Source organism: Cinclus cinclus, chromosome 12 (assembly GCF_963662255.1).
Source record: "Cinclus cinclus chromosome 12, bCinCin1.1, whole genome shotgun sequence".
Taxonomy (NCBI): domain Eukaryota; kingdom Metazoa; phylum Chordata; class Aves; order Passeriformes; family Cinclidae; genus Cinclus; species Cinclus cinclus.
In genome coordinates, this window is record NC_085057.1 from 19,244,739 (window position 1) to 19,315,061 (window position 70,323).

Consider the following 70,323-nt stretch of genomic DNA (forward strand, 5'->3'; position numbering starts at 1 on the left):
AGCACAGCACAGGCTCCTGCTCCGCTTTGCTCTCACAGATGTAGCCGGCACCTCGACAGGTTATCCCGATTCCCAGAAGGGCAGTGGAAAGGGTTTCTGTCAGGGAACACGCTGCTGGCTACAGTTAATGGCAGGCCTGGCTACCTCATTGCACGCAGGTGATGGGGACCTCTGTAAGGCTGGCAGATGACTGGGGTCCGTCATGAGGCACATGGGGCTGGGGGAGGTGGGGTGGGGGGGTTGAGTTTTCCAGTAAGACATGCGGGATTTGGGCTCGTTGTCAGTGGTGCATGTGGGTGGGGTTCCTCATGAGGTTCTCAGGGGATTTCTGGTCCCTTCCATGGTGTACACGTGACTGGAGACCTCTGTACGGCTGGCAGGGGGATTGAGCTCTTTATGATTTACATGGCGGTTTAGTGGCTGCTGTCAAGGCCTGCAGAGGAGCTGAGTCCTTCCTAAGGTGGGCAGGGGCTGGATTCTTTTGTGAGGCACACAGGAATATTTTCGGCTCTCTGCTAAGATGTGCAGGGATCCCTCTTGAGGCACAAAGGAGTATTTATGGTCTCCGCTAAGGTGTGCAGGCATGTCTTATGAGGGGTGCGCCAGGGATAAATTAGACGTGTTTTGTTCGGCTTCTCAGCACACCAAAGGCACACTCCCACTCTCTCCCTCGAGCTTACGCAAACTCAGCGGGAAGCTTTCTGCACAGCCTTGGGCCCGGCCTGCGGGCCTAGTGGGTGGGCAGAGCCCATCCCTTGTGGGCCAGGCGGAGGTTCCAGAGCCGCCAGGCCCTCGTCGGCTCGGGTCCGGCAGCTGGGTCAGGGCCCCGGTGGGGAAGGGCCATGGGTCCAGCTGCGATGGGGCTGATGAGCAGCACCAGAGGCACAAACATAACAAGGGCCTTGCTACGCCCTGGCCCTGTGCTGCAGCCAAAGACAAATTTACAGCCACGGCCATTCCAGGGGCACAGGGCGCACCCGGGGTTACAATGGAGGCGGTGGCTTCTCACACTGAAAACTACCATGCAGTGCCCAGCTGCCTCAAGCAGAAGGGGAATCGAGTGCACCATGAAAACATTTCTGATCTGTGCTCTCATCCAGACTGGGCTCAAGATATGAGTTGACTACAAGTCCTGTCCAGTCACAGTGTGAAGATCACGATGCACGCTGGAGACAACTTCTCAATGTCCCTTTCTTGACAGAGTAATCCCTGATTATTAATCCTGCCCAGGAGCAGCCCCAGGAGCAGCGGGCCGAGGCAAAGCGAGGTGGGGAGGAGAAAGAGCAGGGAGCGGATTGCCCTTGAAAGGCAGAGGCGCTCTGGGGCCCGCTCCTGGCCGGGGAGCCTGCCCAGAGCCATCCCCTGCTCGCCGGTTCCTTGAGGGGCAGCTGTCCAGCTGGGCCAAGCTGTGCCAGCAGCTCCAGCCGTGCTGGGGAGCCTTGCCAGCTCTGGGCCCTGCTGTGCAGGAGGGTCCCTGTGTGCCACCGGCAGCCGGGGCCTCAGCCGCTCCTTTCTCCGCAGGAGCCCTTGTCCTCCTTCACAAGACCAGTCAAAGTCTTCACTCTGGATGAAGTGGATCTGTTTTCTTGCGTCTCCATGCACCTGCCCTTTTTCCATGCTGCAGCTGCATTACCAGATAATTACTGTGCACATGCTGCCACCACCACAAACAACAGGACCCTCTGTCCCCAAACTGACTGGTCCAGCTCTCCAGCCAAGGCAGAAGCAGGGGCCCTCCAGCCAAGGGAGTGCCTGAGTCCATCAACACCTTTGAGCTTGAGCTCTGATGTCTGGGTTGTACCACTAGCACTGGATGAGTTTTTTGTCTGGCACAGCCAGGGCTAGGCAGGCAGCAGTTGGGCTCGGGGGCTCCTGAAAAAAATCAACCCCTTTTTCTTCACTTTTAGAAATTTCCAGTCTTTAGAAATTTTTAGAAATATGTTTAGAGAAGGATATCCCCAAATATTTCATTCTTTTCCCCCAGTAGCTTAGGATTTTTCAAAGTAGCTTTGAAATTCTGAAAAGCTTTGACCATTTTTACACTTCTAGTATAAAAAAAATAAAGTTGTACTAAATTGGTGCTCTTTGCTCTGGAAAGAAGTTACAAACCCCAAGACAACCATTCTACTGCAGAGGTTCTTTTCCCACAGGAGATTTGTACCTTGTCACAACCAAATTTTTCTCTTCCTAGATATACCCATGGATTTCTGAGAAGCTTACCTCTCAGTCTTTAGAGGCAAACTTTGAAGGCAAGCACTGGGAATCCCTTGAAGTCACTCTGCTTCTGAAAAAACTCCCTCCGTTCTAGAGCAGGGAGTTCTCTCAGCTTCCTGCTGCCCACGGGCTCTCCTCCTCCCAGCCTCCTGGGCTGTGTTGGGTGACACAGCCTGTGCCAAGGGATGGCAAAGTGCCCCAGATCCCAGCTCTGGGGAAAACAGAGAACATCCTGGCCATATCCAGTCAGCTGCCAGCTCAGCAGTAGAGCACAGCACAGACTCACGCTCCACCTTGATTCCAGAGAAGTGCACAGCGAGATCGGAACACGTGTTCTGAATTCACTTTGATGAATTCCCTGACCACAGGATGGACACAATCTGTGCATGAAGGGTACAGCATTGACACTGTTCACTGTGCCACTGTACCATGGCCTATCTGCACAGTCACATCTCTGTGCCCTCAGAAGTTCTTCTGAACACCTCAGGGACACCTGTACCTGCCATTCTGCATCTCCTTGCCCATGCCTGATGTCCCTGTCCCAGCTGCATTGCTAGCTTGGTGCTGGGCACATGCTGCCAGCAGGCAAAACAAAACCCTCTCCCCGTGAAGGATCTGGCCCTGGTCTCTGGCCCAGACTGAAGGTGGGTCCCTCCTGCCAGAAAAGAGCTTGGCCCAGGCCTTCCATTCCAATAAAGAGACGGAGCTGCCACCCCAGTGTCTGGTTGGTAGCACCAGCAGTGCCCAAACATCACCAGCACTGGCTGAGCTCCATGTCCAGGAGCAGCCATGGATGCCCACAGTGCGGGCAGGCAGGAGCCAGGCAGGGGCTGCTGTGACCAGCAGCGAGGCCCCGAGGGGCTGGGGGAGCCCGTGCTGAGCATCCCTGGGCTCAGGGCAGGACCTGGACAAACTGGAGGGCTGGACCAACAACCACCCAGTGAAGTTCAACAAGGGAAAGTGCCAGATGGTGCACCTGGGATGGGGCAACCATGCATGTACGGGCAGGCTGGGGAACGAGATGCTGGAGAGCAGGACTGTGCAAGGGGACCTGGGAATCATTCCGGGTGGAAAGTTGGATATAGTCAGCACTGCCCTGGCAGCCAGGGAGCACATCCCTGTGCTGAGGGGCACCAGGCCCAGCATGGCCAGTCAGGCCAGGGAGGGATTGTCACACTCTGCTCTGCTCTGCTCTGCTCTGGGCTGGCCTCACCTCAAATATTGTCTCAAGTTTTGGTCACTGCACTCTAACAAAGAGTGTTCAAAGGAGGGCAGTGAAGATGGTGAAGGGCCTAAGGGGAAGCTGTGTGAAGAACAGCAGAGGACTCTTTGTCTCTTCTGCTGGAGGGGACTCTGATGGGAGACCTCATCGGCGTCTCCAAATTCCTCAAGATGGGAAGAGGAGAGGCAGGAACTCATCTCTTTCTCTTGTCCCCAGTGATAGGGAATGGCCTGAAGTTGTGTCCGGGGAGATTTAGGTTGATGCTAGAAAAAGGTTTTTATCCAAGAGGACAGCTGGGCACTGAAGGAGGCATCCCTAGACATCACCATGTTTGAGAGAGCTCAAGATGCGTTTGGACAATGCTCTCAAGCACATGGCATGACTTTTGAGGATGCTGTGGTGTATGGCCAGGAGCTGGACTCCATGGGCACTGTGGGTCCATTTGTACTCAACATGTTCTGTGATTCAGTGATTCTGTTTGTTACAGCAGACTATCTGAGCATGGACCTCTTCAAGAAAGATATCCTGGAAAAGAGGGGAGCTATCAAGAGCATCTCCAGGGACACAGCCTGATCAGCAATGTCAGCAGGCAAATCAAAGCTTTAGCTAAGCAATGGCCCTTTGATCAAGAAAAACATTTACAATCAGGGCAGCCAATTCGACATATGGGAGTGCACTCTCGGGGGACAGCTGAGGCCATGAGCTCACAGCAGGCTCTGGGGTCACAGAAGGCTGAGGTCACAGCAGGCTCTGAGGTCACAGAGGTGCCAGAGCCCCGTGGTTGCACAGCACCACAGCCACCCACCAGTCAGTCCGTGACCACAACTGTTGCGGCAGCAGCAGCAGCAGCGGTGGTGGCAGCAGTGGTGCTGATTTTGGTACATTGTTGTCAGGAGAGCGGTGGCAGCAAGAGCTGCGGGACTGGCAGAGGGCAAGGCACAATGGCCCTTGCTCTGCGCCTCTTCCACCTGCTCCTCCTGGGAGTGGCCCTGCCTGCCAGGGCTGCCCAGGCAGCTCCACGACGAGCACAGGGAGCAGGTGAGCCGGGGACCTGACTCCCCTTTCCTGGGACAGCTGCTCCAGCCACCCTAGCTGGGATGTTGTAGAGGATGAATAGAGTGTGCAGAGTGATCAGAAGCCTGTCCGTAGCTCCCCAGGCCACTCTGCAGCTTTGGCCATGTCCATTCACATCTGGCCCCCACAGCCTTACCCGACCCCCTTGCAGTGTCCAGTTCCCTAAGGCATAAGGGGATCCCAGCACAGCATGGAAATGAGTCTGATCTCTGCTCCCTTCTAGGCTGTGATCACAACATGGAATACATGGAAGTGTTGGTGAATGTACCTTTGAATATCTTGGGGAATGCTGGAGGCAAGTTTTGAATTTCTCTCTTTACTGGCAGAATACTCCGTCAAGCTGGCAAAAGTTCAGTCATGAAGTTTTTACTTGAGGTCAAGTCAGGGCTGATGGATTCTGGAATCCTTGCCCTGCTACCTTCAAGAGCTCTGGTGATCCCACAGGATCGATGTCAGTAGAAGGAAGGAGCATTTAACTGTCAATCCTCTTCCCATGTGTAATGCCAGGGTCTCCTTTGGTGTGCTCTGTGCAGCCACAGAGAAGAGAAGAGCTTAGAGGGAATGGAAGGGCCCAGGGCTGTGCCCCGGGGCTGTGCATTGTGCGGCAGCTCTGTCAGCCCCAGGCAGCCTGAGCATCTCCTGCAGTGCTGGGAGCTGTTCTGTCCTGCCTTTCTTTGCAGATGAAACAGTTGGTGAAGGTGATCTGGCTTCCCAACCCACGTTCAGGGATGTGTCTCTGGGACATGGTGAGGGTAGGTCAAGGCCTTTCCCCACGGGGGAGCTGCCAGCTCAGAGCCCAAAGCTCAGGCAGGGGGGCATCGCTGCAGGTGCCAGGACAGAGCCGTGCTCGTGTGTGCCCTGGCCCTGTGCAATCCCCTCACTGCTCCTGGGGCTCAGTGCTGCCTGTGCACAGCAGCAGAGATGACAGAAGCTTCTGTGCCTGTTGAGTTACAGGTGTGTCTGCCGGGAGGATTTCTCCAAATTCCATTCTGCTTACTGCACACAAGCCCAGCTCCCATCGTAGGGGTGAGTAGTGTGTCCCTGATGACCCCTCAGGATGAGCACTGCATTTGTGGCATCCATTCCAGGGAAATTGAACTTCTTTCTGCTAAGGCCCTCCGACAGGAACAATCAGAGACACAGCAGCCAAGAAATCCCTCGAACCATCTGAAGCTATGTGGCAAATGCTGAAGGAGATGCTGCAGAGAGAACAAGGTGGGTGCATTGTCCTCAGCCTTCCCCTGACACTCCCCAGCCAGGGCCTTTCTCTGCACATCTGGGCACGCCGTGCCCGGCACAGCAGGAAGGGATCCATGGCAGCCTCGCTGCCCCAGTGCTGCTGCTGTCACAGCCTGAGGGGATGTTTCCCAGCCTCTGGAGGAAGGCATTTAGCATCAGCTCACAGGGAGCCCAAAGTGTCCCAATGGCCATGCACCCCCTGAGATCCTTGCAATTCTTTGGCCTTGAGGTAGTTCAGGTGAAGCGGCTGTTTAGAGAAAGGACCAGGCTGGCACAGTCCCTAAAGGCTGGGTGTTTTCTGTTCCTTATCCATGACTTTCAAACGTGTTGTCTCCTGTATTTGCCTCTTCCCCAGTGGGTAAGAATCCCATCTCAACCAGCTGTCCCTTTCCTTTCTTCAAAAATTGAAGGAAAAACCGTTCAGAAGGAAGCACTTCCCCAAGGAAGCATTGCTTATGTGCAAAGTTCTGCTGCAGGAAGGGAGGTGATGCCAGGCACAGTCACACAAGGTAATTGCTGTGCCTCTAGGCCTGAGCCCTGCTGAGCCCTGGGCTGCCATCTCTGATGCTTGGCAGTGAGGGCACAGCCCGGAAACGACGGGCACAGCCCTGAGGAATTTTCCTGAGCAGGCTGAGGGCACTCAGGTCCTGAGCAGTCCTGCTGGGGACCCTCTAGGGGAGACACTGCCTGAGGCCTGGGAGGGGCTGGCACTTGAAGACTGATTCTGTGCCAGGCTATGTTGCAGGAAGGCAGGGAAGTGTCCCATGAAGCCCTCAGTTGTCCAGCTGCCCCTCCAGAGATCTTGCACACTGCATGGGAAGAGTGGTCAGAACGACCAGAGCCAGCCCAGAGCTCTCCAGGCCCTTCTGCAGCTTTGGCCATGTCCATTCACATCTGGCCCCCACAGCCTTCCCTGAGCCTCTTGCAGTGCCCAGTTCCCTAAGGCAGAAGGGGAGCCCAGCACACCATGGAAATGGTACTGGTCTCTGTTCCCTTCTAGGTGAAGTTCCTGCAAAGGTTTCTCCATTAGTCTGGCGGTATGAAGTTTTGAAGCCCTCTGGACCTCCTGCAGGTATATTCTCACTGTCCCATCAAGGAATAATCATTGACAACCTGGCAGGGAGCTGATGACAGAAGCTTCTGTGGCTGGTGATTTACAGGTGTGTCTGCAGGGAGGATTTCTCCAACTCCGGGTCTGGATGCTGCACCCAAGCCCAGCTCCCATCGCAGGGGTGAGTAGTGTGTCCCTGCTGACCCCACAGGTTGGGAATTGCTTTTGTGGGATCCATGGATCTTGTGCCCTGCTGAGCCTTGAGCTGCCATCTCTGATGCTTGGCAGTGAGGGCACAGCCTGGGCAAGACAGGCACAGCCCAGAGGAATTCTCCTGAGCAGGCTCAGGGCACTCGGGTACTGAGCATTCCTGCTGGGGATCCTCTGGGGTAGACACTGCCTGAGACCTGGGAGGGGCTGCAGGGGGTGCCCATGGTGGGGAAAGGGCTGAGGGGGAGAGCAGGGCTCCAGTGTGCCCTGAGAGGGCCTGCCTCTCTACCCTTGGGCTGGCGGAGCTGGGCCAGCCAAAGGAGGGAGGGAGGTTGAGAGGGATGGCTGTGGCAGGGCCTTCTGCAGTTTTCCGCTGGGATTTAAGCAGGATTTCCTCTGTGGGCCAGAGAGAGCCCCAGTGGTCCTGGGCTGTTTCCCCACCTCTCCAGGGATGTTACAAAGGGCATGCAAAGACAGTGGAGAGTGACCAGAAGACACCCCAGACCTCCCCAGGCCCCTCTGCAGCTTTGGCCATGTCCATTCACATCTGGCCCCCACAGCCTTCCCCGAGCCCCTTGCAGTGCCCAGTTCCCTAAGGCAGAAGGGGATCCCAGCACACCATGGAAATGTTTCTGATCCGCTCTCCCTTCCAGGTGAGGTTCCTGGCAATGATTCTCCATTAGCTTGGCTGAAAAAAGTTTTGAAGCCCTTGGAGCCTCCTGCAGGTATATTCTCACTGTCCCACCAAGCAATAATCATTGACAACCTGGCAGGGAGCTGATGACAGAAGCTTCTGTGGCTGGTGATTTACAGGTGTGTCTGCAGGGAACACTTTTCAAGGGCCTTTGCTGGTTGCTGCACCCAAGCCCAGCTCCCATCGCAGGGGTGAGTAGTGTGTCCCTGCTGACCCCACAGGCTGAGCTCACTGTGCTTTCGTGGGATCCATTCATCTGAAATGGAACTACTTCCTATTAAGGTCCTCCAAGAGGAAAGACCAAAGACACGGCGGACAAGAAATCCCTGGAACCATCTGAAACAATGCAGCAAATGCTGAAGGAGATACTGCAGGGAGGACAAGGTGAGTGCATTTCCGTCAGCCTCCTCCTGACACTCGGCAGCCGGGGCCTTTCTCTGCACATCTGGGCACGCCGTGCCCGGCACAGCGGGAAGGGATCCATGGCAGCCTCGCTGCCCCACTGCTGCTGTCACACCCTGAGGGGATGTTTCCCAGCCTGGGCTGGCTGCAGCTTCTCCCCAGCCTCTGCAGGAAGGCATTTGGCATCAGCTGACAGCCAGCACAAAGTGTCCCATGGGTTGGACATGCCCTGAGATCCCCTGAAATTTCCCAGACTTAGAGTAAATTAGGAGAGGCATCTCTTTTGAGAATGGAGTGCTCTGGTTAGCCTGAAGAGCCTTTGCCTTTTCCTGATCCTTATCATTGCCTTTCATAAGTATTGTCTCCTGAAGGTGCCACTGCCCCAGTGGGGAACGGTTCCATCTCATCCAGCTGTTCCTTTTCCTTCCTCCAGAAGTGGATGGAGAGACTATGCAGAAGGAAGCATTTCCCAGAGGAAGCAGTGGCTCATTTGCAGCCTCTGCTGCAGGAAGGGAGGCGAAGTCAGGCACAGTCACACAAGGTAATTGCTGTGCCTCTGTGCCAGAGCCCTGCTGAGCCTTGAGCTGCCATCTCTGATGCTTGGCAGTGAGGGCACAGCCCAGAGGAATTCTCCTGAGCAGGCTGAGGGCACTTGGGTCCTGAGCAGTCCTGCTGGGGTCACTCTGAGGGAGACACTGCCTGAGACCTGGGAGGGGCGAGAAGGCGTGCCCATGGTGGGGAAAGGGCAGAGGGGGAGAGCAGGGCTCTAGACTGTGGGGCTCCTCTGTCATCCCCAGGCAGCCTGAGCATCTCCTGCAGTGCTGGGAGCTGTTCTGTCCTTCCTTTCTTTGCAGATGAACCTGCTGGTGAAGGTCGTCTGGCTTCCCAACCCACGTTCAGGGATAAGTCTCTGGGAGATGGTGAGGGTAGGTCAAGGCCTTTCCTCCTAGGAGAGCTGCCAACTCAGAGCACAAATCTTGGACGGGGGGGAATCGCTGCATGTGCCCTGGCCCTGTGCAATCCCCTCACAGCTCCTGTGGCTCAGCCCTGGCAGGTCTTTGAAAATGAGGGCCCTGCCTCTGCCCCAAAAGCCCAGATGTTTTTTGAACCTTCTCCATGAGTTTGGCAAGCATTGCCTCCTGAAGGTGCCACTTCTCGATTGGGGAATGTTTCCATCTGATCCAGCTCACCCTTTTCTTTCTCAAGTGATGGACGAAAAATCCGTGCAGAAGGAGCCACTTCACGGAAGAAGCAGTGGCTCGGTGCCAGCCTGGACAGCAGGAGGGAAAACAATGCCAGGCACGGACACAGGCACAGGAGGTAATTGCTGTGCCAGGCTCAGCCCTGGGCACGGCTGGGTGGCAGCAGCTCTTCCCCGAGGGCCTGCCCTTGCATGGCCCAACAGCAGCCAAAGCTGGAGGCCCCTCGGCTTCGAGGCCTCTGGGGCTCGATCCCAGCCCCTGGGAAATGGGAGTCATGCACCAAGGTCCCTCGCGCTGCAGCTGCTCCCGGAGCCGCCCTGAGTGCCCAGAGGCCCCAGGCACAGGAGCAGCCTCGAGCGGGAGCCCTGCCACGAGCCCGGGGCCACGGCCAGCCCTGGCTCCTGACGGGAGAGGGGCTGCCCTGGGTCCTGACAGGGCCTGACTCTGTCCCCTCGGGCTGGGGGAGCTGTCACGGGGCACGGAGTGTCGGGGCTGGCAGTGGCTGCTCAGGGGTGGCTTTGGCCCGGGTCCCTGGCAGGAGCGACTGTTCAAGGAGCTGCGCTGCCCCCGGGCTCTCCTCCTCCCGGCCTGCTGGGCTTTGCTGGGTGGCACAGCCTGTGACAAGGGGTGTCAAGGTGCCTGCAGGCCCCAGCACTGGGGGTGACAAAGAGTGTCCTGGCTGTATCCCGCGAGCTCCCAGCTCAGCAGTGGAGCGCAGCACAAAGTCAAAATCCCCATTGCTCCCACAGATGCAGCTGGCACCTCAACATATGTTCCCAATTCCCAGAAGGGCAGTAGAAAGCATTTATGTCAGGGAACACTCTGTTGGGTAGAGTTAATGATAGGCCTGCTCGTTGTGGAGCTTATCTTCTTATTATGCTGCATCAGAATTTGGAATTGCTGGAAGAGTAAACAGTGAGTGTTTTGTTGCTCTCCCCCTCATACATCTTCATTTGATGGCTGCCTGTAGACAGGAAACGCTCCCAGTCAGGCTGCTGTGGAGTTGTGCATGGTCAGTGCTTGTCCACATAGCCCTGCTGAGGGTTCTGCTGCTGCCCAGTGCTTTAATTGGCTTCCTAATTTCTGGGCCTTGTCCTGGGGTGCCCGCTGGGGCTGCAGCCAGTGCTGGCTCCCACTGAAGCTGCGTGGCCAAGAGCAGCCCCAGGAGCAGCGGGCCGAGGCAAAGCGAGGTGGGGAGGAGAAAGAGCAGGGAGCAGATTGCCCTTGAAAGGCAGAGGCGCTCTGGGGCCCGCTCCTGGCCGGGGAGCCTGCCCAGAGCCATCCCCTGCTCGCCGGTTTCTTGAGGGACAGCTGTCCAGCTGGGCCAAGCTGTGCCAGCAGCTCCAGCCGTGCTGGGGAGCCTTGCCAGCTCTGGGCCCTGCTGTGCAGGAGGGTCCCTGTGTGCCACCGGCAGCCGGGGCCTCAGCCGCTCCTCTCTCCACAGGAACGTTCCTGCAGATTCCTGGGACCAGCCAAAGCCATCAACCGGAGGCGCCTTTGCCCATCACTGGCCATCCCCAAGACAGTGTCCATTGTCCCAGCTAGGGTTACCTTTTGACATAGTTACTGTGCCACAATCACCCGGAACAGGACCCTCTGTCCCCAGAGGTGCTGGCCCTGGTGTCTGGCCAGGACTGAAGGTGGCCCCCTCCTGCCAGGGACAGCCTTGATTCCAGCAGAGCCTTTGGGCTTCAGCTCTGGTGTCTGGGTGGTACCACCAGTCCTGGCAGAGCTCCTTGTCTGGGCACAGCCAGGACTGGGCAGGCAGCAGATGAGCATGGGGCAACAGTTTTGCTTCATTTTTCATTTTTAGAAATTAGAGAATCTTAGAAATATTGGGAAGGGTGTCTTTTTGTATAATGAAATCCCCAAATGTTTCTTCCCTTTTCCCACAACAGTATTCTTGAAAGTACTTGTAGAATTCTGAAAAGCTTAGAACATTCTTACAGTCGCAGAATAAAAAATAAAGTTGTACTCGACTGGTACTCTTTACTCTAGGAAGAACTAAGACACCCCAAGACACCAAGCCTAATGCAGAGGATCTTTTCCCACAGGAGATTTGTACCTTGTCAAAATCATATTACTTAAAGCCTTTTCCCAGCTCTATTCTGGTATTTCTGATACGCTCACCTCTCAGTATGCAGAGGCAAACTTTGAAGGGAAACAGTGGGAATCCCCTGAAGTCACTCTCTTTGCTTCTGAAAGAACTCCCTCAGTTCTAGAGCAGGGGGTTCTCTCTGCTTCCTGCCGCCCCTGGGCTCTCCTCCTCCCGGCCTTCTGAGCTGTGTTGGGTGGCACAGCTTGTGCCAAGGGCTGGCAAAGTGCCCCGGGCCCCAGATCTGGGGGAATCAGAGAACATCCTGGCCATATCCAGCGAGGTGCCAGCTCAGCAGTGGAGCACAGCACAGGCTCCTGCTCCGCTTTGCTCTCACAGATGTAGCCGGCACCTCGACAGGTTATCCCGATTCCCAGAAAGGCAGTGGAAAGGGTTTCTGTCAGGGAACACGCTGCTGGCTACAGTTAATGGCAGGCCTGGCTACCTCATTGCACGCAGGTGATGGGGACCTCTGTAAGGCTGGCAGATGACTGGGGTCCGTCATGAGGCACATGGGGCTGGGGGAGGTGGGGTGGGGGGTTGAGTTTTCCAGTAAGACATGCGGGATTTGGGCTCGTTGTCAGTGGTGCATGTGGGTGGGGTTCCTCATGAGGTTCTCAGGGGATTTCTGGTCCCTTCCATGGTGTACACGTGACTGGAGACCTCTGTACGGCTGGCAGGGGGATTGAGCTCTTTATGATTTACGTGGCGGTTTAGTGGCTGCTGTCAAGGCCTGCAGAGGAGCTGAGTCCTTCCTAAGGTGGGCAGGGGCTGGATTCTTTTGTGAGGCACACAGGAATATTTTCGGCTCTCTGCTAAGATGTGCAGGGATCCCTCTTGAGGCACAAAGGAGTATTTATGGTCTCCGCTAAGGTGTGCAGGCATGTCTTATGAGGGGTGCGCCAGGGATAAATTAGACGTGTTTTGTTCGGCTTCTCAGCACACCAAAGGCACACTCCCACTCTCTCCCTCGAGCTTACGCAAACTCAGCGGGAAGCTTTCTGCAAAGCCTTGGGCCCGGCCTGCGGGCCTAGTGGGTGGGCAGAGCCCATCCCTTGTGGGCCAGGCGGAGGTTCCAGAGCCGCCAGGCCCTCGTCGGCTCGGGTCCGGCAGCTGGGTCAGGGCCCCGGTGGGGAAGGGCCATGGGTCCAGCTGCGATGGGGCTGATGAGCAGCACCAGAGGCACAAACATAACAAGGGCCTTGCTACGCCCTGGCCCTGTGCTGCAGCCAAAGACAAATTTACAGCCACGACCATTCCAGGGGCACAGGGCGCACCCGGGGTTACAATGGAGGCGGTGGTGGCAGCGGTGGTGGCAGCAGTGGTGCTGATATTGGGACAGCGCTGTCAGGAGAGCGGTGGCAGCAAGAGCTGCGGGACTGGCAGAGGGCAAGGCACAATGGCCCTTGCTCTTCGCCTCTTCCTCCTGCTCCTCCTGGCAGTGGCCCTGCCTGCCAGGGCTGCCCAGGCAGCTCCCTGGCGAGCACGGGGAGCAGGTGAGCCGGGGACCTGACTCCCCTTTCCTGGGACAGCTCTTCCTTCTCCCCAGGAAGCGGGGGGATGGTTTTGCATAGGTCTTACGGGAAGCTTTCCTCTGTGGGGAAAGAGGGAGAGAGCCCACAGGGGCCCTGGGTTTCTCCGGTTTCCTCTCCAGTGATATTGCTCAGGGCATGGAGAGAGTGTGCACAGTGACCAGGAGCCACCTCAGAGCTCTCCAGGCCCTCCTGCAGCTTTGGCCATGTCCATTCACATCTGGCCCCCACAGCCTTACCCGACCCCTTTGCAGTGCCCAGTTCCCTAATGCAGAAGAGGACCCCAGCCCAGCATGGAAATGCTTCTGATCTGTGCTCCTTTCTAGACTGTGATCGCAACATGGATAACTGGGAAATGTTGGTGAATGTACCTTTGAAGATCTTGGGGAAGGCAGGAGGCAAGTTTTGAATTTTCCTTTTTACTGACAGAACAATCTGTCAAGCTGGGAAAAGCTCACCCAGGAATTTTTCATTGACATCAAGTCAGGACTGGTTGATTCTGGAATCCTTGCCGTGCTGCCTTTTACATCTTTGAGTGACCCTACAGAATCACTGTCTGTAGGAGGAAGGAGCATTTCGCTGCCAATCCTCTTCCCGTGTGCAAGGCCAGTGTCTCCTTCCACGCAGTCGGTGCAGCCATGGAAACGAGCTGAGAGGGAATGGAAAGGCCCAGGGCTGTGCCCCGGGACTGTGCGTTTTGGGGCTCCTCTGCCAGCCCCAGGCAGCCTGAGCAGTGCTGGGAGCTCTTCTGTCCTGCCTTTCTTTGCAGATGAACCTGTTGGAGAAGGTGATCTGGCTTCCCAACCCATGTTCAGGGATGAGTCTCTGGAGATGGTGAGGGTAGGTCAAGGCCTTTCCCCACGGGGGAGCTGCCAGCTCAGAGCCCAAAGCTCAGGCAGGGGGGCATTGCTGTCGGTGCCAGGACAGAGCCGTGCTCGTGTGTGCCCTGGCCCTGTGCAATCCCCTCACTGCTCCTGGGGCTCAGTGCTGCCTGTGCACAGCAGCAGAGATGACAGAAGCTTCTGTGCCTGTTGAGTTACAGGTGTGTCTGCAGGGAGGATTTCTCCAACCCTTGGCCCGGATATTGCACCCAAGCCCAGCTCCCATCGCAGGGGTGAGTAGTGTGTCCCTGCTGACCCAACAGGCTTTTCTGGGATCCACTCAGGGGAAATTGAACTCTATTGCTCTAACATAATTCGACTGGAGAGAATAAAGCTACCGGACACAAGAAATCCCTCGAACCATCTGAAACCATGCAGCAAATGCTGAAGGAAATGCAGCAGAGAGGACATGGTGGGTGCATTTCCCTCAGCCTTCTCCTGACACTCCCCAGCCAGGGCCTTTCTCTGCACATCGGGACACGCCGTGCCCGGCACAGCAGGAAGGGATCCATGGCAGCCTCGCTGCCCCACTGCTGCTGCTGTCACAGCCTGCAGGGCTGTTTCCCAGCCTGGGCTAGCTGCAGCTTCTCCTCAGGCTCTGCAGGAAGGCATTTGACAGCAGCACACAGGGAGACCAATGTGTCCTGATGGCCATGCACATCCTGGGATCCCCTGCCATTTCCCTGTCTCCAGGCATATCACAAAGTGCAGCTATCTGGAGAAGAAAGAGCCATGGCCATCCCGAAACATTTAGGTGATTTCCTGATCTTTAACCATGCCTTGGACAAGCTTTATGTCCTGAAGATGCCCTCTTCCCAGTGGGAACGATTCTATTTGACCCAGTCGTCCCTTCCTCCAGAAATGAAAGACTGTGCAGAAGGAAGCACTTCCCAAAGGAAGCAGTGCTTCTGTGCACGGTTCTGCTGCAGGAAGGGAGGTGATGCCAGGCACAGTCACACAAGGTAATTGCTGTTCCTCTAGGCCTGAGCCCTGCTGAGCCCTGGGCTGCCATCTCTGATGCTTGGCAGTGCGGGCACAGCCCAGAAACGACGGGCACAGCCCTGAGGAATTCGCCTGAGGGCACTCAGGTCCTAAGCAGTCCTGCTGGGGTCATTTCCCCACATAAATGTTCTAGTGTTATGGGACTTCCATTTGTGTCTACTGCGTTTTGGCTATTTTGTAGAAGTTCCTTTAGCAGTCCCTTCAGAGATCTCTTCCGAATGTTTTCCCACAGATCAAACTCCGAGGGGCTCAGGAGACACTTGAAAAGATTTCAAAGATCAGCTGGGACTAATTCATTGGATGTTAGGGTAGCTTTCCACACCCCTTTAAAAATTTCACTGTTACGGCCAAATTCTTTTTGAATTTTGCCAAGTTCCCTGAAAGTTTGATATGAAAAATTTTGGAATTGTCTAATTCCAGTTCTCCTTCCTGTATATGTAATAGGAGCAACCGATGGCATGGTTTCTTGTTCCAGGTTCCGATCCCCGGGTTGCTGATTCCCAGGGCTTCCCCCTACCCCCCCACCCGCGGGAGGGCTGGGAGGTGGGACACGGCCCCCGCTGCCCCCCCCGAGGCAGCCGGGAGCAGGGCCACCCCTTCCCCCGCAGGGGCCGGCAGGGTGGACATGGCCAGTGCCGGCACCCCCGGGGCGGCCCGGAGCAGGGCTACTCCCTGCCCCGCAGCCGCGGCAATCCGTGGAGGAGAGACTTCCCTCCCCTCGGGAATCGGGGTTTCACCCCACCCCGCATGGCAGCCGGGGGGTGGGAACCCCCCTCGCCTGTGCCCACACTCGCGGCAGCTCGGAGGAGGACTCGTTCCCCCCCCACCCCCGCCGGGACTGGGAAGCACTCTGATTTCCCGATTGCTTTCCGCCCCCTGGAAGTCGGGAGCGAGGCCGCCGCCCCCCGCTGCCATGTGGGAGCTAGGAGGCAGGCCACCGCCCCCCCACCGCCACGGGGTCCGGGAGCTGCTGGCCCTCCCCCATGCCGGACTCGGGAGGCTGTCAACCCCCGCCTGCCGCGTGGACCGGGAATGGCTTTATTTCCCCCGCTTGGGAATCCGGAGGGACAATTCTCCCCGCCCCGCAGCGTCTGTGAGGGAGGATGGCCCCACCCCGCCCCCGTTCCCGCAGCAACCCTGAGGGCAGGCAGAGGAAACCCGGGCAGGAGAGGGGGCGGAGCCACCCGGGTGGGAGGGGGGACGGTGGGAACCAGGATTGCAACACGCGGGGGCGGGGCCGCAGGGTGACGTCATGCAGGGCGGGCACTTGGGGAGAGAGGGGGCGGGGCTGAGGGACGGAAAGGCTTCTTGGAGGAGGAAGGGTTAGGGGCGGGGACAAGCGGGAAAGAGGAATTTTGGGAAGAAGGAACGTAACCTGGGGGATCAAACACGTGGCCGCCGCCATGGTGGACTCCCCCCTGGTGTTCAGAGACCTCCCAGGGGATCGGCCACGTGGCCTGCATACTGTTCTGGGAAACCACGGCTATGCCAGGCTTCCTGCACATCCTGGGGAGACCCATGCGTCCTTTTCAATTCGGGGGCAGAGGGGGAGAGAGGAGAAGGGGTAGGGGAAGTCAGAGGGGTTTCCTGTTGCTGTCTTTTTTCAGTTCTCTCTTAATCAATTCTTTGCGAACTTTTAGGAATATTGGGAGGAACTGAGAAAGTGATTCCTCTCCATCTTCAATGTTTGATGTTAAAAGATCCCCAATTTTGTCCCAAGAGGAGCTTGAATTTACATTTTGCAGGGTAAACTGATGGAACTGAATAGATAGCCGACACACAAAATCCTTCAAGCATCTTTTAGACGTTCTAACATTGCCACTATGTAAAATTTCCTGAATCTGGGAATATAAACTTTACTGTGCCGCAGACAATTTAGAGCCCATATTGTTAAACGTAAACTACGCAAACAATCTACCTTTTCTTGCAGTCAGAAAAACCGGAAAGCAGGCAGCTGTTCCTCCCCAACCCTGGGTTAGAAGGGGCCACGGGCCGGCTGTCCTCCCGTCCACATGGTCTGGCCATCCCCCCCCCACTCTGCCGCAGCACCAGCTGCACCACCCCATCACTGGGGTCCTTTTGGGGTCCCTGCCTGCTGCAAGGGTCACTTACCCCTTCCTGGAGGCTTGGGTCGTCCAAACTGCTGCAAAGAAAAGTCATTTGTCCCAAACTGACTTGCTTGGCTAAAAAACAAGCTACCAGTTTGTCCCTTTCTAGCAGAATATTGCGCAGAAAGCAATTTCGTGCTAGAAAGGAGCTGAGCAATCCAAAAGGCTTAATGAATCCTTAGATAGGACTCCAGCCAGAGCATGAGGCTCTCAAGCTTCCATGGGAAAGCCTTCACGTTGGATGCCAACTGTCGGATTTCCCCTGGTCTCTCTGACCTGCCTCGGCTAGCTGGGGTCAGAGAGATAGGGCGTTTTTTTATCCAGCATGGACAAAGGCAAAGACTAGAAGAGGCTCTCCTTCCCGGAATGATCCAAGTTTATTGTCCTGAAGAGTTCCAGGGAGAAGAGAGCACGAGCATTGAAAATGCGGGGCATTTTCAACCCCAACTCCGGGGCGGAGGAGCCCCGCATCACAGCCACTCAGGGCTGGCCAGGGGGAAAAGGCAGGGGTTAAGGGAGGGGGAGAACCACGCTACAAACCGAGAGGGGAAACAGAACAAACCATCCTCAGTACAACACAAACCCATAGACATGCATTACAACACCTGACTGGGAAGGAGTGGCAGAAGCATCCAATTGTGACTGGCCCAGAGGCACCGTGTATTCTAGGCATAGACTTCCTCAGGAATGGCTATTACAAAGACCCAAAGAGACTCAGGTGGGCTTTTGGAATAGCTGCTGTAGAGGCAGAAGGCATTAAGCAATTGAACACCTTGCTTGGACTGTCAGAGAACCCATCTGCAGTGGGACTCCTGAAGGTGAAGGAGCAGCAAGTGACAATTGCCACCTCGACAGTGCACCACCAGCAGTACAGGACAAATCGAGATGCCGTGATCCCCATCCACAAGATGATCCGTGAGCTGGAAGGCCAAGGGGTGGTCAGCAAAACCCACTCACCCTTCAACAGCCCCATCTGGCCTGTGCGCAAGTCTGACGGAGAATGGAGATTGACTGTGGACTATCGTGCATTGAATGGAGTGACTCCACCGCTGAGCGCTGCCATGCCGGACATGCTGGAACTCCAGTACGAGCTGGAGTCCAAGGCAGCAAAGTGGTACGCCACCATTGACATTGCCAATGCGTTTTTCTCCATTCCTCTGGCAGCAGAGTGCAGGCCTCAGTTTGCTTTCACCTGGAGGGGCGTGCAGTACACCTGGAACCGACTGCCCCAGGGGTGGAAACACAGCCCCACCATCTGCCATGGACTGATCCAGGCTGCACTGGAAAAGGGTGAAGCTCCAGAACATCTGCAATACATCGAGGACATCATTGTGTGGGGGAACACGGCAATGGAAGTATTTGAGAAAGGAGAGAAGATCATCCAGATTCTGCTGGGAGCCGGTTTCGCCATCAAGAGGAGCAAAGTCAAAGGTCCTGCCCAAGAGATCCAGTTCCTGGGAGTAAAGTGGCAAGACGGGAGGCGCCAAATCCCCACTGAGGTCATCAATAAGATCACCGCGACGTCTCCACCAACCAACAAGAAGGAAACACAAGCTTTCCTAGGTGTCACAGGCTTTTGGAGAATGCACATTCCCGAGTACAGCCAGATCGTCAGCCCTCTCTACCGGATCACCCGGAAGAAGAACGATTTCCACTGGGGCCCTGAGCAGCAGCAAGCCTTCACCCAGATCAGTCAGAAGATCGCTCATGCCATAGCCCTCGGCTCAGTCAGGACGGGACCAGAGGTGAAGAATGTGCTCTACTCTGCAGCCGGGAAGAAGGGCTTATCCTGGGGTCTTTGGCAGAAGGTACCTGGTGAGACCCGAGGCCGACCTCTGGGATTCTGGAGCCAAAGTTACAGAGGGTCTGAAGCCAATTACACCCCAACAGAGAAGGAGATTTTGGCTGCTTATGAAGGAGTTCAAGCTGCCTCAGAGGTGATTGGCACAGAAGCACAGCTCCTCCTAGCACCTCAACTACCAGTGCTGGGGTGGATGTTTAAAGGGAAGGTCCCCTCTACCCACCATGCCACCGATGCCACATGGAACAAGTGGATCGCCCTCATCACACAGCGCACCTGTATAGGAAACCCAAATCACCCTGGGATTTTGGAAATAATTGCAAACTGGCCAGAAGGTGAAAACTTTGCCCTTGCCGATGAAGAGGAGCAAGAGCAAGTGACCCGGGCTAATGAAGACCCGCCATACAACCAACTGCCAGCAGATGAAACTCGCTACGCTCTTTTCACTGACAGTTCCTGTTGCATCGTGGGGATGAACTGGAAGTGGAAAGCAGCCGTATGGAGCCCCACACGACAGGTTGCACAAGCTATTGAAGGAGAAGGTGGATCAAGTCAACTTGCTGAACTCAAAGCCGTTCAGCTGGCCCTGGACATTGCTGAAAGAGAGAAGTGGCCAAAGCTCTACCTTTACACTGATTCATGGATGGTAGCCAATGCTCTGTGGGGTTGGCTGGAAAGACGGAAAAAAGCTAACTGGCAACATAGGGGAAAACCAATCTGGGCTGCTGATGAGTGGAAAGACATTGCCAGTCGGGTAGAGAAGCTACCCGTAAAGGTCCGTCATGTAGATGCCCATGTCCCCAAGAGTCGGGCTAATGAGGAGCACCAACACAATGAGCAAGTAGATCAGGCTGCAAGGATAGAGGTGTCACAGATAGACTTAGACTGGCAACACAAGGGAGAGTTGTTCCTGGCTCGATGGGCCCATGATGCCTCAGGTCATCAAGGCAGAGATGCCACCTATAAGTGGGCACGAGACCAAGGGGTGGATCTAACCATGGACAGCATTTCCCAGGTTATCCATGACTGTGAGACGTGTGCTGCCATCAAGCAAGCCAAGCGAGTGAAGTCCCTCTGGTATGGGGGGCGGTGGTCCAAATATAAGTATGGGGAGGCCTGGCAGATTGACTACATCACACTGCCTCAGACACGCCAAGGCAAGCGCTACGTGCTGACCATGGTGGAAGCCACCACTGGATGGTTGGAGACCTACCCTGTGCCTCACGCCACTGCCCGCAACACCATCCTGGGCCTGGAAAAACAAGTCCTTTGGAGACATGGTACCCCTGAGAGAATTGAGTCAAACAGTAGAACCCATTTCAAGAATAGCCTCATAAACACCTGGGCCAGAGAACACAGCATCGAGTAGGTGTACCACATTCCTTATCACTCACCGGTGGCTGGGAAAGTGGAACGGTGCAATGGACTGCTTAAAACCACCTTGAAGGCACTGGGTGGGCGGACTTTCAAGAACTGGGAGATTAATCTACCAAAGGCCACATGGTTAGTGAACACCCGAGGTTCCACTAATCGAGCAGGCCCTGCCCAGTCTGAGCCCTTGAGAACACCACATGGAGATAAGGTTCCAGTGGTGCACGTGAGAGGTATGCTAGGAAAAACTGTTTGGGTGAACTCTGCGATCAGCAAAGACAATGCAATTTGTGGGGTGGTTTTCACTCAAGGACCAGGTTGTACCTGGTGAGTGATGCAAAGGGATGGAAAGACCCGATGCGTACCCCCAGGAGACCTTGTTTTAGGGTGAACTACCTATGATACTGTGCCTGTATCTGTAACTACACGTATGTCTATAATTTGAAGATTTTAATTTGATGTAGCTTGATGGTATGGGAAAATTTGGGGTGGATAATGTTGGGGGTTGGTTCTTTCCCTTTTCCCTCTGTGGAATTTTCCCCATTGTCATGCTAAGATACCTGTTGACTAGGCCCTGGTGGCAGGAGGAGGGGAGGGAAGAGGGAAACACCTTGAGATTCAAACATGCAGAAGAGGAAACGGAAGGCTCTGGCTCGGCCCATTTCCCCCGCGGAGTTTGGACGAGAAGGACGATCGCCGCGTCAGTCCCACCCCTGCCATCCCAGCGTCGGGGACCGTCCTCACTGCTCTTGGAACCTGCACTGCTGCCTTCTGCTTTAACCTGCCATCATCCAGCACTCTGCTGAGCACTGGGACCGACACCGTAAGCGGAGTGGTCTCCCCATCCTCTCTCTCCCCCTGGGACAGCGCTGCCATCACCCCCAGCCCTCCTGCAGCTCTGCAGGACCTGCCCGCACTCAGCACAGGGAGTTGTAGCTCAAGGGAAAGGTGTCTGAAGCCAGAAAGGACTAGGACTGAGTTGCTGTTCTGTTTGTGGGTAATTTCATAGCAGCTGTTGTTCTTGTTTGACCTGTTAGATATACTAGGAAAACACTGGTATTCCTATCCCCATATCTCTTCCTGAGAGCTCCCTTAATTTCAAAATCATCATAATTTGTAGGAAGGAAGGATCACATTTTTCAGTTCAAAGGGAAGCTTCTGCTTTTCTTGGCAAATACCTGTCTTTCAGATTAGGACAGGGAGCCATCAGGAGCATCTCCAGGGACACAGCCTGATCAGCAATGTCAGCAGGCAAATCAAAAGTTTTCCTAAGCAATGGCCACTGATAAAGAAAAACATTTACAATCAGGGCAGCCCATTCGTACAGATGGGGAGTGCAATCTGGGGGGACAGCTAAGGCCATGAGCTCACAGCAGGCTCTGAGGTCACAGATGTGCCAGAGCCCTGTGGTTGCACAGCACCACAGCCACCCACCAGTCAGTCCGTGACCACAACTGTTGCGGCAGCAGCAGCAGCAGCGGTGGTGGCAGCAGTGGTGCTGATATTGGGACAGCGCTGTCAGGAGAGCGGTGGCAGCAAGAGCTGCGGGACTGGCAGAGGGCAAGGCACAATGGCCCTTGCTCTGCGCCTCTTCCACCTGCTCCTCCTGGGAGTGGCCCTGCCTGCCAGGGCTGCCCAGGCAGCTCCACGACGAGCACAGGGAGCAGGTGAGCCGGGGACCTGACTCCCCTTTCCTGGGACAGCTCTTCCTTCTCCCCAGGAAGCAGTGGGAATGGTTTCCATAGGCCTTAAGGGAGGCTTTCCTCTGTGGGAAGGAGAGAGCCCACACGGCCCTGGGCTGCTCCAGCCACCCTTGCTGAGATGTTATAGAGGATGAAGAAAGAGTGTGCAGAGTGACCAGAAGCCAGTCCGAAGCTCCCCAGGCCACTCTGCAGCTTTGGCCATGTCCATTCACATCTGGCCCCCTCAGCCTTACCCGACCCCCTTGCAGTGCCCAGTTCCCTAAGGCATAAGGGGATCCCAGCACAGCATGGAAATGTTTCTGATTTGTGCTCCCTTCCAAACTGTGATCGCAACATGGATTACTGGCAAATGTTGGTGAATGTACCTTTGAAGATCTTGGGGAATGCTGGAGGCAAGTTTTGAATTTTCCTTTTTACTGACAGAATAATCTGTCCAGCTGGGAAAAGCTCACACAAAAATTTTTAGTTGAGGTCACGTCAGAACTGATGGATTCTGGAATCCTTGCCCTGCTCCTTTCAGCAGCGCTGGTGATACCACAGGATCACTGTCCGTAGGAAGAAGGAGCATTTCGCTGCCAATCCTCTTCCCATGTGCAATGCCAGGGTCTCCTTTGGTGTGCTCTGTGCAGCCACAGAGAAGAGAAGAGCAAAGGGGGAAGGGAAGGGCCCAGGGCTGTGCCACGGGGCTGGGTGTTGTGTGACTCCTTTGCCAGCCCCAGACAGTCTGAGCATCTCCTGCAGTGATGGGAGCTGTTCTGTCCTGCCTTTCTTTGCAGATGAACCTGTTGGTGAAGGTGATCTGGCTTCCCAACCCACGTTCAGGGATGTGTCTCTGGGACATGGTGAGGGTAGGTCAAGGCCTTTCCCCACGGGGGAGCTGCCAGCTCAGAGCCCAAAGCTCAGGCAGGGGGGCATCGCTGCATGTGCCAGGACAGAGCCGTGCTCGTGTGTGCCCTGGCCCTGTGCAATCCCCTCACTGCTCCTGGGACTCAGTGCTGCCTGTGCACAGCAGCAGAGATGACAGAAGCTTCTCTGCCTGTTGAGTTACATGTGGGGACTGCCGGGAGGATTTCTCCAAATTCCATTCTGCTTACTGCACACAAGCCCAGCTCCCATCGTAGGGGTGAGTAGTGTGTCCCTGATGACCCCTCAGGCTGAGCACTGCATTTGTGGCATCCATTCCAGGGAAATTCAACTCTATTGCTCTAAGGTACTTTGACTGGAAAGAACAAACCTAGAGGACACAAGAAATCCCTCGAACCATCTGAAGCCATTTGGCAAATGCTGAAGGAGATGCAGCAGGGAGGACATGGTGGGTGCATTTCCCTCAGCCTTCTCCTGACACTCCCCAGCCGGGGCCTTTCTCTGCACATCTGGACACGCCGTGCCCGGCACAGCGGGAAGGGATCCATGGCAGCCTCTCTGCCCCACTGCTGCTGCTGTCAAGGCCTGCAGGGATGTTTCCCAGCCTGGGCTGGCTTCAGCTTCTCCCCAGGCTCTGCAGGAAGGCATTAGGCATCAGCTGACAGGGAGCCCTAAGTGTCCCATGGGCCATGCACACCCTGAGATCCTTGCAATGTCCTGGTCGTGGGGTAGATGAGGAGAGGTGGTGGTGTGGAGAAGAGAGCCCTGACAGACCCCAAGAACCTGGGCCTTTTACTGATGCTTCTCCATGTCTTTGACAATACTGCCACTTGAAAACTCCACCACCCCTGTGGGGAACAGTTCCATCTCATCCAGCTGTCTCCCTTCATTTCTCCATATGAGATGGACATAGAGATTCTGTGGAAGGAAGCATTTCCCAGTGGAAGCAGTCGCTCATTGGCAGCCCCTACTTCAAGGAGAAAGGCGATGTCAGGCACGGGCACCAGCACAGGAGGTAATTGCTGTGCCAAGCTCAGCCCTGGGCATGGCCCAGCAGCAGCCAAAGCTGGAGGCCCCTCGGCTTCGAGGCCTCTGGGGCTCGATCCCAGCCCCTGGGAAATGGGAGTCATGCACCAAGGTCCCTCGCGCTGCAGCTGCTCACGGAGCCGCCCTGAGTGCCCAGAGGCCCCAGGCACAGGAGCAGCCTCGAGCGGGAGCCCTGCCACGAGCCCGGGGCCACGGCCAGCCCTGGCTCCTGACGGGAGAGGGGCTGCCCTGGGTCCTGACAGGGCCTGACTCTGTCCCCTCGGGCTGGGGGAGCTGTCACGGGGCATGGAGGGTCGGGGCTGGCAGTGGCTGCTCAGGGATGGGCTTGTCCTTGGTCCCTGGAAGGAGTGACTGCTCAAGGAGCTGCGCTGCACCCGGGGTCTCCTCCTCCCGGTCTCCTGGGCTTTGCTGGGTGGCACAGCCTGTGACAAGGGGTGCCAAGGTGCCTGCAGGCCCCAGCACTGGGGGTGACAAAGAGTGTCCTGGCTGTATCCCGCGAGCTCCCAGCTCAGCAGTGGAGCGCAGCACAAAGTCAAAACCATGAAAACATTTCTGATCTGTGCTCTCATCCAGACTGGGCTCAAGATATGAGTTGACTACAAGTCCTGTCCAGTCACAGTGTGAAGATCACGATGCACGCTGGAGACAACTTCTCAATGTCCCTTTCTTGACAGAGTAATCCCTGATTATTAATCCTGCCCAGGAGCAGCCCCAGGAGCAGCGGGCCGAGGCAAAGCGAGGTGGGGAGGAGAAAGAGCAGGGAGCAGATTGCCCTTGAAAGGCAGAGGCGCTCTGGGGCCCGCTCCTGGCCGGGGAGCCTGCCCAGAGCCATCCCCTGCTCGCCGGTTCCTTGAGGGGCAGCTGTCCAGCTGGGCCAAGCTGTGCCAGCAGCTCCAGCCGTGCTGGGGAGCCTTGCCAGCTCTGGGCCCTGCTGTGCAGGAGGGTCCCTGTGTGCCACCGGCAGCCGGGGCCTCAGCCGCTCCTTTCTCCGCAGGAACGTTCCTGTAGCTTCACGATGTTATTAGTGCATACACTATTATTGGCTTTTTGCAAATACGGAATGAATGCTGTATGTATAATGTCAGATAACTTTGCTGTATGAGTTTAGTTTCATTTATTTTTCCTACTAACAAAACTTAGATATAGTAGTGTGATCAATATATTTTTTTCTTGGAGTATTCATCATGGTGATGTAAAAATCTTTTGTTCATTTATTTCATAGAATAGCAACAAGGTAATCAAAAGTCCTTCACGTTCATGGATTATTCTATGTGGCTGAAGACAGGGGAGAGAAACACCAGGACTCCAGGGAGAGGATTTATTGGTCTCCATTATCAGGAAATTCAGCAACAAGAAGGAGCTACAAGGAAAAGAAATAAAAAATTAAAAATGTGAATTTACAGGTTGAGGGGCATGACTTTGAAAAATGCATGAAAGGTCTGTGAATATGTAGCAAGTTGCTGCATTTACAAAAGTCTTTTCCAAGTTAAGCTCTACTCCCTGGTGCCAAGCACCAGGCCGTTGTAGCCTTTTACTTTATTGTCTCTTACTGTCTTTTACTAAACATTTTAAAAAATCTAACAGAAACTCGTTTTTCACAATGAGACCGGCCAAAGCCATCAGTTGGAGACACCTTTGCCCGTCACTGGCCATCCCCAAGACAGTGTCCATTGTCCCTGCCAGGGCTGCCTTATCAGGTGGTTGCTCTGCCGCCACCAGCCAGAACAGGAACCTCTGTCCCCAGAGGTGCTGGCTCTGGTGTCCGGCCAGGGACTGAAGATGGCCCCCTCCTGCCAGGGACAGGCTTGAGTCCAGCAACACCTTTGGGCTTCAGCTCTGGTGTCTGGGTGGTACCACCAGCCCTGGCAGAGCTCCTTGTGTGGGCAGCCGCCGGGCACGGCGCTGCTGAGACCAACAGCGACCTCATGTTATCTTTGTTTTTCTTTTTGAAACATTTAGAAATGCTTTTCATTTCCTGCAATTAAAATTCGTTTTCATAGAATATAAAGCCCAAATGTTTCTTCCCCTTTTCCCCAGAAGTTCTGTATTTGTCAAAGTTGCAGTACAGTTATGGAAACTGTCCTGAGGTGTCCTTTGAAAGACAGGTATTTGTTCAGAAAGGCAGGAGCCTCTCTTTGAAATGAAAAGTGTAAACCCCCCTCCCTCCAAATTATTATAACTTTGGAATTAAGGGGGCTCTCCGGCAAAGATATGGGGATAGGAATAATGGATCTTTATTAATATATTTAACAAGACAAAAGAAACAACCACAGCTATGAAATTAGCAACAAACAGAACAGTAACTCAGTCCCAGTCCTTTTTTGGCTGCAGGCACCCTCTCCCTGCACTGCAGTTGCCAGCGGTGGGGGCAGGATCGGTTCCACACAGTCACAGGAGGTCTGGGGGGGATGGCGGTGCCGTCCCAGGTGGGGGAGGACTGGAGGACAGACCCCTCCGCTCACGGTGTCGGTCCCAGTGCTCAGCAGAGTGCTGGATGATGGCAGGTTAAAGCAGAAGGCAGCAGTGCAGGGTCTGACAGCAGTGAGGATGCCTCCCGGCGCTGGGATGGCAAGGATGGAACAGCGGGGATCGTTCTCCTCCGAATCCACGGGAAAAATGGGGAGAGCCAGTGCCTTCCATCTCTTCTTCTGGCTTTCTGGATCTCCAGGGGTTTCCCCCTGTCACTAGGGCCTAGTCACAAGGTTTTTAGCATGACAATGCAGAAAATACCACAAATAGAAAAAAGGGGAAAAATCCAACCCACAACAGAAACAGAGAATCTTCTGCAATATCTGCAATAAGTAATAAAATTTCAATAAATTCCTAATGTTTACTCTCACACAGACTGGACAAGATTGGCACAGCCCAGAGGAATTAACCCGAGCAGGCTGAGAGCACTCGGGTACTGAGCAGTTCTGCTGGAGTGCCTCCATGGGAGACACTGTCCAAAACCTGGGAGGGGCTGCAATGGGTGCCCATGGTGGGGAAAGGGCAGATGGGGAGAGCAGGGCTCCAGTGTGCCCTGAGAGGGCCTGCCTCTGTCCCCTTGGGCTGGGGGAGCTGTCACGGGGCATGGAGGGTCGGGGCTGGCAGTGGCTGCTCAGGGATGGGCTTGTCCTTGGTCCCTGGAAGGAGTGACTGCCCGAGCAGCCGTGCTGCCCCTGGGCTCTCCTCCTCCCGGTCTCCTGGGCTGTGTAGGGTGGCGCAGCCTGTTCCAAGGGATGCCAAGGTACCCCAGGCCCCACCTCTGGGGGAAACAGAGAACATCCTGGCCATATCCAGTGAGCTGCCAGCTCAGCAGTAGAGCACAGCACAGACTCACGCTCCACCTTGATTCCAAAGAAGTGCACAGCGAGATCAGAACACGTGTTCTGAATTCACTTTGATGAATTCCCTGACCGCAGGATGGACACAATCTGTGCATGAAGGGTACAGCATTGACACTGTTCACTGTGCCACTGTACCATGGCCTATCTGCACAGTCACATCTCTGTGCCCTCAGAAGTTCTTCTGAACACCTCAGGGACACCTGTACCTGCCATTCTGCATCTCCTTGCCCATGCCTGATGTCCCTGTCCCAGCTGCATTGCTAGCTTGGTGCTGGGCACATGCTGCCAGCAGGCAAAACAAAACCCTCTCCCCGTGAAGGATCTGGCCCTGGTCTCTGGCCCAGACTGAAGGTGGGTCCCTCCTGCCAGAAAAGAGCTTGGCCCAGGCCTTCCATTCCAATAAAGAGACGGAGCTGCCACCCCAGTGTCTGGTTGGTAGCACCAGCAGTGCCCAAACATCACCAGCACTGGCTGAGCTCCATGTCCAGGAGCAGCCATGGATGCCCACAGTGCGGGCAGGCAGGAGCCAGGCAGGGGCTGCTGTGACCAGCAGCGAGGCCCCGAGGGGCTGGGGGAGCCCGTGCTGAGCATCCCTGGGCTCAGGGCAGGACCTGGACAAACTGGAGGGCTGGACCAACAACCACCCAGTGAAGTTCAACAAGGGAAAGTGCCAGATGGTGCACCTGGGATGGGGCAACCATGCATGTACGGGCAGGCTGGGGAACGAGATGCTGGAGAGCAGGACTGTGCAAGGGGACCTGGGAATCATTCTGGGTGGAAAGTTGGATATAGTCAGCACTGCCCTGGCAGCCAGGGAGCACATCCCTGTGCTGAGGGGCCCCAGGCCCAGCATGGCCAGTCAGGCCAGGGAGGGATTGTCACACTCTGCTCTGCTCTGCTCTGCTCTGGGCTGGCCTCACCTCAAATATTGTCTCAAGTTTTGGTCACTGCACTCTAACAAAGAGTGTTCAAAGGAGGGCAGTGAAGATGGTGAAGGGCCTAAGGGGAAGCTGTGTGAAGAACAGCAGAGGACTCTTTGTCTCTTCTGCTGGAGGGGACTCTGATGGGAGACCTCATCGGCGTCTCCAAATTCCTCAAGATGGGAAGAGGAGAGGCAGGAACTCATCTCTTTCTCTTGTCCCCAGTGATAGGGAATGGCCTGAAGTTGTGTCCGGGGAGATTTAGGTTGATGCTAGAAAAAGGTTTTTATCCAAGAGGACAGCTGGGCACTGAAGGAGGCATCCCTAGACATCACCATGTTTGAGAGAGCTCAAGATGCGTTTGGACAATGCTCTCAAGCACATGGCATGACTCTTGAGGATGCTGTGGTGTACGGCCAGGAGCTGGACTCCATGGTCACTGTGGGTCCATTTGTACTCAACATGTTCTGTGATTCAGTGATTCTGTTTGTTACAGCAGACTATCTGAGAATGGACCTCTTCAAGAAAGATATCCTGGAAAAGAGGGGAGCTATCAAGAGCATCTCCAGGGACACAGCCTGATCAGCAATGTCAGCAGGCAAATCAAAAGTTTTCCTAAGCAATGGCCACTGATAAAGAAAAACATTTACAATCAGGGCAGCCAATTCAACACATGGGAGTGCACTCTGGGGGGATTGCTGAGGCCATGAGCTCACAGCAGGCTCTGGGGTCACAGAAGGCTGAGGTCACAGCAGGCTCTGAGGTCACAGAGGTGCCAGAGCCCCGTGGTTGCACAGCACCACAGCCACCCACCAGTCAGTCCGTGACCACAACTGTTGCGGCAGCAGCAGCAGCAGCGGTGGTGGCAGCAGTGGTGCTGATTTTGGTACATTGTTGTCAGGAGAGCGGTGGCAGCAAGAGCTGCGGAACTGGCAGAGGGCAAGGCACAATGGCCCTTGCTCTGCGCCTCTTCCTCCTGCTCCTCCTGGCAGTGGCCCTGCCTGCCAGGGCTGCCCAGGCAGCTCCACGACGAGCACAGGGAGCAGGTGAGCCGGGGACCTGACTCCCCTTTCCTGGGACAGCTGCTCCAGCCACCCTAGCTGGGATGTTGTAGAGGATGAATAGAGTGTGCAGAGTGATCAGAAGCCTGTCCGTAGCTCCCCAGGCCACTCTGCAGCTTTGGCCATGTCCATTCACATCTGGCCCCCACAGCCTTACCCGACCCCCTTGCAGTGTCCAGTTCCCTAAGGCATAAGGGGATCCCAGCACAGCATGGAAATGAGTCTGATCTCTGCTCCCTTCTAGGCTGTGATCACAACATGGAATACATGGAAGTGTTGGTGAATGTACCTTTGAAGATCTTGGGGAATGCTGGAGGCAAGTTTTGAATTTCTCTCTTTACTGGCAGAATACTCCGTCAAGCTGGCAAAAGTTCAGTCATGAAGTTTTTGTTGAGGTCAAGTCAGGGCTGATGGATTCTGGAATCCTTGCCCTGCTACCTTCAAGAGCTCTGGTGATCCCACAGGATCGATGTCAGTAGAAGGAAGGAGCATTTAACTGTCAATCCTCTTCCCATGTGTAATGCCAGGGTCTCCTTTGGTGTGCTCTGTGCAGCCACAGAGAAGAGAACAGCTTAGAGGGAATGGAAGGGCCCAGGGCTGTGCCCCGGGCTGTGCATTGTGCGGCAGCTCTGTCAGCCCCAGGCAGCCTGAGCATCTCCTGCAGTGATGGGAGCTGTTCTGTCCTGCCTTTCTTTGCAGATGAACCTGTTGGTGAAGGTGATCTGGCTTCCCAACCCACGTTCAGGGATGTGTCTCTGGGACATGGTGAGGGTAGGTCAAGGCCTTTCCCCACGGGGGAGCTGCCAGCTCAGAGCCCAAGGCTCAGGCAGGGGGGCATCGCTGCAGGTGCCAGGACAGAGCCGTGCTCGTGTGTGCCCTGGCCCTGTGCAATCCCCTCACTGCTCCTGGGGCTCAGTGCTGCCTGTGCACAGCAGCAGAGATGACAGAAGCTTCTGTGCCTGTTGAGTTACAGGTGTGTCTGCCGGGAGGATTTCTCCAAATTCCATTCTGCTTACTGCACACAAGCCCAGCTCCCATCGTAGGGGTGAGTAGTGTGTCCCTGATGACCCCTCAGGATGAGCACTGCATTTGTGGCATCCATTCCAGGGAAATTGAACTTCTTTCTGCTAAGGCCCTCCGACAGGAACAATCAGAGACACAGCAGCCAAGAAATCCCTCGAAACATCTGAAGCTATGTGGCAAATGCTGAAGGAGATGCTGCAGAGAGAACAAGGTGGGTGCATTGTCCTCAGCCTTCCCCTGACACTCCCCAGCCAGGGCCTTTCTCTGCACATCTGGGCACGCCGTGCCCGGCACAGCAGGAAGGGATCCATGGCAGCCTCGCTGCCCCAGTGCTGCTGCTGTCACAGCCTGAGGGGATGTTTCCCAGCCTCTGGAGGAAGGCATTTAGCATCAGCTCACAGGGAGCCCAAAGTGTCCCAATGGCCATGCACCCCCTGAGATCCTTGCAATTCTTTGGCCTTGAGGTAGTTCAGGTGAAGCGGCTGTTTAGAGAAAGGACCAGGCTGGCACAGTCCCTAAAGGCTGGGTGTTTTCTGTTCCTTATCCATGACTTTCAAACGTGTTGTCTCCTGTATTTGCCTCTTCCCCAGTGGGTAAGAATCCCATCTCAACCAGCTGTCCCTTTCCTTTCTTCAAAAATTGAAGGAAAAACCGTTCAGAAGGAAGCACTTCCCCAAGGAAGCAGTGGTTCTGTGCAAAGTTCTGCTGCAGGAAGGGAGGTGATGCCAGGCACAGTCACACAAGGTAATTGCTGTGCCTCTAGGCCTGAGCCCTGCTGAGCCCTGGGCTGCCATCTCTGATGCTTGGCAGTGAGGGCACAGCCCGGAAACGACGGGCACAGCCCTGAGGAATTTTCCTGAGCAGGCTGAGGGCACTCAGGTCCTGAGCAGTCCTGCTGGGGCCCCTCTAGGGGAGACACTGCCTGAGGCCTGGGAGGGGCTGGCACTTGAAGACTGATTCTGTGCCAGGCTATGTTGCAGGAAGGCAGGGAAGTGTCCCATGAAGCCCTCAGTTGTCCAGCTGCCCCTCCAGAGATCTTGCACACTGCATGGGAAGAGTGGTCAGAACGACCAGAGCCAGCCCAGAGCTCTCCAGGCCCTTCTGCAGCTTTGGCCATGTCCATTCACATCTGGCCCCCACAGCCTTCCCTGAGCCTCTTGCAGTGCCCAGTTCCCTAAGGCAGAAGGGGAGCCCAGCACACCATGGAAATGGTACTGGTCTCTGTTCCCTTCTAGGTGAAGTTCCTGCAAAGGTTTCTCCATTAGTCTGGCGGTATGAAGTTTTGAAGCCCTCTGGACCTCCTGCAGGTATATTCTCACTGTCCCATCAAGGAATAATCATTGACAACCTGGCAGGGAGCTGATGACAGAAGCTTCTGTGGCTGGTGATTTACAGGTGTGTCTGCAGGGAGGATTTCTCCAACTCCGGGTCTGGATGCTGCACCCAAGCCCAGCTCCCATCGCAGGGGTGAGTAGTGTGTCCCTGCTGACCCCACAGGTTGGGAATTGCTATTGTGGGATCCATGGATCTTGTGCCCTGCTGAGCCTTGAGCTGCCATCTCTGATGCTTGGCAGTGAGGGCACAGCCTGGGCAAGACAGGCACAGCCTGGGCAAGACAGGCACAGCCCAGAGGAATTCTCCTGAGCAGGCTCAGGGCACTCGGGTACTGAGCATTCCTGCTGGGGATCCTCTGGGGTAGACACTGCCTGAGACCTGGGAGGGGCTGCAAGGGGTGCCCATGGTGGGGAAAGGGCTGAGGGGGAGAGCAGGGCTCCAGTGTGCCCTGAGAGGGCCTGCCTCTCTACCCTTGGGCTGGCGGAGCTGGGCCAGCCAAAGGAGGGAGGGAGGTTGGGAGGGATGGCTGTGGCAGGGCCTTCTGCAGTTTTCCGCTGGGATTTAAGCAGGATTTCCTCTGTGGGCCAGAGAGAGCCCCAGTGGTCCTGGGCTGTTTCCCCACCTCTCCAGGGATGTTACAAAGGGCATGCAAAGACAGTGGAGAGTGACCAGAAGACACCCCAGACCTCCCCAGGCCCCTCTGCAGCTTTGGCCATGTCCATTCACATCTGGCCCCCACAGACTTACCCGAGCCCCTTGCAGTGCCCAGTTCCCTAAGACAGAAGGGGATCCCAGCACACCATGGAAATGTTTCTGATCCGCTCTCCCTTCCAGGTGAGGTTCCTGGCAATGATTCTCCATTAGCTTGGCTGAAAAAAGTTTTGAAGCCCTCTGGACCTCCTGCAGGTATATTCTCACTGTCCCATCAAGGAATAATCATTGACAACCTGGCAGGGAGCTGATGACAGAAGCTTCTGTGGCTGGTGATTTACAGGTGTGTCTGCAGGGAACACTTTTCAAGGGCCTTTGCTGGTTGCTGCACCCAAGCCCAGCTCCCATCGCAGGGGTGAGTAGTGTGTCCCTGCTGACCCCACAGGCTGAGCTCACTGTGCTTTCGTGGGATCCATTCATCTGAAATGGAACTACTTCCTATTAAGGTCCTCCAAGAGGAAAGACCAAAGACACGGCGGACAAGAAATCCCTGGAACCATCTGAAACAATGCAGCAAATGCTGAAGGAGATACTGCAGGGAGGACAAGGTGAGTGCATTTCCGTCAGCCTCCTCCTGACACTCGGCAGCCGGGGCCTTTCTCTGCACATCTGGGCACGCCGTGCCCGGCACAGCGGGAAGGGATCCATGGCAGCCTCGCTGCCCCACTGCTGCTGTCACACCCTGAGGGGATGTTTCCCAGCCTGGGCTGGCTGCAGCTTCTCCCCAGCCTCTGCAGGAAGGCATTTGGCATCAGCTGACAGCCAGCACAAAGTGTCCCATGGGTTGGACATGCCCTGAGATCCCCTGAAATTTCCCAGACTTAGAGTAAATTAGGAGAGGCATCTCTTTTGAGAATGGAGTGCTCTGGTTAGCCTGAAGAGCCTTTGCCTTTTCCTGATCCTTATCATTGCCTTTCATAAGTATTGTCTCCTGAAGGTGCCACTGCCCCAGTGGGGAACGGTTCCATCTCATCCAGCTGTTCCTTTTCCTTCCTCCAGAAGTGGATGGAGAGACTATGCAGAAGGAAGCATTTCCCAGAGGAAGCAGTGGCTCATTTGCAGCCTCTGCTGCAGGAAGGGAGGCGAAGTCAGGCACAGTCACACAAGGTAATTGCTGTGCCTCTGTGCCAGAGCCCTGCTGAGCCTTGAGCTGCCATCTCTGATGCTTGGCAGTGAGGGCACAGCCCAGAGGAATTCTCCTGAGCAGGCTGAGGGCACTTGGGTCCTGAGCAGTCCTGCTGGGGTCACTCTGAGGGAGACACTGCCTGAGACCTGGGAGGGGCGGGAAGGGGTGCCCATGGTGGGGAAAGGGCAGAGGGGGAGAGCAGGGCTCTAGATTGTGGGGCTCCTCTGTCATCCCCAGGCAGCCTGAGCATCTCCTGCAGTGCTGGGAGCTGTTCTGTCCTTCCTTTCTTTGCAGATGAACCTGCTGGTGAAGGTCGTCTGGCTTCCCAACCCACGTTCAGGGATAAGTCTCTGGGAGATGGTGAGGGTAGGTCAAGGCCTTTCCTCGTAGGAGAGCTGCCAACTCAGAGCACAAATCTTGGACGGGGGGGAATCGCTGCATGTGCCAGGACAGAGCCGTGCTCGTGTGTGCCCTGGCCCTGTGCAATCCCCTCACAGCTCCTGTGGCTCAGCCCTGGCAGGTCTTTGAAAATGAGGGCCCTGCCTCTGCCCCAAAAGCCCAGATGTTTTTTGAACCTTCTCCATGAGTTTGGCAAGCATTGCCTCCTGAAGGTGCCACTTCTCGATTGGGGAATGTTTCCATCTGATCCAGCTCACCCTTTTCTTTCTCAAGTGATGGACGAAAAATCCGTGCAGAAGGAGCCACTTCACGGAAGAAGCAGTGGCTCGGTGCCAGCCTGGACAGCAGGAGGGAAAACAATGCCACGCACGGACACAGGCACAGGAGGTAATTGCTGTGCCAGGCTCAGCCCTGGGCACGGCTGGGTGGCAGCAGCTCTTCCCCCAGGGCCTGCCCTTGCATGGCCCAACAGCAGCCAAAGCTGGAGGCCCCTCGGCTTCGAGGCCTCTGGGGCTCGATCCCAGCCCCTGGGAAATGGGAGTCATGCACCAAGGTCCCTCGCGCTGCAGCTGCTCACGGAGCCGCCCTGAGTGCCCAGAGGCCCCAGGCACAGGAGCAGCCTCGAGCGGGAGTCCTGCCACGAGCCCGGGGCCACGGCCAGCCCTGGCTCCTGACGGGAGAGGGGCTGCCCTGGGTCCTGACAGGGCCTGACTCTGTCCCCTCGGGCTGGGGGAGCTGTCACGGGGCACGGAGGGTCGGGGCTGGCAGTGGCTGCTCAGGGGTGGCTTTGGCCCGGGTCCCTGGCAGGAGCGACTGCTCAAGGAGCTGCGCTGCCCCCGGGCTCTCCTCCTCCCGGCCTGCTGGGCTTTGCTGGGTGGCACAGCCTGTGACAAGGGGTGCCAAGGTGCCTGCAGGCCCCAGCACTGGGGGTGACAAAGAGTGTCCTGGCTGTATCCTGCGTGCTCCCAGCTCAGCAGTGGAGCGCAGCACCAAGTCAAAATCCCCATTGCTCCCACAGATGCAGCTGGCACCTCAACATATGTTCCCAATTCCCAGAAGGGCAGTAGAAAGCATTTATGTCAGGGAACACTCTGTTGGGTAGAGTTAATGATAGGCTTGCTCGTTGTGGAGCTTATCTTCATATTATGCTGCATCAGAATTTGGAATTGCTGGAAGAGTAAACGGTGAGTGTTTTGTTGCTCTCCCCCTCATACATCTTCATTTGATGGCTGCCTGTAGACAGGAAACGCTCCCAGTCAGGCTGCTGTGGAGTTGTGCATGGTCAGTGCTTGTCCACATAGCCCTGCTGAGGGTTCTGCTGCTGCCCAGTGCTTTAATTGGCTTCCTAATTTCTGGGCCTTGTCCTGGGGTGCCCGCTGGGGCTGCAGCCAGTGCTGGCTCCCACTGAAGCTGCGTGGCCAAGAGCAGCCCCAGGAGCAGCGGGCCGAGGCAAAGCGAGGTGGGGAGGAGAAAGAGCAGGGAGCGGATTGCCCTTGAAAGGCAGAGGCGCTCTGGGGCCCGCTCCTGGCCGGGGAGCCTGCCCAGAGCCATCCCCTGCTCGCCGGTTCCTTGAGGGACAGCTGTCCAGCTGGGCCAAGCTGTGCCAGCAGCTCCAGCCGTGCTGGGGAGCCTTGCCAGCTCTGGGCCCTGCTGTGCAGGAGGGTCCCTGTGTGCCACCGGCAGCCGGGGCCTCAGACGCTCCTCTCTCCACAGGAACGTTCCTGCAGATTCCTGGGACCAGCCAAAGCCATCAACCGGAGGCGCCTTTGCCCATCACTGGCCATCCCCAAGACAGTGTCCATTGTCCCAGCTAGGGTTACCTTTTGACATAGTTACTGTGCCACAATCACCCGGAACAGGACCCTCTGTCCCCAGAGGTGCTGGCCCTGGTGTCTGGCCAGGACTGAAGGTGGCCCCCTCCTGCCAGGGACAGCCTTGATTCCAGCAGAGCCTTTGGGCTTCAGCTCTGGTGTCTGGGTGGTACCACCAGTCCTGGCAGAGCTCCTTGTCTGGGCACAGCCAGGACTGGGCAGGCAGCAGATGAGCATGGGGCAACATTTTTGCTTCATTTTTCATTTTTAGAAATTAGAGAATCTTAGAAATATTGGGAAGGGTGTCTTTTTGTATAATGAAATCCCCAAATGTTTCTTCCCTTTTCCCACAACAGTATTCTTGAAAGTACTTGTAGAATTCTGAAAAGCTTAGAACATTTTTACACTTGCAGAATAAAAAATAAAGTTGTACTCGACTGGTACTCTTTACTCTAGGAAGAACTAAGACACCCCAAGACACCAAGCCTAATGCAGAGGATCTTTTCCCACAGGAGATTTGTACCTTGTCACAATCATATTACTTAAAGCCTTTTCCCAGCTCTATTCTGGTATTTCTGATACGCTCACCTCTCAGTATGCAGAGGCAAACTTTGAAGGGAAACTGTGGGAATCCCTTGAAGTCACTCTCTTTGCTTCTGAAAGAACTCCCTCAGTTCTAGAGCAGGGGGTTCTCTCTGCTTCCTGCCGCCCCTGGGCTCTCCTCCTCCCGGCCTTCTGAGCTGTGTTGGGTGGCACAGCCTGTGCCAAGGGGTGGCAAAGTGCCCCGGGCCCCAGATCTGGGGGGAACAGAGAACATCCTGGCCATATCCAGCGAGGTGCCAGCTCAGCAGCGGAGCACAGCACAGGCTCCTGCTCCGCTTTGCTCTCACAGATGTAGCCGGCACCTCGACAGGTTATCCCGATTCCCAGAAGGGCAGTGGAAAGGGTTTCTGTCAGGGAACACGCTGCTGGCTACAGTTAATGGCAGGCCTGGCTACCTCATTGCACGCAGGTGATGGGGACCTCTGTAAGGCTGGCAGATGACTGGGGTCCGTCATGAGGCACATGGGGCTGGGGGAGGTGGGGTGGGGGGGTTGAGTTTTCCAGTAAGACATGCGGGATTTGGGCTCTTTGTCAGTGGTGCATGTGGGTGGGGTTCCTCATGAGGTTCTCAGGGGATTTCTGGTCCCTTCCATGGTGTACACGTGACTGGAGACCTCTGTACGGCTGGCAGGGGGATTGAGCTCTTTATGATTTACGTGGCGGTTTAGTGGCTGCTGTCAAGGCCTGCAGAGGAGCTGAGTCCTTCCTAAGGTGGGCAGGGGCTGGATTCTTTTGTGAGGCACACAGGAATATTTTCGGCTCTCTGCTAAGATGTGCAGGGATCCCTCTTGAGGCACAAAGGAGTATTTATGGTCTCCGCTAAGGTGTGCAGGCATGTCTTATGAGGGGTGCGCCAGGGATAAATTAGACGTGTTTTGTTCGGCTTCTCAGCACACCAAAGGCACACTCCCACTCTCTCCCTCGAGCTTACGCAAACTCAGCGGGAAGCTTTCTGCAAAGCCTTGGGCCCGGCCTGCGGGCCTAGTGGGTGGGCAGAGCCCATCCCTTGTGGGCCAGGCGGAGGTTCCAGAGCCGCCAGGCCCTCGTCAGCTCGGGTCCGGCAGCTGGGTCAGGGCCCCGGTGGGGAAGGGCCATGGGTCCAGCTGCGATGGGGCTGATGAGCAGCACCAGAGGCACAAACATAACAAGGGCCTTGCTACGCCCTGGCCCTGTGCTGCAGCCAAAGACAAATTTACAGCCACGGCCATTCCAGGGGCACAGGGCGCACCCGGGGTTACAATGGAGGCGGTGGCTTCTCACACTGAAAACTACCATGCAGTGCCCAGCTGCCTCAAGCAGACGGGGAATCGAGTGCACCATGAAAACATTTCTGATCTGTGCTCTCATCCAGACTGGGCTCAAGATATGAGTTGACTACAAGTCCTGTCCAGTCACAGTGTGAAGATCACGATGCACGCTGGAGACAACTTCTCAATGTCCCTTTCTTGACAGAGTAATCCCTGATTATTAATCCTGCCCAGGAGCAGCCCCAGGAGCAGCGGGCCGAGGCAAAGCGAGGTGGGGAGGAGAAAGAGCAGGGAGCGGATTGCCCTTGAAAGGCAGAGGCGCTCTGGGGCCCGCTCCTGGCCGGGGAGCCTGCCCAGAGCCATCCCCTGCTCGCCGGTTCCTTGAGGGGCAGCTGTCCAGCTGGGCCAAGCTGTGCCAGCAGCTCCAGCCGTGCTGGGGAGCCTTGCCAGCTCTGGGCCCTGCTGTGCAGGAGGGTCCCTGTGTGCCACCGGCAGCCGGGGCCTCAGCCGCTCCTTTCTCCGCAGGAGCCCTTGTCCTCCTTCACAAGACCAGTCAAAGTCTTCACTCTGGATGAAGTGGATCTGTTTTCTTGCGTCTCCATGCACCTGCCCTTTTTCCATGCTGCAGCTGCATTACCAGATAATTACTGTGCACATGCTGCCACCACCACAAACAACAGGACCCTCTGTCCCCAAACTGACTGGTCCAGCTCTCCAGCCAAGGCAGAAGCAGGGGCCCTCCAGCCAAGGGAGTGCCTGAGTCCATCAACACCTTTGAGCTTGAGCTCTGATGTCTGGGTTGTACCACTAGCACTGGATGAGTTTTTTGTCTGGCACAGCCAGGGCTAGGCAGGCAGCAGTTGGGCTCGGGGGCTCCTGAAAAAAATCAACCCCTTTTTCTGCACTTTTAGAAATTTCCAGTCTTTAGAAATTTTTAGAAATATGTTTAGAGAAGGATATCCCCAAATATTTCATTCTTTTCCCCCAGTAGCTTAGGATTTTTCAAAGTAGCTTTGAAATTCTGAAAAGCTTTGACCATTTTTACACTTCTAGTACAAAAAAATAAAGTTGTACTAAATTGGTGCTCTTTGCTCTGGAAAGAAGTTACAAACCCCAAGACAACCATTCTACTGCAGAGGTTCTTTTCCCACAGGAGATTTGTACCTTGTCACAACCAAATTTTTCTCTTCCTAGATATACCCATGGATTTCTGAGAAGCTTACCTCTCAGTCTTTAGAGGCAAACTTTGAAGGCAAGCACTGGGAATCCCTTGAAGTCACTCTGCTTCTGAAAAAACTCCCTCCGTTCTAGAGCAGGGAGTTCTCTCAGCTTCCTGCTGCCCACGGGCTCTCCTGCTCCCAGCCTCCTGGGCTGTGTTGGGTGACACAGCCTGTGCCAAGGGATGGCAAAGTGCCCCAGATCCCAGCTCTGGGGAAAACAGAGAACATCCTGGCCATATCCAGTCAGCTGCCAGCTCAGCAGTGGAGCACAGCACAGACTCACGCTCCACCTTGATTCCAGAGAAGTGCACAGCGAGATCGGAACACGTGTTCTGAATTCACTTTGATGAATTCCCTGACCACAGGATGGACACAATCTGTGCATGAAGGGTACAGCATTGACACTGTTCACTGTGCCACTGTACCATGGCCTATCTGCAGAGTCACATCTCTGTGCCCTCAGAAGTTCTTCTGAACACCTCAGGGACACCTGTACCTGCCATTCTGCATCTCCTTGCCCATGCCTGATGTCCCTGTCCCAGCTGCATTGCTAGCTTGGTGCTGGGCACATGCTGCCACCAGGCAAAACAAAACCCTCTCCCCGTGAAGGATCTGGCCCTGGTCTCTGGCCCAGACTGAAGGTGGGTCCCTCCTGCCAGAAAAGAGCTTGGCCCAGGCCTTCCATTCCAATAAAGAGACGGAGCTGCCACCCCAGTGTCTGGTTGGTAGCACCAGCAGTGCCCAAACATCACCAGCACTGGCTGAGCTCCATGTCCAGGAGCAGCCATGGATGCCCACAGTGCGGGCAGGCAGGAGCCAGGCAGGGGCTGCTGTGACCAGCAGCAAGGCCCCGAGGGGCTGGGGGAGCCCGTGCTGAGCATCCCTGGGCTCAGGGCAGGACCTGGACAAACTGGAGGGCTGGACCAACAACCACCCAGTGAAGTTCAACAAGGGAAAGTGCCAGATTGTGCACCTGGGATGGGGCAACCATGCATGTACGGGCAGGCTGGGGAACGAGATGCTGGAGAGCAGGACTGTGCAAGGGGACCTGGGAATCATTCTGGGTGGAAAGTTGGATATAGTCAGCACTGCCCTGGCAGCCAGGGAGCACATCCCTGTGCTGAGGGGCACCAGGCCCAGCATGGCCAGTCAGGCCAGGGAGGGATTGTCACACTCTGCTCTGCTCTGCTCTGCTCTGGGCTGGCCTCACCTCAAATATTGTCTCAAGTTTTGGTCACTGCACTCTAACAAAGAGTGTTCAAAGGAGGGCAGTGAAGATGGTGAAGGGCCTAAGGGGAAGCTGTGTGAAGAGCAGCAGAGGACTCTTTGTCTCTTCTGCTGGAGGGGACTCTGATGGGAGACCTCATCGGCGTCTCCAAATTCCTCAAGATGGGAAGAGGAGAGGCAGGAACTCATCTCTTTCTCTTGTCCCCAGTGATAGGGAATGGCCTGAAGTTGTGTCCGGGGAGATTTAGGTTGATGCTAGAAAAAGGTTTTTATCCAAGAGGACAGCTGGGCACTGAAGGAGGCATCCCTAGACATCACCATGTTTGAGAGAGCTCAAGATGCGTTTGGACAATGCTCTCAAGCACATGGCATGACTCTTGAGGATGCTGTGGTGTACGGCCAGGAGCTGGACTCCATGGTCACTGTGGGTCCATTTGTACTCAACATGTTCTGTGATTCAGTGATTCTGTTTGTTACAGCAGACTATCTGAGCATGGACCTCTTCAAGAAAGATATCCTGGAAAAGAGGGGAGCTATCAAGAGCATCTCCAGGGACACAGCCTGATCAGCAATGTCAGCAGGCAAATCAAAGCTTTAGCTAAGCAATGGCCCTTTGATCAAGAAAAACATTTACAATCAGGGCAGCCAATTCGACATATGGGAGTGCACTCTCGGGGGACAGCTGAGGCCATGAGCTCACAGCAGGCTCTGGGGTCACAGAAGGCTGAGGTCACAGCAGGCTCTGAGGTCACAGAGGTGCCAGAGCCCCGTGGTTGCACAGCACCACAGCCACCCACCAGTCAGTCCGTGACCACAACTGTTGCGGCAGCAGCAGCAGCAGCGGTGGTGGCAGCAGTGGTGCTGATTTTGGTACATTGCTGTCAGGAGAGCGGTGGCAGCAAGAGCTGCGGGACTGGCAGAGGGCAAGGCACAATGGCCCTTGCTCTGCGCCTCTTCCTCCTGTTCCTCCTGGGAGTGGCCCTGCCTGCCAGGGCTGCCCAGGCAGCTCCACGACGAGCACAGGGAGCAGGTGAGCCGGGGACCTGACTCCCCTTTCCTGGGACAGCTGCTCCAGCCACCCTAGCTGGGATGTTGTAGAGGATGAATAGAGTGTGCAGAGTGATCAGAAGCCTGTCCGTAGCTCCCCAGGCCACTCTGCAGCTTTGGCCATGTCCATTCACATCTGGCCCCCACAGCCTTACCCGACCCCCTTGCAGTGTCCAGTTCCCTAAGGCATAAGGGGATCCCAGCACAGCATGGAAATGAGTCTGATCTCTGCTCCCTTCTAGGCTGTGATCACAACATGGAATACATGGAAGTGTTGGTGAATGTACCTTTGAAGATCTTGGGGAATGCTGGAGGCAAGTTTTGAATTTCTCTCTTTACTGGCAGAATACTCCGTCAAGCTGGCAAAAGTTCAGTCATGAAGTTTTTGTTGAGGTCAAGTCAGGGCTGATGGATTCTGGAATCCTTGCCCTGCTACCTTCAAGAGCTCTGGTGATCCCACAGGATCGATGTCAGTAGAAGGAAGGAGCATTTAACTGTCAATCCTCTTCCCATGTGTAATGCCAGGGTCTCCTTTGGTGTGCTCTGTGCAGCCACAGAGAAGAGAAGAGCTTAGAGGGAATGGAAGGGCCCAGGGCTGTGCCCCGGGCTGTGCATTGTGCGGCAGCTCTGTCAGCCCCAGGCAGCCTGAGCATCTCCTGCAGTGATGGGAGCTGTTCTGTCCTGCCTTTCTTTGCAGATGAACCTGTTGGTGAAGGTGATCTGGCTTCCCAACCCACGTTCAGGGATGTGTCTCTGGGACATGGTGAGGGTAGGTCAAGGCCTTTCCCCACGGGGGAGCTGCCAGCTCAGAGCCCAAAGCTCAGGCAGGGGGGCATCGCTGCAGGTGCCAGGACAGAGCCGTGCTCGTGTGTGCCCTGGCCCTGTGCAATCCCCTCACTGCTCCTGGGGCTCAGTGCTGCCTGTGCACAGCAGCAGAGATGACAGAAGCTTCTGTGCCTGTTGAGTTACAGGTGTGTCTGCCGGGAGGATTTCTCCAAATTCCATTCTGCTTACTGCACACAAGCCCAGCTCCCATCGTAGGGGTGAGTAGTGTGTCCCTGATGACCCCTCAGGATGAGCACTGCATTTGTGGCATCCATTCCAGGGAAATTGAACTTCTTTCTGCTAAGGCCCTCCGACAGGAACAATCAGAGACACAGCAGCCAAGAAATCCCTCGAACCATCTGAAGCTATGTGGCAAATGCTGAAGGAGATGCTGCAGAGAGAACAAGGTGGGTGCATTGTCCTCAGCCTTCTCCTGACACTCCCCAGCCAGGGCCTTTCTCTGCACATCTGGGCACGCCGTGCCCGGCACAGCAGGAAGGGATCCATGGCAGCCTCGCTGCCCCAGTGCTGCTGCTGTCACAGCCTGCGGGGATGTGTCCCAGCCTCTGGAGGAAGGCATTTAGCATCAGCTGACAGGGAGCCCAAAGTGTCCCAATGGCCATGCACCCCCTGAGATCCCTGCAATTCTTTGGCCTTGAGGTAGTTCAGGTGAAGCGGCTGTTCAGAGAAAGGACCAGGCTGGCACAGTCCCTAAATGCTGGGTGTTTTCTGTTCCTTATCCATGACTTTCAAACGTGTTGTCTCCTGTATTTGCCTCTTCCCCAGTGGGTAAGAATCCCATCTCAACCAGCTGTCCCTTTCCTTTCTTCAAAAATTGAAGGAAAAACCATTCAGAAGGAAGCACTTCCCCAAGGAAGCAGTGCTTCTGTGCAAAGTTCTGCTGCAGGAAGGGAGGTGATGCCAGGCACAGTCACACAAGGTAATTGCTGTGCCTCTAGGCCTGAGCCCTGCTGAGCCCTGGGCTGCCATCTCTGATGCTTGGCAGTGAGGGCACAGCCTGGAAACAACGGGCACAGCCCTGAGGAATTCTCCTGAGCAGGCTGAGGGCACTCAGGTCCTGAGCAGTCCTGCTGGGGACCCTCTAGGTGAGACACTGCCTGAGGCCTGGGAGGGGCTGGCACTTGAAGACTGATTCTGTGCCAGGCTATGTTGCAGGAAGGCAGGGAAGTGTCCCATGAAGCCCTCAGTTGTCCAGCTGCCCCTCCAGAGATCTTGCACACTGCATGGGAAGAGTGGTCAGAACGACCAGAGCCAGCCCAGAGCTCTCCAGGCCCTTCTGCAGCTTTGGCCATGTCCATTCACATCTGGCCCCCACAGCCTTCCCTGAGCCTCTTGCAGTGCCCAGTTCCCTAAGGCAGAAGGGGAGCCCAGCACACCATGGAAATGGTACTGGTCTCTGTTCCCTTCTAGGTGAAGTTCGTGCAAAGGTTTCTCCATTAGTCTGGCGGTATGAAGTTTTGAAGCCCTCTGGACCTCCTGCAGGTATATTCTCACTGTCCCATCAAGGAATAATCATTGACAACCTGGCAGGGAGCTGATGACAGAAGCTTCTGTGGCTGGTGATTTACAGGTGTGTCTGCAGGGAGGATTTCTCCAACTCCGGGTCTGGATGCTGCACCCAAGCCCAGCTCCCATCGCAGGGGTGAGTAGTGTGTCCCTGCTGACCCCACAGGTTGGGAATTGCTTTTGTGGGATCCATGGATCTTGTGCCCTGCTGAGCCTTGAGCTGCCATCTCTGATGCTTGGCAGTGAGGGCACAGCCTGGGCAAGACAGGCACAGCCCAGAGGAATTCTCCTGAGCAGGCTCAGGGCACTCGGGTACTGAGCATTCCTGCTGGGGATCCTCTGGGGTAGACACTGCCTGAGACCTGGGAGGGGCTGCAAGGGGTGCCCATGGTGGGGAAAGGGCTGAGGGGGAGAGCAGGGCTCCAGTGTGCCCTGAGAGGGCCTGCCTCTCTACCCTTGGGCTGGCGGAGCTGGGCCAGCCAAAGGAGGGAGGGAGGTTGGGAGGGATGGCTGTGGCAGGGCCTTCTGCAGTTTTCCGCTGGGATTTAAGCAGGATTTCCTCTGTGGGCCAGAGAGAGCCCCAGTGGTCCTGGGCTGTTTCCCCACCTCTCCAGGGATGTTACAAAGGGCATGCAAAGACAGTGGAGAGTGACCAGAAGACACCCCAGACCTCCCCAGGCCCCTCTGCAGCTTTGGCCATGTCCATTCACATCTGGCCCCCACAGACTTACCCGAGCCCCTTGCAGTGCCCAGTTCCCTAAGACAGAAGGGGATCCCAGCACACCATGGAAATGTTTCTGATCCGCTCTCCCTTCCAGGTGAGGTTCCTGGCAATGATTCTCCATTAGCTTGGCTGAAAAAAGTTTTGAAGCCCTCTGGACCTCCTGCAGGTATATTCTCACTGTCCCATCAAGGAATAATCATTGACAACCTGGCAGGGAGCTGATGACAGAAGCTTCTGTGGCTGGTGATTTACAGGTGTGTCTGCAGGGAACACTTTTCAAGGGCCTTTGCTGGTTGCTGCACCCAAGCCCAGCTCCCATCGCAGGGGTGAGTAGTGTGTCCCTGCTGACCCCACAGGCTGAGCTCACTGTGCTTTCGTGGGATCCATTCATCTGAAATGGAACTACTTCCTATTAAGGTCCTCCAAGAGGAAAGACCAAAGACACGGCGGACAAGAAATCCCTGGAACCATCTGAAACAATGCAGCAAATGCTGAAGGAGATACTGCAGGGAGGACAAGGTGAGTGCATTTCCGTCAGCCTCCTCCTGACACTCGGCAGCCGGGGCCTTTCTCTGCACATCTGGGCACGCCGTGCCCGGCACAGCGGGAAGGGATCCATGGCAGCCTCGCTGCCCCACTGCTGCTGTCACACCCTGAGGGGATGTTTCCCAGCCTGGGCTGGCTGCAGCTTCTCCCCAGCCTCTGCAGGAAGGCATTTGGCATCAGCTGACAGCCAGCACAAAGTGTCCCATGGGTTGGACATGCCCTGAGATCCCCTGAAATTTCCCAGACTTAGAGTAAATTAGGAGAGGCATCTCTTTTGAGAATGGAGTGCTCTGGTTAGCCTGAAGAGCCTTTGCCTTTTCCTGATCCTTATCATTGCCTTTCATAAGTATTGTCTCCTGAAGGTGCCACTGCCCCAGTGGGGAACGGTTCCATCTCATCCAGCTGTTCCTTTTCCTTCCTCCAGAAGTGGATGGAGAGACTATGCAGAAGGAAGCATTTCCCAGAGGAAGCAGTGGCTCATTTGCAGCCTCTGCTGCAGGAAGGGAGGCGAAGTCAGGCACAGTCACACAAGGTAATTGCTGTGCCTCTGTGCCAGAGCCCTGCTGAGCCTTGAGCTGCCATCTCTGATGCTTGGCAGTGAGGGCACAGCCCAGAGGAATTCTCCTGAGCAGGCTGAGGGCACTTGGGTCCTGAGCAGTCCTGCTGGGGTCACTCTGAGGGAGACACTGCCTGAGACCTGGGAGGGGCGGGAAGGGGTGCCCATGGTGGGGAAAGGGCAGAGGGGGAGAGCAGGGCTCTAGATTGTGGGGCTCCTCTGTCATCCCCAGGCAGCCTGAGCATCTCCTGCAGTGCTGGGAGCTGTTCTGTCCTTCCTTTCTTTGCAGATGAACCTGCTGGTGAAGGTCGTCTGGCTTCCCAACCCACGTTCAGGGATAAGTCTCTGGGAGATGGTGAGGGTAGGTCAAGGCCTTTCCTCGTAGGAGAGCTGCCAACTCAGAGCACAAATCTTGGACGGGGGGGAATCGCTGCATGTGCCAGGACAGAGCCGTGCTCGTGTGTGCCCTGGCCCTGTGCAATCCCCTCACAGCTCCTGTGGCTCAGCCCTGGCAGGTCTTTGAAAATGAGGGCCCTGCCTCTGCCCCAAAAGCCCAGATGTTTTTTGAACCTTCTCCATGAGTTTGGCAAGCATTGCCTCCTGAAGGTGCCACTTCTCGATTGGGGAATGTTTCCATCTGATCCAGCTCACCCTTTTCTTTCTCAAGTGATGGACGAAAAATCCGTGCAGAAGGAGCCACTTCACGGAAGAAGCAGTGGCTCGGTGCCAGCCTGGACAGCAGGAGGGAAAACAATGCCACGCACGGACACAGGCACAGGAGGTAATTGCTGTGCCAGGCTCAGCCCTGGGCACGGCTGGGTGGCAGCAGCTCTTCCCCCAGGGCCTGCCCTTGCATGGCCCAACAGCAGCCAAAGCTGGAGGCCCCTCGGCTTCGAGGCCTCTGGGGCTCGATCCCAGCCCCTGGGAAATGGGAGTCATGCACCAAGGTCCCTCGCGCTGCAGCTGCTCACGGAGCCGCCCTGAGTGCCCAGAGGCCCCAGGCACAGGAGCAGCCTCGAGCGGGAGTCCTGCCACGAGCCCGGGGCCACGGCCAGCCCTGGCTCCTGACGGGAGAGGGGCTGCCCTGGGTCCTGACAGGGCCTGACTCTGTCCCCTCGGGCTGGGGGAGCTGTCACGGGGCACGGAGGGTCGGGGCTGGCAGTGGCTGCTCAGGGGTGGCTTTGGCCCGGGTCCCTGGCAGGAGCGACTGCTCAAGGAGCTGCGCTGCCCCCGGGCTCTCCTCCTCCCGGCCTGCTGGGCTTTGCTGGGTGGCACAGCCTGTGACAAGGGGTGCCAAGGTGCCTGCAGGCCCCAGCACTGGGGGTGACAAAGAGTGTCCTGGCTGTATCCTGCGTGCTCCCAGCTCAGCAGTGGAGCGCAGCACCAAGTCAAAATCCCCATTGCTCCCACAGATGCAGCTGGCACCTCAACATATGTTCCCAATTCCCAGAAGGGCAGTAGAAAGCATTTATGTCAGGGAACACTCTGTTGGGTAGAGTTAATGATAGGCCTGCTCGTTGTGGAGCTTATCTTCATATTATGCTGCATCAGAATTTGGAATTGCTGGAAGAGTAAACGGTGAGTGTTTTGTTGCTCTCCCCCTCATACATCTTCATTTGATGGCTGCCTGTAGACAGGAAACGCTCCCAGTCAGGCTGCTGTGGAGTTGTGCATGGTCAGTGCTTGTCCACATAGCCCTGCTGAGGGTTCTGCTGCTGCCCAGTGCTTTAATTGGCTTCCTAATTTCTGGGCCTTGTCCTGGGGTGCCCGCTGGGGCTGCAGCCAGTGCTGGCTCCCACTGAAGCTGCGTGGCCAAGAGCAGCCCCAGGAGCAGCGGGCCGAGGCAAAGCGAGGTGGGGAGGAGAAAGAGCAGGGAGCGGATTGCCCTTGAAAGGCAGAGGCGCTCTGGGGCCCGCTCCTGGCCGGGGAGCCTGCCCAGAGCCATCCCCTGCTCGCCGGTTCCTTGAGGGACAGCTGTCCAGCTGGGCCAAGCTGTGCCAGCAGCTCCAGCCGTGCTGGGGAGCCTTGCCAGCTCTGGGCCCTGCTGTGCAGGAGGGTCCCTGTGTGCCACCGGCAGCCGGGGCCTCAGACGCTCCTCTCTCCACAGGAACGTTCCTGCAGATTCCTGGGACCAGCCAAAGCCATCAACCGGAGGCGCCTTTGCCCATCACTGGCCATCCCCAAGACAGTGTCCATTGTCCCAGCTAGGGTTACCTTTTGACATAGTTACTGTGCCACAATCACCCGGAACAGGACCCTCTGTCCCCAGAGGTGCTGGCCCTGGTGTCTGGCCAGGACTGAAGGTGGCCCCCTCCTGCCAGGGACAGCCTTGATTCCAGCAGAGCCTTTGGGCTTCAGCTCTGGTGTCTGGGTGGTACCACCAGTCCTGGCAGAGCTCCTTGTCTGGGCACAGCCAGGACTGGGCAGGCAGCAGATGAGCATGGGGCAACATTTTTGCTTCATTTTTCATTTTTAGAAATTAGAGAATCTTAGAAATATTGGGAAGGGTGTCTTTTTGTATAATGAAATCCCCAAATGTTTCTTCCCTTTTCCCACAACAGTATTCTTGAAAGTACTTGTAGAATTCTGAAAAGCTTAGAACATTTTTACACTTGCAGAATAAAAAATAAAGTTGTACTCGACTGGTACTCTTTACTCTAGGAAGAACTAAGACACCCCAAGACACCAAGCCTAATGCAGAGGATCTTTTCCCACAGGAGATTTGTACCTTGTCACAATCATATTACTTAAAGCCTTTTCCCAGCTCTATTCTGGTATTTCTGATACGCTCACCTCTCAGTATGCAGAGGCAAACTTTGAAGGGAAACTGTGGGAATCCCTTGAAGTCACTCTCTTTGCTTCTGAAAGAACTCCCTCAGTTCTAGAGCAGGGGGTTCTCTCTGCTTCCTGCCGCCCCTGGGCTCTCCTCCTCCCGGCCTTCTGAGCTGTGTTGGGTGGCACAGCCTGTGCCAAGGGGTGGCAAAGTGCCCCGGGCCCCAGATCTGGGGGGAACAGAGAACATCCTGGCCATATCCAGCGAGGTGCCAGCTCAGCAGCGGAGCACAGCACAGGCTCCTGCTCCGCTTTGCTCTCACAGATGTAGCCGGCACCTCGACAGGTTATCCCGATTCCCAGAAGGGCAGTGGAAAGGGTTTCTGTCAGGGAACACGCTGCTGGCTACAGTTAATGGCAGGCCTGGCTACCTCATTGCACGCAGGTGATGGGGACCTCTGTAAGGCTGGCAGATGACTGGGGTCCGTCATGAGGCACATGGGGCTGGGGGAGGTGGGGTGGGGGGGTTGAGTTTTCCAGTAAGACATGCGGGATTTGGGCTCTTTGTCAGTGGTGCATGTGGGTGGGGTTCCTCATGAGGTTCTCAGGGGATTTCTGGTCCCTTCCATGGTGTACACGTGACTGGAGACCTCTGTACGGCTGGCAGGGGGATTGAGCTCTTTATGATTTACGTGGCGGTTTAGTGGCTGCTGTCAAGGCCTGCAGAGGAGCTGAGTCCTTCCTAAGGTGGGCAGGGGCTGGATTCTTTTGTGAGGCACACAGGAATATTTTCGGCTCTCTGCTAAGATGTGCAGGGATCCCTCTTGAGGCACAAAGGAGTATTTATGGTCTCCGCTAAGGTGTGCAGGCATGTCTTATGAGGGGTGCGCCAGGGATAAATTAGACGTGTTTTGTTCGGCTTCTCAGCACACCAAAGGCACACTCCCACTCTCTCCCTCGAGCTTACGCAAACTCAGCGGGAAGCTTTCTGCAAAGCCTTGGGCCCGGCCTGCGGGCCTAGTGGGTGGGCAGAGCCCATCCCTTGTGGGCCAGGCGGAGGTTCCAGAGCCGCCAGGCCCTCGTCAGCTCGGGTCCGGCAGCTGGGTCAGGGCCCCGGTGGGGAAGGGCCATGGGTCCAGCTGCGATGGGGCTGATGAGCAGCACCAGAGGCACAAACATAACAAGGGCCTTGCTACGCCCTGGCCCTGTGCTGCAGCCAAAGACAAATTTACAGCCACGGCCATTCCAGGGGCACAGGGCGCACCCGGGGTTACAATGGAGGCGGAGGCTTCTCACACTGAAAACTTCCATGCAGTGCCCAGGTGCCTCAAGCAGAAGGGGAATCGAGTGCACCATGAAAACATTTCTGATCTGTGCTCTCATCCAGACTGGGCTCAAGATATGAGTTGACTACAAGTCCTGTCCAGTCACAGTGTGAAGATCACGATGCACGCTGGAGACAACTTCTCAATGTCCCTTTCTTGACAGAGTAATCCCTGATTATTAATCCTGCCCAGGAGCAGCCCCAGGAGCAGCGGGCCGAGGCAAAGCGAGGTGGGGAGGAGAAAGAGCAGGGAGCGGATTGCCCTTGAAAGGCAGAGGCGCTCTGGGGCCCGCTCCTGGCCGGGGAGCCTGCCCAGAGCCATCCCCTGCTCGCCGGTTCCTTGAGGGGCAGCTGTCCAGCTGGGCCAAGCTGTGCCAGCAGCTCCAGCCGTGCTGGGGAGCCTTGCCAGCTCTGGGCCCTGCTGTGCAGGAGGGTCCCTGTGTGCCACCGGCAGCCGGGGCCTCAGCCGCTCCTTTCTCCGCAGGAGCCCTTGTCCTCCTTCACAAGACCAGTCAAAGTCTTCACTCTGGATGAAGTGGATCTGTTTTCTTGCGTCTCCATGCACCTGCCCTTTTTCCATGCTGCAGCTGCATTACCAGATAATTACTGTGCACATGCTGCCACCACCACAAACAACAGGACCCTCTGTCCCCAAACTGACTGGTCCAGCTCTCCAGCCAAGGCAGAAGCAGGGGCCCTCCAGCCAAGGGAGTGCCTGAGTCCATCAACACCTTTGAGCTTGAGCTCTGATGTCTGGGTTGTACCACTAGCACTGGATGAGTTTTTTGTCTGGCACAGCCAGGGCTAGGCAGGCAGCAGTTGGGCTCGGGGGCTCCTGAAAAAAATCAACCCCTTTTTCTGCACTTTTAGAAATTTCCAGTCTTTAGAAATTTTTAGAAATATGTTTAGAGAAGGATATCCCCAAATATTTCATTCTTTTCCCCCAGTAGCTTAGGATTTTTCAAAGTAGCTTTGAAATTCTGAAAAGCTTTGACCATTTTTACACTTCTAGTACAAAAAAATAAAGTTGTACTAAATTGGTGCTCTTTGCTCTGGAAAGAAGTTACAAACCCCAAGACAACCATTCTACTGCAGAGGTTCTTTTCCCACAGGAGATTTGTACCTTGTCACAACCAAATTTTTCTCTTCCTAGATATACCCATGGATTTCTGAGAAGCTTACCTCTCAGTCTTTAGAGGCAAACTTTGAAGGCAAGCACTGGGAATCCCTTGAAGTCACTCTGCTTCTGAAAAAACTCCCTCCGTTCTAGAGCAGGGAGTTCTCTCAGCTTCCTGCTGCCCACGGGCTCTCCTGCTCCCAGCCTCCTGGGCTGTGTTGGGTGACACAGCCTGTGCCAAGGGATGGCAAAGTGCCCCAGATCCCAGCTCTGGGGAAAACAGAGAACATCCTGGCCATATCCAGTCAGCTGCCAGCTCAGCAGTGGAGCACAGCACAGACTCACGCTCCACCTTGATTCCAGAGAAGTGCACAGCGAGATCGGAACACGTGTTCTGAATTCACTTTGATGAATTCCCTGACCACAGGATGGACACAATCTGTGCATGAAGGGTACAGCATTGACACTGTTCACTGTGCCACTGTACCATGGCCTATCTGCAGAGTCACATCTCTGTGCCCTCAGAAGTTCTTCTGAACACCTCAGGGACACCTGTACCTGCCATTCTGCATCTCCTTGCCCATGCCTGATGTCCCTGTCCCAGCTGCATTGCTAGCTTGGTGCTGGGCACATGCTGCCACCAGGCAAAACAAAACCCTCTCCCCGTGAAGGATCTGGCCCTGGTCTCTGGCCCAGACTGAAGGTGGGTCCCTCCTGCCAGAAAAGAGCTTGGCCCAGGCCTTCCATTCCAATAAAGAGACGGAGCTGCCACCCCAGTGTCTGGTTGGTAGCACCAGCAGTGCCCAAACATCACCAGCACTGGCTGAGCTCCATGTCCAGGAGCAGCCATGGATGCCCACAGTGCGGGCAGGCAGGAGCCAGGCAGGGGCTGCTGTGACCAGCAGCAAGGCCCCGAGGGGCTGGGGGAGCCCGTGCTGAGCATCCCTGGGCTCAGGGCAGGACCTGGACAAACTGGAGGGCTGGACCAACAACCACCCAGTGAAGTTCAACAAGGGAAAGTGCCAGATTGTGCACCTGGGATGGGGCAACCATGCATGTACGGGCAGGCTGGGGAACGAGATGCTGGAGAGCAGGACTGTGCAAGGGGACCTGGGAATCATTCTGGGTGGAAAGTTGGATATAGTCAGCACTGCCCTGGCAGCCAGGGAGCACATCCCTGTGCTGAGGGGCACCAGGCCCAGCATGGCCAGTCAGGCCAGGGAGGGATTGTCACACTCTGCTCTGCTCTGCTCTGCTCTGGGCTGGCCTCACCTCAAATATTGTCTCAAGTTTTGGTCACTGCACTCTAACAAAGAGTGTTCAAAGGAGGGCAGTGAAGATGGTGAAGGGCCTAAGGGGAAGCTGTGTGAAGAGCAGCAGAGGACTCTTTGTCTCTTCTGCTGGAGGGGACTCTGATGGGAGACCTCATCGGCGTCTCCAAATTCCTCAAGATGGGAAGAGGAGAGGCAGGAACTCATCTCTTTCTCTTGTCCCCAGTGATAGGGAATGGCCTGAAGTTGTGTCCGGGGAGATTTAGGTTGATGCTAGAAAAAGGTTTTTATCCAAGAGGACAGCTGGGCACTGAAGGAGGCATCCCTAGACATCACCATGTTTGAGAGAGCTCAAGATGCGTTTGGACAATGCTCTCAAGCACATGGCATGACTCTTGAGGATGCTGTGGTGTACGGCCAGGAGCTGGACTCCATGGTCACTGTGGGTCCATTTGTACTCAACATGTTCTGTGATTCAGTGATTCTGTTTGTTACAGCAGACTATCTGAGCATGGACCTCTTCAAGAAAGATATCCTGGAAAAGAGGGGAGCTATCAAGAGCATCTCCAGGGACACAGCCTGATCAGCAATGTCAGCAGGCAAATCAAAGCTTTAGCTAAGCAATGGCCCTTTGATCAAGAAAAACATTTACAATCAGGGCAGCCAATTCGACATATGGGAGTGCACTCTCGGGGGACAGCTGAGGCCATGAGCTCACAGCAGGCTCTGGGGTCACAGAAGGCTGAGGTCACAGCAGGCTCTGAGGTCACAGAGGTGCCAGAGCCCCGTGGTTGCACAGCACCACAGCCACCCACCAGTCAGTCCGTGACCACAACTGTTGCGGCAGCAGCAGCAGCAGCGGTGGTGGCAGCAGTGGTGCTGATTTTGGTACATTGCTGTCAGGAGAGCGGTGGCAGCAAGAGCTGCGGGACTGGCAGAGGGCAAGGCACAATGGCCCTTGCTCTGCGCCTCTTCCTCCTGTTCCTCCTGGGAGTGGCCCTGCCTGCCAGGGCTGCCCAGGCAGCTCCACGACGAGCACAGGGAGCAGGTGAGCCGGGGACCTGACTCCCCTTTCCTGGGACAGCTGCTCCAGCCACCCTAGCTGGGATGTTGTAGAGGATGAATAGAGTGTGCAGAGTGATCAGAAGCCTGTCCGTAGCTCCCCAGGCCACTCTGCAGCTTTGGCCATGTCCATTCACATCTGGCCCCCACAGCCTTACCCGACCCCCTTGCAGTGTCCAGTTCCCTAAGGCATAAGGGGATCCCAGCACAGCATGGAAATGAGTCTGATCTCTGCTCCCTTCTAGGCTGTGATCACAACATGGAATACATGGAAGTGTTGGTGAATGTACCTTTGAAGATCTTGGGGAATGCTGGAGGCAAGTTTTGAATTTCTCTCTTTACTGGCAGAATACTCCGTCAAGCTGGCAAAAGTTCAGTCATGAAGTTTTTGTTGAGGTCAAGTCAGGGCTGATGGATTCTGGAATCCTTGCCCTGCTACCTTCAAGAGCTCTGGTGATCCCACAGGATCGATGTCAGTAGAAGGAAGGAGCATTTAACTGTCAATCCTCTTCCCATGTGTAATGCCAGGGTCTCCTTTGGTGTGCTCTGTGCAGCCACAGAGAAGAGAAGAGCTTAGAGGGAATGGAAGGGCCCAGGGCTGTGCCCCGGGCTGTGCATTGTGCGGCAGCTCTGTCAGCCCCAGGCAGCCTGAGCATCTCCTGCAGTGATGGGAGCTGTTCTGTCCTGCCTTTCTTTGCAGATGAACCTGTTGGTGAAGGTGATCTGGCTTCCCAACCCACGTTCAGGGATGTGTCTCTGGGACATGGTGAGGGTAGGTCAAGGCCTTTCCCCACGGGGGAGCTGCCAGCTCAGAGCCCAAAGCTCAGGCAGGGGGGCATCGCTGCAGGTGCCAGGACAGAGCCGTGCTCGTGTGTGCCCTGGCCCTGTGCAATCCCCTCACTGCTCCTGGGGCTCAGTGCTGCCTGTGCACAGCAGCAGAGATGACAGAAGCTTCTGTGCCTGTTGAGTTACAGGTGTGTCTGCCGGGAGGATTTCTCCAAATTCCATTCTGCTTACTGCACACAAGCCCAGCTCCCATCGTAGGGGTGAGTAGTGTGTCCCTGATGACCCCTCAGGATGAGCACTGCATTTGTGGCATCCATTCCAGGGAAATTGAACTTCTTTCTGCTAAGGCCCTCCGACAGGAACAATCAGAGACACAGCAGCCAAGAAATCCCTCGAACCATCTGAAGCTATGTGGCAAATGCTGAAGGAGATGCTGCAGAGAGAACAAGGTGGGTGCATTGTCCTCAGCCTTCTCCTGACACTCCCCAGCCAGGGCCTTTCTCTGCACATCTGGGCACGCCGTGCCCGGCACAGCAGGAAGGGATCCATGGCAGCCTCGCTGCCCCAGTGCTGCTGCTGTCACAGCCTGCGGGGATGTGTCCCAGCCTCTGGAGGAAGGCATTTAGCATCAGCTGACAGGGAGCCCAAAGTGTCCCAATGGCCATGCACCCCCTGAGATCCCTGCAATTCTTTGGCCTTGAGGTAGTTCAGGTGAAGCGGCTGTTCAGAGAAAGGACCAGGCTGGCACAGTCCCTAAATGCTGGGTGTTTTCTGTTCCTTATCCATGACTTTCAAACGTGTTGTCTCCTGTATTTGCCTCTTCCCCAGTGGGTAAGAATCCCATCTCAACCAGCTGTCCCTTTCCTTTCTTCAAAAATTGAAGGAAAAACCATTCAGAAGGAAGCACTTCCCCAAGGAAGCAGTGCTTCTGTGCAAAGTTCTGCTGCAGGAAGGGAGGTGATGCCAGGCACAGTCACACAAGGTAATTGCTGTGCCTCTAGGCCTGAGCCCTGCTGAGCCCTGGGCTGCCATCTCTGATGCTTGGCAGTGAGGGCACAGCCTGGAAACAACGGGCACAGCCCTGAGGAATTCTCCTGAGCAGGCTGAGGGCACTCAGGTCCTGAGCAGTCCTGCTGGGGACCCTCTAGGTGAGACACTGCCTGAGGCCTGGGAGGGGCTGGCACTTGAAGACTGATTCTGTGCCAGGCTATGTTGCAGGAAGGCAGGGAAGTGTCCCATGAAGCCCTCAGTTGTCCAGCTGCCCCTCCAGAGATCTTGCACACTGCATGGGAAGAGTGGTCAGAACGACCAGAGCCAGCCCAGAGCTCTCCAGGCCCTTCTGCAGCTTTGGCCATGTCCATTCACATCTGGCCCCCACAGCCTTCCCTGAGCCTCTTGCAGTGCCCAGTTCCCTAAGGCAGAAGGGGAGCCCAGCACACCATGGAAATGGTACTGGTCTCTGTTCCCTTCTAGGTGAAGTTCCTGCAAAGGTTTCTCCATTAGTCTGGCGGTATGAAGTTTTGAAGCCCTCTGGACCTCCTGCAGGTATATTCTCACTGTCCCATCAAGGAATAATCATTGACAACCTGGCAGGGAGCTGATGACAGAAGCTTCTGTGGCTGGTGATTTACAGGTGTGTCTGCAGGGAGGATTTCTCCAACTCCGGGTCTGGATGCTGCACCCAAGCCCAGCTCCCATCGCAGGGGTGAGTAGTGTGTCCCTGCTGACCCCACAGGTTGGGAATTGCTTTTGTGGGATCCATGGATCTTGTGCCCTGCTGAGCCTTGAGCTGCCATCTCTGATGCTTGGCAGTGAGGGCACAGCCTGGGCAAGACAGGCACAGCCCAGAGGAATTCTCCTGAGCAGGCTCAGGGCACTCGGGTACTGAGCATTCCTGCTGGGGATCCTCTGGGGTAGACACTGCCTGAGACCTGGGAGGGGCTGCAAGGGGTGCCCATGGTGGGGAAAGGGCTGAGGGGGAGAGCAGGGCTCCAGTGTGCCCTGAGAGGGCCTGCCTCTCTACCCTTGGGCTGGCGGAGCTGGGCCAGCCAAAGGAGGGAGGGAGGTTGGGAGGGATGGCTGTGGCAGGGCCTTCTGCAGTTTTCCGCTGGGATTTAAGCAGGATTTCCTCTGTGGGCCAGAGAGAGCCCCAGTGGTCCTGGGCTGTTTCCCCACCTCTCCAGGGATGTTACAAAGGGCATGCAAAGACAGTGGAGAGTGACCAGAAGACACCCCAGACCTCCCCAGGCCCCTCTGCAGCTTTGGCCATGTCCATTCACATCTGGCCCCCACAGACTTACCCGAGCCCCTTGCAGTGCCCAGTTCCCTAAGACAGAAGGGGATCCCAGCACACCATGGAAATGTTTCTGATCCGCTCTCCCTTCCAGGTGAGGTTCCTGGCAATGATTCTCCATTAGCTTGGCTGAAAAAAGTTTTGAAGCCCTCTGGACCTCCTGCAGGTATATTCTCACTGTCCCATCAAGGAATAATCATTGACAACCTGGCAGGGAGCTGATGACAGAAGCTTCTGTGGCTGGTGATTTACAGGTGTGTCTGCAGGGAACACTTTTCAAGGGCCTTTGCTGGTTGCTGCACCCAAGCCCAGCTCCCATCGCAGGGGTGAGTAGTGTGTCCCTGCTGACCCCACAGGCTGAGCTCACTGTGCTTTCGTGGGATCCATTCATCTGAAATGGAACTACTTCCTATTAAGGTCCTCCAAGAGGAAAGACCAAAGACACGGCGGACAAGAAATCCCTGGAACCATCTGAAACAATGCAGCAAATGCTGAAGGAGATACTGCAGGGAGGACAAGGTGAGTGCATTTCCGTCAGCCTCCTCCTGACACTCGGCAGCCGGGGCCTTTCTCTGCACATCTGGGCACGCCGTGCCCGGCACAGCGGGAAGGGATCCATGGCAGCCTCGCTGCCCCACTGCTGCTGTCACACCCTGAGGGGATGTTTCCCAGCCTGGGCTGGCTGCAGCTTCTCCCCAGCCTCTGCAGGAAGGCATTTGGCATCAGCTGACAGCCAGCACAAAGTGTCCCATGGGTTGGACATGCCCTGAGATCCCCTGAAATTTCCCAGACTTAGAGTAAATTAGGAGAGGCATCTCTTTTGAGAATGGAGTGCTCTGGTTAGCCTGAAGAGCCTTTGCCTTTTCCTGATCCTTATCATTGCCTTTCATAAGTATTGTCTCCTGAAGGTGCCACTGCCCCAGTGGGGAACGGTTCCATCTCATCCAGCTGTTCCTTTTCCTTCCTCCAGAAGTGGATGGAGAGACTATGCAGAAGGAAGCATTTCCCAGAGGAAGCAGTGGCTCATTTGCAGCCTCTGCTGCAGGAAGGGAGGCGAAGTCAGGCACAGTCACACAAGGTAATTGCTGTGCCTCTGTGCCAGAGCCCTGCTGAGCCTTGAGCTGCCATCTCTGATGCTTGGCAGTGAGGGCACAGCCCAGAGGAATTCTCCTGAGCAGGCTGAGGGCACTTGGGTCCTGAGCAGTCCTGCTGGGGTCACTCTGAGGGAGACACTGCCTGAGACCTGGGAGGGGCGGGAAGGGGTGCCCATGGTGGGGAAAGGGCAGAGGGGGAGAGCAGGGCTCTAGATTGTGGGGCTCCTCTGTCATCCCCAGGCAGCCTGAGCATCTCCTGCAGTGCTGGGAGCTGTTCTGTCCTTCCTTTCTTTGCAGATGAACCTGCTGGTGAAGGTCGTCTGGCTTCCCAACCCACGTTCAGGGATAAGTCTCTGGGAGATGGTGAGGGTAGGTCAAGGCCTTTCCTCGTAGGAGAGCTGCCAACTCAGAGCACAAATCTTGGACGGGGGGGAATCGCTGCATGTGCCAGGACAGAGCCGTGCTCGTGTGTGCCCTGGCCCTGTGCAATCCCCTCACAGCTCCTGTGGCTCAGCCCTGGCAGGTCTTTGAAAATGAGGGCCCTGCCTCTGCCCCAAAAGCCCAGATGTTTTTTGAACCTTCTCCATGAGTTTGGCAAGCATTGCCTCCTGAAGGTGCCACTTCTCGATTGGGGAATGTTTCCATCTGATCCAGCTCACCCTTTTCTTTCTCAAGTGATGGACGAAAAATCCGTGCAGAAGGAGCCACTTCACGGAAGAAGCAGTGGCTCAGTGCCAGCCTGGACAGCAGGAGGGAAAACAATGCCACGCACGGACACAGGCACAGGAGGTAATTGCTGTGCCAGGCTCAGCCCTGGGCACGGCTGGGTGGCAGCAGCTCTTCCCCCAGGGCCTGCCCTTGCATGGCCCAACAGCAGCCAAAGCTGGAGGCCCCTCGGCTTCGAGGCCTCTGGGGCTCGATCCCAGCCCCTGGGAAATGGGAGTCATGCACCAAGGTCCCTCGCGCTGCAGCTGCTCCCGGAGCCGCCCTGAGTGCCCAGAGGCCCCAGGCACAGGAGCAGCCTCGAGCGGGAGCCCTGCCACGAGCCCGGGGCCACGGCCAGCCCTGGCTCCTGACGGGAGAGGGGCTGCCCTGGGTCCTGACAGGGCCTGACTCTGTCCCCTCGGGCTGGGGGAGCTGTCACGGGGCATGGAGGGTCGGGGCTGGCAGTGGCTGCTCAGGGGTGGCTTTGGCCCGGGTCCCTGGCAGGAGCGACTGCTCAAGGAGCTGCGCTGCCCCCGGGCTCTCCTCCTCCCGGCCTGCTGGGCTTTGCTGGGTGGCACAGCCTGTGACAAGGGGTGCCAAGGTGCCTGCAGGCCCCAGCACTGGGGGTGACAAAGAGTGTCCTGGCTGTATCCTGCGAGCTCCCAGCTCAGCAGTGGAGCGCAGCACAAAGTCAAAATCCCCATTGCTCCCGCAGATGCAGCTGGCACCTCAACATATGTTCCCAATTCCCAGAAGGGCAGTAGAAAGCATTTATGTCAGGGAACACTCTGTTGGGTAGAGTTAATGATAGGCTTGCTCGTTGTGGAGCTTATCTTCATATTATGCTGCATCAGAATTTGGAATTGCTGGAAGAGTAAACGGTGAGTGTTTTGTTGCTCTCCCCCTCATACATCTTCATTTGATGGCTGCCTGTAGACAGGAAACGCTCCCAGTCAGGCTGCTGTGGAGTTGTGCATGGTCAGTGCTTGTCCACATAGCCCTGCTGAGGGTTCTGCTGCTGCCCAGTGCTTTAATTGGCTTTCTAATTTCTGGGCCTTGTCCTGGGGTGCCCACTGGGGCTGCAGCCAGTGCTGGCTCCCACTGAAGCTGCGTGGCCAAGAGCAGCCCCAGGAGCAGCGGGCCGAGGCAAAGCGAGGTGGGGAGGAGAAAGAGCAGGGAGCAGATTGCCCTTGAAAGGCAGAGGCGCTCTGGGGCCCGCTCCTGGCCGGGGAGCCTGCACAGAGCCATCCCCTGCTCGCCGGTTCCTTGAGGGGCAGCTGTCCAGCTGGGCCAAGCTGTGCCAGCAGCTCCAGCCATGCTGGGGAGCCTTGCCAGCTCTGGGCCCTGCTGTGCAGGAGGGTCCCTGTGTGCCACCGGCAGCCGGGGCCTCAGCCGCTCCTCTCTCCACAGGAACGTTCCTGCAGATTCCTGGGACCAGCCAAAGCCATCAACCGGAGGCGCTTTTGCCCATCACTGGCCATCCCCAAGACAGTGTCCATTGTCCCAGCTAGGGTTACCTTTTGACATAGTTACTGTGCCACAATCACCCGGAACAGGACCCTCTGTCCCCAGAGGTGCTGGCCCTGGTGTCTGGCCAGGACTGAAGGTGGCCCCCTCCTGCCAGGGACAGCCTTGATTCCAGCAGAGCCTTTGGGCTTCAGCTCTGGTGTCTGGGTGGTACCACCAGTCCTGGCAGAGCTCCTTGTCTGGGCACAGCCAGGACTGGGCAGGCAGCAGATGAGCATGGGGCAACAGTTTTGCTTCATTTTTCATTTTTAGAAATTAGAGAATCTTAGAAATATTGGGAAGGGTGTCTTTTTGTATAATGAAATCCCCAAATGTTTCTTCCCTTTTCCCACAACAGTATTCTTGAAAGTACTTGTAGAATTCTGAAAAGCTTAGAACATTCTTACAGTCGCAGAATAAAAAATAAAGTTGTACTCGACTGGTACTCTTTACTCTAGGAAGAACTAAGACACCCCAAGACACCAAGCCTAATGCAGAGGATCTTTTCCCACAGGAGATTTGTACCTTGTCACAATCATATTACTTAAAGCCTTTTCCCAGCTCTATTCTGGTATTTCTGATACGCTCACCTCTCAGTATGCAGAGGCAAACTTTGAAGGGAAACAGTGGGAATCCCTTGAAGTCACTCTCTTTGCTTCTGAAAGAACTCCCTCAGTTCTAGAGCAGGGGGTTCTCTCTGCTTCCTGCCGCCCCTGGGCTCTCCTCCTCCCGGCCTTCTGAGCTGTGTTGGGTGGCACAGCCTGTGCCAAGGGGTGGCAAAGTGCCCCGGGCCCCAGATCTGGGGGGGAACAGAGAACATCCTGGCCATATCCGGCGAGGTGCCACCTCAGCAGCGGAGCACAGCACAGGCTCCTGCTCCACTTTGCTCTCACAGATGTAGCCGGCACCTCGACAGGTTATCCCGATTCCCAGAAGGGCAGTGGAAAGGGTTTCTGTCAGGGAACACGCTGCTGGCTACAGTTAATGGCAGGCCTGGCTACCTCATAGCACGCAGGTGATGGGGACCTCTGTAAGGCTGGCAGACGACTGGGGTCCGTCATGAGGCACATGGGGCTGGGGGAGGTGGGGTGGGGGGGTTGAGTTTTCCAGTAAGACATGCGGGATTTGGGCTCGTTGTCAGTGGTGCATGTGGGTGGGGTTCCTCATGAGGTTCTCAGGGGATTTCTGGTCCCTTCCATGGTGTACACGTGACTGGAGACCTCTGTACGGCTGGCAGGGGGATTGAGCTCTTTATGATTTACGTGGCGGTTTAGTGGCTGCTGTCAAGGCCTGCAGAGGAGCTGAGTCCTTCCTAAGGTGGGCAGGGGCTGGATTCTTTTGTGAGGCACACAGGAATATTTTCGGCTCTCTGCTAAGATGTGCAGGGATCCCTCTTGAGGCACAAAGGAGTATTTATGGTCTCCGCTAAGGTGTGCAGGCATGTCTTATGAGGGGTGCGCCAGGGATAAATTAGACGTGTTTTGTTCGGCTTCTCAGCACACCAAAGGCACACTCCCACTCTCTCCCTCGAGCTTACGCAAACTCAGCGGGAAGCTTTCTGCAAAGCCTTGGGCCCGGCCTGCGGGCCTAGTGGGTGGGCAGAGCCCATCCCTTGTGGGCCAGGCGGAGGTTCCAGAGCCGCCAGGCCCTCGTCGGCTCGGGTCCGGCAGCTGGGTCAGGGCCCCGGTGGGGAAGGGCCATGGGTCCAGCTGCGATGGGGCTGATGAGCAGCACCAGAGGCACAAACATAACAAGGGCCTTGCTACGCCCTGGCCCTGTGCTGCAGCCAAAGACAAATTTACAGCCACGGCCATTCCAGGGGCACAGGGCGCACCCGGGCTTACAATGGAGGCGGTGGTGGCAGCGGTGGTGGCAGCAGTGGTGCTGATATTGGGACAGCGCTGTCAGGAGAGCGGTGGCAGCAAGAGCTGCGGGACTGGCAGAGGGCAAGGCACAATGGCCCTTGCTCTTCGCCTCTTCCTCCTGCTCCTCCTGGCAGTGGCCCTGCCTGCCAGGGCTGCCCAGGCAGCTCCCTGGCGAGCACGGGGAGCAGGTGAGCCGGGGACCTGACTCCCCTTTCCTGGGACAGCTCTTCCTTCTCCCCAGGAAGCGGGGGGATGGTTTTGCATAGGTCTTACGGGAAGCTTTCCTCTGTGGGGAAAGAGGGAGAGAGCCCACAGGGGCCCTGGGTTTCTCCGGTTTCCTCTCCAGTGATATTGCTCGGGGCATGGAGAGAGTGTGCACAGTGACCAGGAGCCACCTCAGAGCTCTCCAGGCCCTCCTGCAGCTTTGGCCATGTCCATTCACATCTGGCCCCCACAGCCTTACCCGACCCCATTGCAGTGCCCAGTTCCCTAAGGCAGAAGAGGACCCCAGCACAGCATGGAAATGCTTCTGATCTGTGCTCCTTTCTAGACTGTGATCGCAACATGGATAACTGGGAAATGTTGGTGAATGTACCTTTGAAGATCTTGGGGAAGGCAGGAGGCAAGTTTTGAATTTTCCTTTTTACTGACAGAACAATCTGTCAAGCTGGGAAAAGCTCACCCAGGAATTTTTCATTGACATCAAGTCAGGACTGGTTGATTCTGGAATCCTTGCCGTGTTGCCTTTTACATCTTTGAGTGACCCTACAGTATCACTGTCTGTAGGAGGAAGGAGCATTTCGCTGCCAATCCTCTTCCCGTGTGCAAGGCCAGTGTCTCCTTCCACGCAGTCGGTGCAGCCATGGAAACGAGCTGAGAGGGAATGGAAAGGCCCAGGGCTGTGCCCCGGGACTGTGCGTTTTGGGGCTCCTCTGCCAGCTCCAGGCAGCCTGAGCAGTGCTGGGAGCTCTTCTGTCCTGCCTTTCTTTGCAGATGAACCTGTTGGAGAAGGTGATCTGGCTTCCCAACCCATGTTCAGGGATGAGTCTCTGGAGATGGTGAGGGTAGGTCAAGGCCTTTCCCCACGGGGGAGCTGCCAGATCAGAGTCCAAAGCTCAGGCAGGGGGGCATTGCTGTCGGTGCCAGGACAGAGCCGTGCTCGTGTGTGCCCTGGCCCTGTGCAATCCCCTCACTGCTCCTGGGGCTCAGTGCTGCCTGTGCACAGCAGCAGAGATGACAGAAGCTTCTGTGCCTGTTGAGTTACAGGTGTGTCTGCCGCTAGGATTTCTCCAACCCTTGGCCCGGATATTGCACCCAAGCCCAGCTCCCATTGCAGGGGTGAGTAGTGTGTCCCTGCTGACCCAACAGGCTTTTCTGGGATCCACTCAGGGGAAATTGAACTCTATTGCTCTAACATAATTCGACTGGAGAGAATAAAGCTACCGGACACAAGAAATCCCTCGAACCATCTGAAACCATGCAGCAAATGCTGAAGGAAATGCAGCAGAGAGGACATGGTGGGTGCATTTCCCTCAGCCTTCTCCTGACACTCCCCAGCCAGGGCCTTTCTCTGCACATCGGGACACGCTGTGGCCGGCACAGCAGGAAGGGATCCATGGCAGCCTCGCTGCCCCACTGCTGCTGCTGTCACAGCCTGCAGGGCTGTTTCCCAGCCTGGGCTAGCTGCAGCTTCTCCTCAGGCTCTGCAGGAAGGCATTTGACAGCAGCACACAGGGAGACCAATGTGTCCTGATGGCCATGCACATCCTGGGATCCCCTGCCATTTCCCTGTCTCCAGGCATATCACAAAGTGCAGCTATCTGGAGAAGGAAGAGCCATGGCCATCCCAAAACATTTAGGTGATTTCCTGATCTTTAACCATGCCTTGGACAAGCTTTATGTCCTGAAGATGCCCTCTTCCCAGTGGGAACGATTCTATTTTACCCAGTCGTCCCTTCCTCCAGAAATGAAAGACTGTGCAGAAGGAAGCACTTCCCAAAGGAAGCAGTGCTTCTGTGCACGGTTCTGCTGCAGGAAGGGAGGCGATGCCAGGCACAGTCACACAAGGTAATTGCTGTTCCTCTAGGCCTGAGCCCTGCTGAGCCCTGGGCTGCCATCTCTGATGCTTGGCAGTGCGGGCACAGCCCAGAAACGACGGGCACAGCCCTGAGGAATTCGCCTGAGCAGGCTGAGGGCACTCAGGTCCTAAGCAGTCCTGCTGGGGTCATTTCCCCACATAAATGTTCTAGTGTTATGGGACTTCCATTTGTGTCTACTGCGTTTTGGCTATTTTGTAGAAGTTCCTTTAGCAGTCCCTTCAGAGATCTCTTCCAAATGTTTTCCCACAGATCAAACTCCGAGGGGCTCAGGAGACACTTGAAAAGATTTCAAAGATCAGCTGGGACTAATTCATTGGATGTTAGGGTAGCTTTCCACACCCCTTTAAAAATTTCACTGTTACGGCCAAATTCTTTTTGAATTTTGCCAAGTTCCCTGAAAGTTTGATATGAAAAATTTTGGAATTGTCTAATTCCAGTTCTCCTTCCTGTATATGTAATAGGAGCAACCGATGGCATGGTTTCTTGTTCCAGGTTCCGATCCCCGGGTTGCTGATTCCCAGGGCTTCCCCCTACCCCCCCACCCGCGGGAGGGCTGGGAGGTGGGACACGGCCCCCGCTGCCCCCCCCGAGGCAGCCGGGAGCAGGGCCACCCCTTCCCCCGCAGGGGCCGGCAGGGTGGACATGGCCAGTGCCGGCACCCCCGGGGCGGCCCGGAGCAGGGCTACTCCCTGCCCCGCAGCCGCGGCAATCCGTGGAGGAGAGACTTCCCTCCCCTCGGGAATCGGGGTTTCACCCCACCCCGCATGGCAGCCGGGGGGTGGGAACCCCCCTCGCCTGTGCCCACACTCGCGGCAGCTCGGAGGAGGACTCGTTCCCCCCCCACCCCCGCCGGGACTGGGAAGCACTCTGATTTCCCGATTGCTTTCCGCCCCCTGGAAGTCGGGAGCGGGGCCGCCGCCCCCCGCTGCCATGTGGGAGCTAGGAGGCAGGCCACCGCCCCCCCACCGCCACGGGGTCCGGGAGCTGCTGGCCCTCCCCCATGCCGGACTCGGGAGGCTGTCAACCCCCGCCTGCCGCGTGGACCGGGAATGGCTTTATTTCCCCCGCTTGGGAATCCGGAGGGACAATTCTCCCCGCCCCGCAGCGTCTGTGAGGGAGGATGGCCCCACCCCGCCCCCGTTCCCGCAGCAACCCTGAGGGCAGGCAGAGGAAACCCGGGCAGGAGAGGGGGCGGAGCCACCCGGGTGGGAGGGGGGACGGTGGGAACCAGGATTGCAACACGCGGGGGCGGGGCCGCAGGGTGACGTCATGCAGGGCGGGCACTTGGGGAGAGAGGGGGCGGGGCTGAGGGACGGAAAGGCTTCTTGGAGGAGGAAGGGTTAGGGGCGGGGACAAGCGGGAAAGAGGAATTTTGGGAAGAAGGAACGTAACCTGGGGGATCAAACACGTGGCCGCCGCCATGGTGGACTCCCCCCTGGTGTTCAGAGACCTCCCAGGGGATCGGCCACGTGGCCTGCATACTGTTCTGGGAAACCACGGCTATGCCAGGCTTCCTGCACATCCTGGGGAGACCCATGCGTCCTTTTCAATTCGGGGGCAGAGGGGGAGAGAGGAGAAGGGGTAGGGGAAGTCAGAGGGGTTTCCTGTTGCTGTCTTTTTTCAGTTCTCTCTTAATCAATTCTTTGCGAACTTTTAGGAATATTGGGAGGAACTGAGAAAGTGATTCCTCTCCATCTTCAATGTTTGATGTTAAAAGATCCCCAATTTTGTCCCAAGAGGAGCTTGAATTTACATTTTGCAGGGTAAACTGATGGAACTGAATAGATAGCCGACACACAAAATCCTTCAAGCATCTTTTAGACGTTCTAACATTGCCACTATGTAAAATTTCCTGAATCTGGGAATATAAACTTTACTGTGCCGCAGACAATTTAGAGCCCATATTGTTAAACGTAAACTACGCAAACAATCTACCTTTTCTTGCAGTCAGAAAAACCGGAAAGCTTGCAGCTGTTCCTCCCCAACCCTGGGTTAGAAGGGGCCACGGGCCGGCTGTCCTCCCGTCCACATGATCTGGCCATCCCCCCCCCACTCTGCCACAGCACCAGCTGCACCACCCCATCACTGGGGTCCTTTTGGGGTCCCTGCCTGCTGCAAGGGTCACTTACCCCTTCCTGGAGGCTTGGGTCGTCCAAACTGCTGCAAAGAAAAGTCATTTGTCCCAAACTGACTTGCTTGGCTAAAAAACAAGCTACCAGTTTGTCCCTTTCTAGCAGAATATTGCGCAGAAAGCAATTTCGTGCTAGAAAGGAGCTGAGCAATCCAAAAGGCTTAATGAATCCTTAGATAGGACTCCAGCCAGAGCATGAGGCTCTCAAGCTTCCATGGGAAAGCCTTCATGTTGGATGCCAACTGTCGGATTTCCCCTGGTCTCTCTGACCTGCCTCGGCTAGCTGGGGTCAGAGAGATAGGGCGTTTTTTTATCCAGCATGGACAAAGGCAAAGACTAGAGGAGGCTCTCCTTCCCGGAATGATCCAAGTTTATTGTCCTGAAGAGTTCCAGGGAGAAGAGAGCACGAGCATTGAAAACGCGGGGCATTTTCAACCCCAACTCCGGGGCGGAGGAGCCCCGGATCACAGCCACTCAGGGCTGGCCAGGGGGAAAAGGCAGGGGTTAAGGGAAGGGGAGAACCACGCTACAAACCGAGAGGGGAAACAGAACAAACCATCCTCAGTACAACACAAACCCATAGACATGCATTACAACACCTGACTGGGAAGGAGTGGCAGAAGCATCCAATTGTGACTGGCCCAGAGGCACCGTGTATTCTAGGCATAGACTTCCTCAGGAATGGCTATTACAAAGACCCAAAGAGACTCAGGTGGGCTTTTGGAATAGCTGCTGTAGAGGCAGAAGGCATTAAGCAATTGAACACCTTGCTTGGACTGTCAGAGAACCCATCTGCAGTGGGACTCCTGAAGGTGAAGGAGCAGCAAGTGACAATTGCCACCTCGACAGTGCACCACCGGCAGTACAGGACAAATCGAGATGCCGTGATCCCCATCCACAAGATGATCCGTGAGCTGGAAGGCCAAGGGGTGGTCAGCAAAACCCACTCACCCTTCAACAGCCCCATCTGGCCTGTGCGCAAGTCTGACGGAGAATGGAGATTGACTGTGGACTATCGTGCATTGAATGGAGTGACTCCACCGCTGAGCGCTGCCGTGCCGGACATGCTGGAACTCCAGTACGAGCTGGAGTCCAAGGCAGCAAAGTGGTACGCCACCATTGACATTGCCAATGCGTTTTTCTCCATTCCTCTGGCAGCAGAGTGCAGGCCTCAGTTTGCTTTCACCTGGAGGGGCGTGCAGTACACCTGGAACCGACTGCCCCAGGGGTGGAAACACAGCCCCACCATCTGCCATGGACTGATCCAGGCTGCACTGGAAAAGGGTGAAGCTCCAGAACATCTGCAATACATCGAGGACATCATTGTGTGGGGGAACACGGCAATGGAAGTATTTGAGAAAGGAGAGAAGATCATCCAGATTCTGCTGGGAGCCGGTTTCGCCATCAAGAGGAGCAAAGTCAAAGGTCCTGCCCAAGAGATCCAGTTCCTGGGAGTAAAGTGGCAAGACGGGAGGCGCCAAATCCCCACTGAGGTCATCAATAAGATCACCGCGATGTTTCCACCAACCAACAAGAAGGAAACACAAGCTTTCCTAGGTGCCACAGGCTTTTGGAGAATGCACATTCCCGAGTACAGCCAGATCGTCAGCCCTCTCTACCGGATCACCCGGAAGAAGAACGATTTCCACTGGGGCCCTGAGCAGCAGCAAGCCTTCACCCAGATCAGTCAGAAGATCGCTCATGCCATAGCCCTCACCTCAGTCAGGACGGGACCAGAGGTGAAGAATGTGCTCTACTCTGCAGCCGGGAACAAGGGCTTATCCTGGGGTCCTTGGCAGAAGGTACCTGGTGAGACCCGAGGCCGACCTCTGGGATTCTGGAGCCAAAGTTACAGAGGGTCTGAAGCCAATTACACCCCAACAGAGAAGGAGATTTTGGCTGCTTATGAAGGAGTTCAAGCTGCCTCAGAGGTGATTGGCACAGAAGCACAGCTCCTCCTGGCACCCCGACTACCAGTGCTGGGGTGGATGTTTAAAGGGAAGGTCCCCTCTACCCACCATGCCACCGATGCCACATGGAACAAGTGGATCGCCCTCATCACACAGCGCACCTGTATAGGAAACCCAAATCACCCTGGGATTTTGGAAATAATTGCAAACTGGCCAGAAGGTGAAAACTTTGCCCTTGCCGATGAAGAGGAGCAAGAGCAAGTGACCCGGGCTAATGAAGACCCGCCATACAACCAACTGCCAGCAGATGAAACTCGCTACGCTCTTTTCACTGACAGTTCCTGTTGCATCGTGGGGATGAACTGGAAGTGGAAAGCAGCCGTATGGAGCCCCACACGACAGGTTGCACAAGCTACTGAAGGAGAAGGTGGATCAAGTCAACTTGCTGAACTCAAAGCCGTTCAGCTGGCCCTGGACATTGCTGAAAGAGAGAAGTGGCCAAAGCTCTACCTTTACACTGATTCATGGATGGTAGCCAATGCTCTGTGGGGTTGGCTGGAAAGACGGAAAAAAGCTAACTGGCAACATAGGGGAGAACCAATCTGGGCTGCTGATGAGTGGAAAGACATTGCCAGTCGGGTAGAGAAGCTACCCGTAAAGGTCCGTCATGTAGATGCCCATGTCCCCAAGAGTCGGGCTAATGAGGAGCACCAACACAATGAGCAAGTAGATCAGGCTGCAAGGATAGAGGTGTCACAGATAGACTTAGACTGGCAACACAAGGGAGAGTTGTTCCTGGCTCGATGGGCCCATGATGCCTCAGGTCATCAAGGCAGAGATGCCACCTATAAGTGGGCACGAGACCAAGGGGTGGATCTAACCATGGACAGCATTTCCCAGGTTATCCATGACTGTGAGACGTGTGCTGCCATCAAGCAAGCCAAGCGAGTGAAGTCCCTCTGGTATGGGGGGCGGTGGTCCAAATATAAGTATGGGGAGGCCTGGCAGATTGACTACATCACACTGCCTCAGACACGCCAAGGCAAGCGCTACGTGCTGACCATGGTGGAAGCCACCACTGGATGGTTGGAGACCTACCCTGTGCCTCACGCCACTGCCCGCAACACCATCCTGGGCCTGGAAAAACAAGTCCTTTGGAGACATGGTACCCCTGAGAGAATTGAGTCAAACAGTAGAACCCATTTCAAGAATAGCCTCATAAACACCTGGGCCAGAGAACACAGCATCGAGTAGGTGTACCACATTCCTTATCATTCACCGGTGGCTGGGAAAGTGGAACGGTGCAATGGACTGCTTAAAACCACCTTGAAGGCACTGGGTGGGCGGACTTTCAAGAACTGGGAGATTAATCTACCAAAGGCCACATGGTTAGTGAACACCCGAGGTTCCACTAATCGAGCAGGCCCTGCCCAGTCTGAGCCCTTGAGAACACCACATGGAGATAAGGTTCCAGTGGTGCACGTGAGAGGTATGCTAGGAAAAACTGTTTGGGTGAACTCTGCGATCAGCAAAGACAATGCAATTTGTGGGGTGGTTTTCACTCAAGGACCAGGTTGTACCTGGTGAGTGATGCAAAGGGATGGAAAGACCCGATGCGTACCCCCAGGAGACCTTGTTTTAGGGTGAACTACCTATGATACTGTGCCTGTATCTGTAACTACACGTATGTCTATAATTTGAAGATTTTAATTTGATGTAGCTTGATGGTATGGGAAAATTTGGGGTGGATAATGTTGGGGGTTGGTTCTTTCCCTTTTCCCTCTGTGGAATTTTCCCCATTGTCATGCTAAGATACCTGTTGACTAGGCCCTGGTGGCAGGAGGAGGGGAGGGAAGAGGGAAACACCTTGAGATTCAAACATGCAGAAGAGGAAACGGAAGGCTCTGGCTCGGCCCATTTCCCCCGCGGAGTTTGGACGAGAAGGACGATCGCCGCGTCAGTCCCACCCCTGCCATCCCAGCGTCGGGGACCGTCCTCACTGCTCTTGGAACCTGCACTGCTGCCTTCTGCTTTAACCTGCCATCATCCAGCACTCTGCTGAGCACTGGGACCGACACCGTAAGCGGAGTGGTCTCCCCATCCTCTCTCTCCCCCTGGGACAGCGCTGCCATCACCCCCAGCCCTCCTGCAGCTCTGCAGGACCTGCCCGCACTCAGCACAGGGAGTTGTAGCTCAAGGAAAAGGTGTCTGAAGCCAGAAAGGACTAGGACTGAGTTGCTGTTCTGTTTGTGGGTAATTTCATAGCTGCTGTTGTTCTTGTTTGACCTGTTAGATATACTAGGAAAACACTGGTATTCCTATCCCCATATCTCTTCCTGAGAGCTCCCTTAATTTCAAAATCATCATAATTTGTAGGAAGGAAGGATCACATTTTTCAGTTCAAAGGGAAGCTTCTGCTTTTCTTGGCAAATACCTGTCTTTCAGATTAGGACAGGGAGCCATCAGGAGCATCTCCAGGGACACAGCCTGATCAGCAATGTCAGCAGGCAAATCAAAAGTTTTCCTAAGCAATGGCCACTGATAAAGAAAAACATTTACAATCAGGGCAGCCCATTCGTACAGATGGGGAGTGCAATCTGGGGGGACAGCTAAGGCCATGAGCTCACAGCAGGCTCTGAGGTCACAGATGTGCCAGAGCCCTGTGGTTGCACAGCACCACAGCCACCCACCAGTCAGTCCGTGACCACAACTGTTGCGGCAGCAGCAGCAGCAGCGGTGGTGGCAGCAGTGGTGCTGATATTGGGACAGCGCTGTCAGGAGAGCGGTGGCAGCAAGAGCTGCGGGACTGGCAGAGGGCAAGGCACAATGGCCCTTGCTCTGCGCCTCTTCCACCTGCTCCTCCTGGGAGTGGCCCTGCCTGCCAGGGCTGCCCAGGCAGCTCCACGACGAGCACAGGGAGCAGGTGAGCCGGGGACCTGACTCCCCTTTCCTGGGACAGCTCTTCCTTCTCCCCAGGAAGCGGTGGGAATGGTTTCCATAGGCCTTAAGGGAGGCTTTCCTCTGTGGGAAGGAGAGAGCCCACACGGCCCTGGGCTGCTCCAGCCACCCTTGCTGGGATGTTATAGAGGATGAAGAAAGAGTGTGCAGAGTGACCAGAAGCCAGTCCGAAGCTCCCCAGGCCACTCTGCAGCTTTGGCCATGTCCATTCACATCTGGCCCCCTCAGCCTTACCCGACCCCCTTGCAGTGCCCAGTTCCCTAAGGCATAAGGGGATCCCAGCACAGCATGGAAATGCTTCTGATTTGTGCTCCCTTCCAAACTGTGATCGCAACATGGATTACTGGCAAATGTTGGTGAATGTACCTTTGAAGATCTTGGGGAATGCTGGAGGCAAGTTTTGAATTTTCCTTTTTACTGACAGAATAATCTGTCCAGCTGGGAAAAGCTCACACAAAAATTTTTAGTTGAGGTCAAGTCA